Source organism: Macrosteles quadrilineatus, unplaced genomic scaffold (assembly GCF_028750875.1).
Source record: "Macrosteles quadrilineatus isolate MER2022 unplaced genomic scaffold, UCM_ALF_1.0 Scaffold_4__1_contigs__length_99947679, whole genome shotgun sequence".
NCBI lineage: Eukaryota > Metazoa > Arthropoda > Insecta > Hemiptera > Cicadellidae > Macrosteles > Macrosteles quadrilineatus.
Window position 1 is genome coordinate 65,792,430 of NW_026542597.1, and position 72,089 is coordinate 65,864,518.

The following is a 72,089-nucleotide window of genomic DNA, read 5'->3' on the forward strand; positions in this document are numbered from 1 at the left end:
ATGTAACTAATTTATGTAATGTATGTAACCCTCGCGCATGATGGTGTTGGTTTTAAAAAACTGACAACATTAAAATAAATTTTATGGAAACAGTCAATTTAGTAGTTCTATTGTTTGCTGGTAAATGTTTGGTTGGAAACGTTTTCAAAGTCAAATAATCGGGGTAGTGTACATTTTTAAGTAAGATAGTTCCATATACCAGAGGCAGAAGTTTATATTTAATATAAACATTTAAATAATAAATAAAAAACATTATAAATATATAATATTTACTTTGCAAGGAAGGACTTTTTTTATAATATTGAACATTATTATTTTTAAATTGAATTATAAGATTAACTCAAAATGTCTTTGTTTTATTTATGCATATTGAAGTTTATTTCTACTTGTCAAAATATGACAATATTGCCTTAAAAAAAGCTCAGTAAATCATTACAAAGGTTAAACTGCTTCTTACTTTTGTATTTGAGTTCATCAGTTCGCATATAAAAACATTTCTTTACATTGCGTTACTTGGGAAGAATTATAAAACATGTACATTCATCAAGCACTTCCTAATTCATTTCCAAATTAAAATTGAATAAAAATCAAAAATTGTAGGTTATATCTAAACTAAATCTAATGCGACATCATAAGGTGGATTTTCACAGCTTCTGTAACTAATGAACCTCACCTTGTTTATCTAAGAAGAGGATTTAGATGTTTGACAAGGTAATTATCTCGTTTGCCAGAGTGTTTGTACTTCAAACAAATTAATATAATCGTAGGAAGTTTAACCTGGGGTGTATTCAAAATCTTCATCTAACGGTAAGCTGTCTGTAAGGGTAAGTTCTATACATATTGTTTGATATATTGGTCTCGGACTTTTTATAGGAATGCGCTATACTATCTCCACTTTGTGTAGTGGACCATAAGTTTAAGCTATACATATTGTATTAGATTAATATCGTTGTTATAAAGTTGCAGTTTGTTTTTTTAAACACAAATATTTATAAAGCTTATCATTGTTAACTAATTACAAGACAGTTATCCATGGTTCATATAAATTTATAAATGTGAACTTATCATACAATTGAGATATAAACAATATGTACACGATGTCTTTGTTATATATCTGATATAATTTAGATAGTGATGTGTTGGAGACATGAGTGTTGTACTGCATTGCGGTGTATTGTTAATATATTCTGTACTCTGCTGGTAGCGAATAGTCTATATTACCATGCATATCGCAGCGATGTTGTAAATTGCTGTATATCTACCGTAATAAAACGTCTCATAACATAGAATGTCTATTGGAATCGACCAACCACATAAGAAATTGTTTAGACAATGTTAAGTGTACTAATATAGTAGTTGTCTAAGAATAAATCTCTTTTCATTCAATATAATATTTTAAGACATATTTGGAAATGAAACCTTTCAAACATGACTACAAAAATTAATCTTTATAGAAATTATTTAATTTAATGTCAACAACCAAAGCAGTGTTGTTCTTATGCTAAACTCGAGTATTTCATACACTCTACAAGTTTACGCTGGACATTCCATTTGAAACAATTTTGGAATACCTTCCCACATAACTTTGCTAGATCTTACCTTTGATGAAATTCTTGTATACAAAAATAAAGTAGGCTGTTAGATGTAAAAAAAAGGTTACTTGTAAGTAATAAAAGAATTTGTAACTATTTAAATTTTGAAATACCAAACAACTGTTTTCAAAATAGTTAGCAGATAATTTTAATTAATCAAGTAAAAATCTAACACAACTTAATTAATTTAGGTAGTTACAGTTTTTTTAGTTACAACTGATTCAACTTGTGCTTATTCAAAATATTTTAGGAAACCTAACGAAATAATCTAAATCGTATCTTTATTCTTTACCCTGACCTTTCCCATGTTATACAATATTTCTCTCTTGGGACAAGTCCCATAAGATACATCTTGAATATATTCACTTGCTGCACTCTTTGTTGTATTGCTACATTTTTTCGTAGTTTATCCATAGTCTACGGACACCTTTTCCGAGTGCTTTTGCAATCAAAGAATTGTTGTCAATATGTTTTTTGTAAAAAGTAAAGCCCTTACAAATGTAGTAAGATTTAGAGTTATGAGTTTTGAGTTATTCAGTTATGAATGGATTTCTTAAATAAAAAGTTAGACATTTGTTAGAGGCTGTAACTAAATTATTTGTTGGTTAAGGATTAAATTTAATTAATTATGCAGCTTCCCTACTTGTGAGTTGACCAAGTTTTGAGGATACTATTTTGAAGGTTTTATTAGAATTTGGTTATAACTTTAAATCAAAACGTTTAGTTACTAATTGAGTCCAAAATTTGTATCAAGTCAATGAATATGGTTTCATTATAAATTTTAATTACTGAAAAACTATTGTATGAAATAATAAAAATATTAGGACTTTTTGTACATGTCTGTAAGTTACAATATAAACAACAATGCCCATAAAATTGGAACTGTAATGTAATGGAAATTGGAACTGTATTGGTAATGGAATTTTGTCAATTAGATTGCATGTTTGAACAAAACTAAGTGGAAACACAAGAAAACATTAACTGAAAATACCAACAATTGCAAGTTGGTTTACATGCGTGCTTCTAACTGCCGAAGTGCAAACCACTGAACATTGTGAGTAATAATCTTACTTTATGTAGCATTTTTGTTCAAATGGCTCAGTCATGTCTCAGTAGTGTTTTAGATAAAAATAATTAGAAAAATGCTAGTTTTTTTTTAATATATGTAAATTACCAAACAATTTCACACGTTTTTTTAGACAAAATATTACACGAATATCTAAGTTGGTAGGACAAATGTTCCAGCATGTTGGGTTTGGTAAATTAAATACAAACAACTGGTTGGTTGCACGAATAGTAATGGGATTTTTATATTTAAGAACTAAAAGCAACAAACATATATAAAAATCAAATATTAACATACATTTTGTTCATCCAAAACATTATAGTTCATCACCACAGATTTTCTTACCGTCCTTTGGTCCATCATACATTTGTTTTATTGTCATTCCAGTATCGATACACCATTACATTTTTAGATCCTAAATAAGACATTATATAATTTAATAGAGTACCAAGGTAATTTAACATTTTACCAATTACTTACATTTAAAAACAGACAGAAACTAATAATAGTAAATACAAATTTGTAAATAAATATTGTAGCATTTATTTAAATGCCAAAGTAAATGTGTATATCGTCAGCGAAGCAATATCGATCCGAAGTTAAAATGTCATTTGGTCTCACTGCCTCAATCTGAGGGAACCAAGGCTAAAAATACACTATGTTTTTCCGACTGATGATGATGCTGATGCTCGGACACTGTTGTTGATGCTCGGACACTGTTGTTTATGCTCGGACACTGTTGTTGATGGTACGAAAATTATTACTTTGCACTTCAATGCAACTGAATTTGAGGAGACCATTTAAAAGCATTCAGTCCAAGATACATTACTGATTCACATTTATTGTTGTTTCAAGGTTGTAATTCTGTTCAAATACACTTATCCATAACAAATTATCAGAACTATTAATCGCCAGCGAACAAATATTTGACAGCAGTTAATATATTATTTAAATGGAATAACCTTTTTCGTTTTTCGATTCAGGAAGTGTATATTGAAACGTTCGTAGACATTTTTCGTGTCCTATTGTATGATTTTAGGACAATAAAAGTGGAATTTTTTACAAAATTCATATGGGATTTTTCATAATGGGTAGATTATGTAGGTAGGTATTGCAAATAACTATTTCTTTAATAGTGTTACCTAAAATCAGTGACCCTAAAATATATCAAAATTAAGAGTTCTTATTTCTAAAGCTTTTTATTAAACAAAATTCTTCATAAAAATAAAGCTACGAAACCATTCCATTACTTCCTTCCGTACACGATAAGTTTCACTCTCTTGGGCTCTTGGCTTTATAAAAAACATTGCCGCAAGATTTTATTTACGTGCTCTTAAACACCAATTTTAATAAATTACCACGGTTATTCAAAATGAGACGTTTCAACATCAAGCTAATTTTCTGAGTATTTCTTCCTATCTCAAAAAGTCAAATTGTTTAATGCAGTTTTCTTCTTAAGTGCTATTAGTTTAAATGCTGATCATTAATTTGGTAACTTCATTCAAGCAAAGCAAAGGTCCATGGCTAACTTTTCATTCCTCGCTAACTTTTAGAGTGCAGTTTATGATGCTAATGAGGTAAGATATCTCTTTGAACAGACCTTTTGTTAATTTTAAAATATACAAACACTATTTAGCTATCGTATAATTGTATATATTTAAATTAAGATTAATTGGAATGTAAGCTTACTCACATTTACTACCTTTTATCCGTGCACACATTTTTATTTATAGACCAAAACCTTCACAAAAGTCTTTTATAAAAAATGTTTTGGGTGAAACTCAAAGTCATATTACTTTTATATTTTATTATGAATTAAACTGCATCTTTAAGCCTGTAAATGTCATACTATATGCATTTTAAATTATTAGGAATCAAGTTTTATGCTTTAAAATATACACGATTTGTATTTAAATAATTATTTTATAATCATTTGTATGTGGTGATAAGGTAATAAAATGCCAACCAAATATGCCGGTTGGAACTTTACCCTAAATACTTTGTAATGCATATTGTTCGTTTTTAGAATTTGTCTAATAAAGTATAATAAGTGTAGTGTAATTATACCCATAACATATAGGCAACAATAAAACAATCGATACATATGTTTGTTACATGCAATTGTTTACAATCAAATTTTTAAAATGAGCTGACATCACCTGGTTTTTACTCCCTAGGGGCTAAAAACGATTTTACTCCCTAGAGAGTAAAAATGCCACTTTAGACCCGCAATGGGTGCATTAAAATCGGAAGTTTTTTTCTGCATTATTACGAAAAATAATTTTATGGGTATAGTAATAGAAATAGTTTTTCATTCTTAACATTGCAAATGACCATTACATTGACTTGATTTTTTTTAGTGAGTTATGTTTGCTCGTAATCATTGCCTTTTTCGCTCTACTTTACCGAAGGGTACCTCCGCTTTCTTGCGTTAAATATTATTGTAAATCAGGTGAGTTTAAAACTCATAAAAAGTATTTATAAAAACATGCAAATATATTGAATTATCATATAAAGCATCATTGACCAAACATTTATGCTAGTTCTAAATATTCAAAAGCCTTATGTTTTGAATTGTCAAAAACACCAATTACCTAACCTGTAATGTGTAGGCCTAATTAAATGGCATACTAACCCACAAAAACATATTCAAGTAAGAGTTATTTAGAAAAAAAAAGACACGAAACTAAAATAATTAACAAGAAGAATCTCAGGTCATATGTGCAAGGACTTGGTTGTCTCACTAACTAAGTACGTCGTTTGTTGTTAGTGGTCTTTTGTATTTACAACTCTACATTGTACGATGAGATTTCTACTGGGTATCCACAGTATGAAGTATTTCGAAAAATTATTTATTATATATTGTTTTTTAAACAATATTTATTTGTTGGAGCATTCAGATTCCAGAAAAGCCATTTAAAAACGTATTAGATTTTTTAACTTATTGAAAATTAGTTGTTTTATGTTTGCCTTATAAATATCTAAAACATACATTATTTTGAAAGTTAAAATGGTATTTTACTATTCGTTTCGCTTCGGAAACAAGTTTTAAACTAAAAATGAGCAATTTACGCACGGGCTCGCATATACTTTGCTTGATATTTAATTTTTATTATCGTTAGCAAAAAAAAGTATTATTATTTTTTTATATTGTGAAAGTTATTTATGCTACGGTGTAAATAGCCAATGCAGTCAGTATAACAGTTAACAGAATTACTTTAAAATACAAATCTTGAGATTCATTCGGGGCATAAAGTTTTGTGGTTTACAAACTTTGTTCAATTAGAACTTTACCAAACAACATTACTCAAAGGAAAACTTGAAGCCTCCAGCTTCTGTGAACCGTGTGATTCCTATTGTGGTTGATTCGATAATATGATCGAAACACCATTTCATAATGGCGATGACAATTATGATATTTTCACTTTGTTAGTTAATTAAGATTTGGGGAAGAGATTGAAGTAACTCAAGACATAACATAGGTAGAATAATGGCCCACAAATAATATTATTAGATCAGATCAAATCTCCATAGTTTATTTTAACTTCTACCAATTTTATAAGAAGGAACTTCTATTACAATTTATATCAGAAACATTTTTTGCTTTCTGTAATATCATTACTAAAGTATTATTTTCAGTGTTGAAATGGGTGTATTCTATGGTCCAACAGGTGTGCATTTACAAATTTGTACGATTAAAAATAGTCTGATGGGATATTTGCAAGACTTAATTTCTTACAAATCACCGAAGACTTTAGGTGCTTTTAAAAGTCGTGCACTGTTTAATAATCTTTTTATATGAATATTGACTATAGAAGATCAAGTGCTTGTTCAACGTTAGTAACCGACATTGTCTTTGAATAGTAGAATGCTTAAACTATTAATTTTCAATTTTATAAAAGTTTTAGTCATTGGGATTTTTTTAAAGCTATTAATAGATTTATAAAAAAACTAACTAAGCTTTTATCTTTCTTTTGATACTTAATTGGAAAGTTACTTGCCTGTTAAGTAAAAACACATTCTTAGCGCTATGTTTTTAATTTGATAAATTATTTAATAAAAACATTAAAATCGTGAAACTACTATTAATTTCTAGCCCGTTGTATTTATTACAAGCGAAAATTATCAACTTTATACACTCTGTTGCAGTAGTATTTATGAAAGCCATGCATTCAAGTGAATGAAAAGTGAAGACGCCCAAAGAATAGGCAATTTGTATGCGGGATGGAACCCTTAAATATTACAACAAAAGTCTTTTGACAACCGCTGTCCTAAGCAATGGGGGTGTATTGAATTCCAGCTTGAAATAAAACTAAACTATTCGACATTCATTATCAAATTATCTCCGACTGGTTTGTTGATTTTACATGCTAATTAGTAGAGGTAATATTGTGTGTTAATAATATGTTTAGCCATCCAACACAGTAAGCAGCTAGTTGCTTTACTCTTTGTAGAGCAGAAAGTAGCTGTTTAAATAAACATCGGTAAAATCAGCGGAGGAGTGTGGAAAAATAATACAAATATTTGGACAGGCATATTTAACGTTTACAATTAAAATTAGAAAGGTTTAAAACAATTAACTTTACTATGTTTTTATTTACTTACCTTGTATATTTGTTGCTGGTAGTTACATGACTCTTCAGGAAGGGTGTTTAGGGGTTTTTGCATAAAATCCCGTTGTCGAATCATAATCACCTACAAAAATTCCCCGGACTTGTGATGTACTACACTAAACTCTTAGGAGTACGAGCAGAATGTACACTAGGCAGAATTTAAGTTAATTTTGAAGCTTGTAAATCCCTAAATTTAAAAATCCCAAATTAGGAGACTGTGTGTATAAAAGTAAACCTCATTGGTTAATACAAAGTTTAACCAAGCTTATGCTAAATTTAAAGTATTACGCATATTCTAAGTATGATGGTTTTGGAGGTTAAAATATAATTAAAGTATGGAACGACTTATCAGCCTTAATTTTACTTTAGTATAACAATATAACCGAATTAAGTGAATGGCTGATACTGATTGAATTGTACTTTGTTGGGGTAAAATATGTACAAAATTAGCATGTTATTAAAAACTTGTACAAGTTAATACAAATTTACAGAGTTTTTATCCACTTTTTTCTCTTTTGTTATTTAAGTTCCTACGAAGTTAAACTTGTGGTTGGGGAATTCTTAGCAAGCCAAGAGCCCTTTAGATCAACATTTGCCATTTTACAACCTTTCTCCTGTAGCTACCGTCAACAGTGCAAAGGGTCATAAAAGATTCGAAGTACTATTACAGGCATTTAACCATGTAATCTAGTATTAATCATGTTGCCGTAACGGCATTAGTAAATATAATGCTGGCGTAGTAATCAGCAGGTGAAACCAATCACAATGAAATCAATCTCTCAACGTAATTTAATGTCTGATTCAACACAAATAGCCAAAAGAAATTTTTTTACGATTGTAATGTCAATCAACTGGACCTTTAGAACATTTCAATGAATGCTCAAAAGGGGGGTGTAGAGAACATGGAGAGGGGGAAATTTTTTTTCTGCGGGAATGTGTTCGGGGTAGTTAGAAGATAAAAATACCAAAAGTCCTCGCCCCTGGCCCTGCTGCTTCAGCGGGGGGAGGGGGGAAAGACCCCATTTTTTAGTTTTTTACTTCTACACTGAATACCGTGCATCGTACGGACAAAATGTAAATTATAAAAAGAAAGATGATGAAATTCTCTACAAGAATGGTCATATTCATTTCTTCCGTATATGCATTGGTTTAAAAGATATTCTCAAAATAATATAAAAATTCTTAAATAAATTGATTTTTCATGCGTTTTTTGTCAAATAAGTTTATATAATCCATTAGCCTGTTGTTGTTTCACATCAATCAGGATAGAAAACAGGTTTTTTAACATTAACCTATATAATATAATATATCAATCGTATATATTGTGTTAAAAATTGTGTATATAAATTTAAATAAGTTATGTATATTTGTCATGGAAACAAGTAATTTTGGCATAATTATTACACTAAAAATTAAAAAGATTATTTTTCTCCATGTCCTCTACAACCCCTTTATTGACTGGACTATAAGTAAAAGTGGATTGATTTAGCTTGTTGAAAACAGTTGCTGATACATTGATTGATTTTGCAGATCTCAATGTTTTAAATTCCACAATACGAGTTGGTTGATTAAGTGATTTTTTTAGATCTCAATGTTTTGATTGCACAATACAACAGGTAGTGTTAACGGGAAGGATGTAGAAACGTTAAAATATTCAGAATTCTTACAATCATTGTTTTGTAATATAATTAAGTTTGAATAGAGAACTTTCTTTATTACCCTAAATATATATGTTTAATATTTTTATATTTTTTTGTATTTTGAGTTAGTTGAAAGCAATTAAACAATTTAAAAGGTTTTTATCATTTTACTATGTCTTATTTTAACTGGATGTTTTTCTACATAAAAAAATCTTCTCTTCTGTAGCTTAATCAGAGAAAATGAAAGTGGAAAGTGCTGAGAGTCAAAAGCGTGCCTTCCAGCTATTGTAGACTAAAATATTTCCTTTGTTTGCTTTTGAAATATTTAGGACAAAAATTTAATTAATTGTAAAGCAACTAATGGGTTTCTAAATAATATGGGGATAGCTATTTTACCAATGTATATCTGATCTATAAGAGACCAAATACTTTTTATATCATATATCATTGAGGGACAGATATAAACGTATAAAAGCAAGAACATGAAGAATTGCGTCGGAAGTTAGTTTTTTTGACGCATAGAAACAAACCTACTTTTGTAGAGTACTTTTGTTCTACTTTTAAAGGGTTCTTTTAAGGTCTATGGATGTTTTAACGGGTATCTCAACGGAACTTTGCAAGCTCTAAACTCATTATCGTCGACCTGTTATAATTAATAGTCGTAAACTATAAAATAGCTCTAAGAGTTAATTTAAATTTACTGCATAGCATTTAGGTAAAACTGTTTATCATACAATATTTAATAACAAACTCTTTAATTATATTATGATAATGCAACTTTGACTTGTTTTATCGTGGCATACTTACCTAGTATAGAGTCATTAGTTAAATTAAGTTAAAGGAGTTCAACTTAAAATACGTAACAAATAAACTTTATCTTATTTAAACTTTATCTTTTAATTCATCTAGTTAATTGTTTCCTTGTCTTATATATTCTCACCACGAAATCATGGTAACCAAATTAGTATAGTACTTGCCTTCAAATCTGAAGACTGGCTTGATCCTTCGCAGATTAGCATTTCAATACATTAAACGCAATCGTCACATTTAAAAATAATATTTAATGGTTTAGCTATTTTATGTTCTAAACACATTAGGTTGAATTTGTGTCACCACTTATTGAAATAACTGTGATGTCACCCAAAATAGTAAATGGGTGATATTGATAAGTCAATGTTATTACGTCACTAAGCTACGTCAGCGAGTCATTGTTGGAATATCACTTCTCGTTGACGTCAATGTATTCATCTCACGCCGCCTCATTTTGTGCTTAAATCAACGTTGTATTCCTTATCTAGTGGAAATTTGATATGTTTTAGAGATACAAGGTTGGTCACACTGAAACAGCTATAACAGGATAATTTAGAATGGAGGATTTTATAACCAATAAAATATAAACCCGGTAAATTTAAAACCAACCTGTGAGATTGAATGTTCCTTTAAACAAGTTAAGCAAATAGAGTACCTTGATAGTATATTTAATCAAAATATATTAATGTACAGTCTACGATTGTGAATTAATTGTGCCCAATTCCACCATTTATTTATTTAACATTTGCACTTATAAATTGAAAATTTTCAGTGAAATAAAAAAATATGAAAAAAACATGCTATATTGTAAGATTACCCTGACCACTTAACTACTGGGACTTAGAGGAGTGACTTGATATTAGTTTTCATATTAACTGTAAATCTTTCCCCCGACATACTGTGTTGGAGACCAGTACTTCTTGTATACTGATTTTATTTGTCTTGCTACCCCAAACATGATCGCATGGATGTCATACTTTTCTGTTTCCTAACAGTTTGTTTATACAATTTACATGCATAGTGAAATTCATAATGATTTTAACTTAACTATTGATCAACGCGCAAATCTATCATGTATCTTTCTTTGTGTACGTATAGGGAGGTTTTAAGCAATGCTCTAAATGCGAACCTACGTTTTCTAACTGAGATCAAGAATTTTCAGATGGCATAAATTTACTTAGTTTGACCGTGTGTAGTGTTGAACCAAACTCTAATTCCAGACCATATTCTCATGTGTTTGGCACTGTTCCAAATTGTGTCAGAGACCAAAACTAATATCGTGGTCTAACCCCTTTGACACTGAACATAATTTACACATCGATTGAAAATACATAGGACGGTTTTGTGCCTTTGTGGCATCAATGCAATAGTTTCCCGTAATTATTTATACGGTTAGACCTATATTACTCTTATAAGTTAAAGTAGTTTGGTGGCTATTAAAAAAGAGATTGTTGGATGAAGATTTTTTAGTAAAATACACTTACTGTAAATTATACAAGACTTGTCATAAAGATTACATGAGATAGTTTTCCATTTTCATAATCTTGAAAAAAATATAAAATATAGTTTTCTTAAGACTCTCGGTTATGGAAATAAAAATAAAAATTAAAGTTGCTCCAAAGATGAATAGGAAAAAACTGCTATAAACATAGTAAAAATGAATATTTTGGTGTTATATAACTTATTCATAATTCATATTTCTAATGAAACTAAAACTCTTAAGAATGCAGTAAAAAGTAATATCAAACATACAAAGTCAGTTCAATATCTTAAACGCTTTTAGAAAAGTGCTTTTTAGATACATCAAAATATAAAAGGTAAGCGGGAGAGGTCTGTCAAGGCCAATCATAAAGTATTTGAAACTTTGACAAATTGTTACTTTTCTCTAAGACTTCCAGAGATGGCAAGTTTCTTACACTTCAAATATGTTTGGTCTTATCTCGCTGGTTCAAAACAAACTATATGTATAGTAGATGGATGAACATTGGTAAACATTTTCTAAATAGTGCTCTTGCTATTACCATAACTGAGGTAAAAATAGACTGTAAATATTTTTATTTGGTAATTAAGAAAGTTACAAGCACTAGCTATAGTAATTCTTTACCATATCCTTATAGGGCCGATACGTCGCTGGGGATTGCTGGACAGAGAAAACAGAAAATTGTATATAATACGTGAATGCGATTTCTACGAAACACTACTCCTCCGTTAATAATGGACGGATTTTTACAAACGATGTGTCGAAATAACGTCTGCAACATTTTGCAATTGCTTGAATGTGAGCAACAGGTCCACTAGTTTATTTTAATATTGTTTTGTGACATTTGTCTTCGTTGATTATTAAGTCCTAGAGTCAGTTTTTGTCCTCTTTAAACTTTTTTGATATCATGCGTTTTTATAATGTCTCTCGTACTACACCTTAGCCAGAAGGCTCTAAAGAAAGACGTATTAGGTCAGACTTTTCAAAATAAACATTTAAAGGTTAATAATTTATAGCTTTATTAAATAAAAAAAACTAATATAATAAAATTTTGCGTTTCTGTTTCATAAAGTTCCCTAAACAACAAACTCTTACTTACTATAAAAAATAGAGGAATATAAATGTTTTCTCGTGAATAAAATCCATTTAGCTTATCAATTGAAATATGCTGGAGAAACACAAATAAATACATTATATTTATAAACTTACTAGCTGACCCGGCGAACTTCGTATCGCCTAAGTTATAGGTTTCCCCTAAGACAGACCGATGGAAAGAAAGTACCGTTACGTTTAATTTTCAATATGATCTCGTTCGCATCACGTCCTGGTTGAAGTTCGTTCGCTACGCTCACTCACCTTTGGGTTGGAGCTCGTTCGCTACGCTCACTCACCTTTAGGTTGGAGCTCGTTCGCTGCGCTCACTTGCCTTCAGGTTAGCTCGTTCGCTACGCTCACTCGCCTCCAGGTTGAAGTTCGTTCGCTAGGCTCACTCACCTTTTGGTTGCAAATTAGCTGTTGTCATAAATGTAAAAGAAATAATAGTGCTGCACCCTGTTGGTAATCCTTGTAACTTTAATGCTATTGAACATCATAGAACAGAGCCAACTTGTTTAATTGAAACAGCTGTTAAGATTCATTAATTCCATTTCTCATAAGGTTAACATGGGAAACTCCAGAGCCACTGGGGTGGAGCCCTTTTAAGAATTTCGAAACGGGAAATAGTTTACGTCCGATTCGCATACCTACAGAATTTACACACCAAATTTCATAACGATTTGTGAAGTCGTTCCGGAGGAGTTTGCAGACAAACACTGTGACACGAGAATTTTATATATTAGATTAGATATATTTATTGTACAAGATTTATACGTTACAAGCTATCACGTTGAAGGTTTGCAACCGAAACTTGAAAACACCCCGTGATCTGTGATACGTGAGGGCAATGTCAACTGTTGTCCCTTCGGCTTGGCATCTGAATTGTTTATACATTGTCTGCAGAATTGACGATGTCATTGCTATTTAAATGCATTTATAAACTATGCGTACATTTTCTATAGGGAAAAGCTACGTTATAAGTGATCATTTAATTTTATATGATTTAGAAAACTTAATACCAAATTTAGTTAAGTATGATTTAATATTTTTGTCAGGTTTAGGAGTGGATTTTAGAGAAATGTGATACCAGTAACAATAACCATAATATTTGGGTTCAAAATTGAACAAGTTACATATTAAGAAACATTTTTCTGGTTCATATTAGTTTTGTAGGAGGTAAGACATGTGCGGTGTAGGTATGCTTTAAATAGTAGGCTACTATTAAATGTGAACTTTAGGTAAGGAAAAGATTGAATTGATTTAGGGTTTGAATTACTGTGAGGAACTATAACCATGTCAATAATAATAACTATCTCTAGAGTTATACTTTAGTCATTGTGTGATATATTTCAAGCTATCAACTTTATAATTACAATCTGATAGGTTTATTCCATTTTTATTTGTGCGTTAAGGATAACATGTTTATTGAAATGTTTACAAACAAATTAGTATTCATACAGCATTGCTATATTTCACATTGAATAAAATAACAAATAATCCATAGAGTTCAAAATTGTAGGCATATATTTCGTTTTCGTTACGAACTGGTTTTTTTTTTAGTTTTAAATCATACATCTAGAGCCTGTTAATCGATCGTAGCCTAATTAAAAAGTTAAATGTTTGCGTAACCAAGTTAGATACTGTGTGGTTTTGACTGGTTCCTCAAGTAGGCATAAACAACGAACTGTGTTAGTAAAAGTAAATTTGAATCATTTAGACAAAGTGCTGCCGTTCTAGATTCACAGACCTCAATAATTGCAGCTTTAGCTATGACACTAAAAAATGTTCAGAATCAGTACACTGTTAGCAAATTTAAATTTCTCCTAAAGGGAAAGCTACTACCGTAAGTCTCTTGGTATGACCTAGACCCGGGATTAGTTTAATTTTTTTTTCATCTCCCTGAAGGCCCAAAAATACAAACTGTTTACATCATTTCAATTTGTTTATTTCTCGCATGCGAAAATTTGTTGTACACTGCAGCGCCTTGTATAAATCTCTAGCTGCAAGCTAGTTGAGAGGAAAACTCATATGTATTACCTTATTATACTATCTTTTACAGGTACATCGTATAAATCCATTTATTTTTTTTTCAAATTAAATAATATTTAATAAACAACGATAACTTGAACAAAAATAGTTTGTTTCCTTTTTTCTTTTATGTTTTTTTTTTATAATATTTGACTATGAGTTCGTATGTTTTTTATATATGTGTGTGTGTGTGCATCATAATAGTATTATGGAAATAGTTAATTATGGGCCGGGCTGGTAGCCCCGTGTTAAAACCCGGGGCCGTCAATGTCTCTGTCACCCAATTTCACCATTCCATATCATGTGTAAGTGTATTACATTGGGTTGGAATTCATGCAAAATATTGATTGAGAATACTCATAAAACAACGAGTGATTAGCATTATAACTACCAAAAGACTTTTTAAACAAGTTTGTGCATATATATTTTAAACAACACATAGGTATGAAAATGTATCTTTTATGAATAAAAACTAACAATATTTCCCCTATCCTGTCTCCTCACTTAATAATAATAATAATAATAATAATAATAATAATAATAATAATAATAATAATAATAATAATAATAATTTGTTTATAGTAGTCGACAAAATTCATTGCATTACAAACGTCAGATAATATTTGTAAAAAAACAATACAAGTTATTATTTACATTTGGTCAGTGTTTTTTTTTAACACCAGTGCCTGAACATGCATTATCTTTGTGTTTGTGTGACCATTAGCATGATAAACCAAGTCAAAGTCATCCGATAAAAAAAAAAAAAAACAATGTTAAATACTAAGTTCGAGAACCAGCATGAATACGGTTATTGATAAAATTACAAAGAAATAACATTTTTGAATTTTCTATTCCTATAATATATTAAAATTCATTAACTTTTGAAGTGACTTGTTTGTGAATAGTTAAATTGTGTACATTTTTTTATTTCATGCTAAATGATTAACACTCAAACAACACACTTTGTTACCTTCACTGTATTAGCTAAGTACTAATTAAAAATCATGTTTTTAAAATAGGAAATAAATCTGAAAATTGTAAGGGAATACCTTAGTGAAAGCCCAAAGAGAAAATGAAAATTCACTTAGTCTGCAGGTTTGCTTTGGCGAATTGAATAATTTTAATTTAAACATAACATTAGTTAAAGTTGGAAAGACTATTGACAAAATAATGAAGAGAAAATCTGTGCGGGACAAATGCAGTTGAGCGTCTCAAACAGTTGAAGTACAATTTCACCCTCAGTTCACAAGTGATTCTAGTAACAGAGAATAACACTCAAAGTTGTTTTATTTTTTCACAACCGTATTTCTGGATTGTTGGTAAATGGTGACTCTGAATCTATCTAACAGGATTACAATTAAATAAGATAAAATTATGTCAATTATAATTAGTCAATAATTCGTGCATTAAGTATTGAACACCACACTTTGCATAACAGTTTAGGACCAGTGTCCCTATTTTGTTTTAAAATTCTTGGTAAGGACCGGATACATTTGGGGGGGGGGTCTATCTCATAGGGGCATTTCCCCTGAAACATTGTTAAAAATTCATTTGTAAACTATACAAATCTGGAAACAAATAAGATGATTGACAAAAAGTCTTACCTATGGATCAATCTTTAGCAAAGGTTATGAAAAACGCCAAAACGAAATGAATATCGATATATAAAACTAGGTAATAACATACAAAATAATTAATTAAAAGAAGGTCATATAAAAACTCCGTAAGGAAATCTGAAACCGTGTATAATTTAAGACCAAACATCTTTGGCCATAGGATATTGTGTTTTTGAAATAATATTACAGAATGCAAAAAGACTCTCTAATAGAAGCTTACAGTATACTAGAATCATGAATGTTACTTACACAAACAAAGTAAACTACGATATTTAACAGATAATAAATAGACTGAAAAGAATATTTGGATAAATGACATTAACCGAAGAATACGCTCATAGTATACTCATAATCATCACCAATTATCAACAATGGAATTTACACGTTACACAGGAGCTGGAGGCTTCAAGTTTTCCTTTGAGTAATGTTGTTTGGTAAAGTTATATAATTGGACAAAGTTTGTAAACCACAAAACTTTATCCCCCAAATGAATCTTAAGATTTAAATTTTAAAATAATTCTGTAAACCGTTACAGAAACTTCTGTGATTACTTACAACCTATCAATTAAGTTTTTTTAACATAGTTTATTAACTTATTCAACTCTTTTGTTACTATTGGTTATCTAACTAAAATAGAGGATAAAAATTATTACCAGTTAAAAAAACTAATAACGTTTAAGTGTTTTTGTTTTGATCTGAGTGTTTTTTTTCAAGCTAATTTCATATTTCATAGCTTTTTACGAAAATATAGTTCTACCCTTTTTTTAAATAAGGACACTGATATCATCGTTGCTTTGTAGTAAATATAAAAGACCACCAACAACAAACTACGTACTTAGTTAGTGAGACAACCAAGTCCTTGCACATATGACCTGAGATTCTTCTTGTTAATTATTTAGTTTCGTGTCTTTCTTTTGTTTAAACCCCTTGAGGGCTGTAAATATTTTTCATTTATTTCTGAGGAAAATTAGAGCTGATTAAGCTTCAAAACCATATTAAATTAGTTCCACGAAATAATTGATCTTATATGTCAAACCAAAAGTCCCTTAAATATTTAGAATAATTTGCAGAAATACTGATTATGTTTTCTTTATGAAAGGTAAGAGGACCTTTTTATGAGGGTTTTCTCAGTTTGACCTCTCTCAAATTCGTTTCAAAAGTTCTAGCTGAATCTGATAGATTTTTCAACCAATTAGGGAATACAAGGTATTGACGTTGAGAAAATGTAGCTTCTTCAACATATTTGCTTATTTGTTTATTCCAAACGGAAAATCTCCAATACAGACAAGATAGTACAAGAAGTAACATGTAATGTAACAATGCAACTATCAGTATATTCAATTATTCATATACAGTATGCGTATGCATTATATTCAAGTGATTGTGATGGAAATTCACCACGTTCCAAATGGTAAATTTAATTGGTTATTATTTTTTAATATTTTTATTTCACTAACATTTCTAATACCAAGACAATAAACGCATTAGAGTCTAAATAATAACACTCTTAAAATTGTACTACGTTTGAAGTAAAAATTTGGCTATTTAGTAGACGAAATCTAAAATAGGACGGAGTACGTGTTACATAAGCAAAGTTTTGTTTAAATATATAGCTGACTTATTTAGTAAGCATATTATTTATTTTATCACTAAATACAAATTATTAACATGGCAAATATTTTAGTACAAATCGTGTCTATTCAAATACAATAGTCACTACTCCAAATGTAAATGAATGTGAATTCACATTTCCATTTGCTTTAACTTTAAATTTTACAAATTGCGTGACAGATTAAAAATTTTAAAAGTTTAAATGTTATTTTTTAGTTTTAAAAGAAAATAAACACGTAACTGTTCGACAGAATCTCTTGCCCCATTAGCTTTCAGTAAACGGCACTCTAAAAGTTAGTGAGCATGCAGAAGTTAGCTTTGGACCCCTTTTAATTCGATGCTTGAATGCGTTATTTAAATTAATGTCCAAAACAACCAATAGAAGGTTAGAGTAAACTTAGGTTATTTACCATTGGTAATAGGCAGAAATACTCAGAAACTTAGCATGTTTCTGAAACTTTTGGTTATGAATAACTGAGGTAATTTTGTAAAATTTTTGTTTTAGTGTGCATTAACAAAATATTAAGGGTTGTAAAATACCCTTTCGTGCTACCTTTTCCTTCGATAAACTTCCGTTAAACCTCGTGTATGAAAGTAATAATGGTGACGTAGCTATACTTATATGAAGAATATTGTGTAAAACAATGTTTTAGATTTTAGAACTCTGAGTTTTGATATCGTTTAAGATGTATAAATTTCCTTATACAGTCCATTTGTATTATTCGAGAATCATTCAGTGCCTAGCCTACAAATATCTCTATACACCATTTCTGAATCTAAAAACTAAAAACGTGGAATTTATTCACAACATTGTCCTTTGATAATAAATAGTTCTGCTAATTTGTCGTGAATCAATTTATAAAAAAAATACAACTGTATTACATCGACATTTTTAATCAGTATCTTGGAGTGTATACTTAATGGTGTCCTCAGTTCAGTCACGTTGAAGTGCAAGGTGATAATGTTGGTACCATGAGCTTTGCTGTCTTCTCTGCGATAGCATGGATAATACATGTGGTGTATTTTTAGCCTTGGTGCCCTCAGATTGAGGCAATGAGACCGAGTGACCTTTAACATCAGATCAATATTGCCTCGCTGTCTCTATACTTTTTTACTTAAGAATTTATAGAAATTCTACGACACAATATAGAAAAATAGCTAATATAAATATAGAAATATATATATACGATAGAAATAGCCATACTATATTTCTTGCTTTATGAGAGATTTTTTATTTTATGTATTTCTTAAAATATTACATTGTCTCGATACTCTATTCAGAGAGTAGAGGTTTTATATCTATGATTCATTTTATAAGTATGCTGTTTGATTTTAGTTATAAACCATAAAAATATAGGTGTCCAGGAACTGTTGGTGGTTTATCCAATTTTGTATACAAACAAACTGGAACATTGGTCCCACGAACGTAGATACTCATTTAACATTTAAATCCAATAAACATTGTAAATTGGTTTGGTAACTTACAAACACGAAACTAAAAAAAAAAATAGTTATAAAATCCAATTGAACCATTACAATTCAAACAAAAAGGTATATTGGTAATCCGGAGGCTATCCAGATTGAAAATAAAAAAAGTATATTGGTAATCCGGAGGCTATCGATATTTAAAAAAATTACAAAAAGGTATATTGGTAATGCGGAGGCTATCCATATTAAAAAATTTAACAAAAAGGTATATTGGTAATGCGGAGGCTATCCATATTAAAACTTTTAACAAAAAGGTATATTGGTAATGCGGAGGCTATCCATATTAAAAAAATTTACAAAAAGGTATATTGGTAATGCGGAGGCTATCCATATTAAACAAATTTACAAAAAGGTATATTGGTAATGCGGAGGCTATCCATATTAAAAAATATAACAAAAAGGTATATATTGGTAATCAGGAGGCTATCCATATTACAAATTTTAACAAAAAGGTATATTGGTAATGTGGAGGCTATCCATATTGAAAAATTAAACAAAAAGGTATATTGTTTAAATTATACTAACTTGCAATGGTTTGAATTAATAGTTAATGTTTTTTTGTTTTTTTTTTTAAGTCTTGTCGGAATTGCGATTTAATCCCTGTATTTTGATGTTATCTATTATTTCATATAAGTAAGAGAAATGTATTATTATAACATCATATCTATCAACAAGATGCAAATATTTTACTCAATTTGTTAGTAAAATCAATAGTTTAAAGTTTTAACTGAATCTGGTTTGAATGCATCAAAATATTACCCCTAAAACTTGAACGACTGCAAGTACCGAAGTTCCTTAATTAAGTCGAGATCATCAACTACTTCAACTAACAAATTATTTACTTACAGCCTTCTACGAATATTTTACCTAATATTTTGAGATTTATTCTAATATACTTTTAGTGAATTCGTAATGCATTACATTTTACGAAAGCATTATTATATAAAACTACCTTTGGTGGAATAAACCCTCGAAAATAGCGTATACTATGGATAAAATACTTTAGAAAACAACAACACGATTGGGTAAGCTGCAAGTGAATATCATCAAATGTATCTTATGGACCTTGTCCTGAGGGAGTAATATTGTATAACATGGGTAAGGTCAGAGTAAAGTATAAAGATGCAATTGAATCCCCAGTTTCTGGGGAGACATCTAAAAGCCCAGTTTAGTTAGTGTATAAAGGAATTCATCAAAGGTAAGCTGCAGCAAAGTTATGTAAGAAGGTATTCCAGAATTGTTTCAAATGGAATGTCCAGCTTAAACTTGTAGAGTGAGGGAAATGCCATACTCGCTCGAGTCTGTGAGAATAACAACGAATTTGCTTCCGACTTTGAATTGAGTAATTTCAATATAAATTTATACAGTATTGATAAAAAAAAAATCAAATACTGTATCCCCAATACGGCGGTTACAATGTTAGACCTAAGAAAACTGCACAACTTTTAAATGCGAAATTTAATTAAAATATTATTTATTTTTCGAAAATACTAAATTAGTATATTTAACATTGTGTAAGCAATTTGTTGCAAGTTTGTTTTCATTTCAATACACGTTGAGTGATATTACACGTGTTATTGCCATAGATATACAACAATTTACAACATCGCTGCGATATGCATGGTAATATAGACTATTCCAGCAGAGTACAGAATATATTAACAATACACCGCAATGCAGTACAACACTCACGTTTTCAACACATCACTACCTGTCTAAATTTGATCAGATATATTGCATTCGCACCTTTTCTTTTTTTTATAAAAAAGTTAGAGAAATTACATTTGTCACACTAATAGATTAAAAGAGAGTTAATCAACTTTCGCCAATTACTTCAACAGTTTCTGGTTTACTGCATTGAAATGAGAAAAGAAACTTAAATTTTCAGAACAATAATAACTTTTTAGAAAATTGTAGCTTTATAAAATTATCTGATTGACTTTTCATAAGCGAAGACCTTAGTGTATATACCTATTAAGGACGTTGACCGACATAACAAACAACAAAAACTTATAAGCCAACTTACCGTTAAAAGAAGATTTTGAATAAACCCCAATTCCAAACTTACTTCGATTTGATAGTGTGATTGTATAAGGTAAGGAGATAATTTAATCATTTGTTGGAAGTACAAACACCTTGACAATAGACATACTTACCTTGTCTGACATCTAAATCTTCTCCTTGAATAAACAATGCTAAAGTCATTAGTTATAGAAGCTGCTCATTTACCTTATGATGTCACAGCACAATAAAGTTATGTTTCAGTTATGCAACAGATATTTATTACAACCATTGACTATGTCAAAGGAACAAAACAACCAAGAAGTGCTTGGAAAGAGTTACAACAGATTTATTTTATTGGTATTTGAAAATTCAGTAGGTAGTCAAAGTTTTATGAATGTTCCGGTTTCGCTATACAAAAAAAAACAATACGTAATTTCAAACGTTAAACAAAATGCATTTATATTTGTAAATTCATAAAATCATTCTCAACAATTAAACCTTTACAATTTGAATTATTGACTGGTTAAGACAACATCATTAAAACTGGTAATACCAAGTAAAATATGAACGTTCAAACACAACAACAAAGTAAATATATTTAGTTACGCTCTATGTTACTGTAAATTGTCAGATACATATAACTATCCTCATGTATCATTATTATAGATTATACCTAGAAAGCCCATTCTTGCAAAGTAAATATTCCGAAACACCTCCTGTCGATATACGAACCTGCTTTACTGGAGAATAAAACCAAGACTTAATCACGATTGGTTCACAGATCTCTCATTATTATGCAAAATATCCGTGGTTAGCATTTGCCACTGGTAAATTTAATCATTTTATTCATATACATACTATCAAACATTCTTATATGAATGTAAGTTTCCTCAATGAAATGTATTTTTGTAATTTTAAAAATGTATTTGACCCTGATCAATTAAATGTGGCCTTTCCAAAAGTTTGACTGGTAATGTTCCTATATTTTTTAATTTTTTTACTAGCGTTATGTAAAACCATGCCGTCACAAACGTGGAACAAAATAACTTTGTTAGAACAACTTTACGTAATCTTGCTTGAAACGTGTTACAGTTGTAAAACGCAATAAAAGCAAGGGACAAAGGAAGGAAAACGATAGCATAATGGTCATTGGAGGGTTAAAGAGCCTTTTAAAGATATTACCTTCTGTTCCTACCTTCTGCTCTGCTGGGAATAGTCACTTTGAGATAAGCTTACTATAGCAAGTAAGGAAATAAAACTAATACCTCTGCAGTTAAATTTAAGTGATTCCTGAAGAAATGCTGGAGGAGTATTTGATGGAGTTTTCAAATGCCTAATGTCAAGTAGGACAAGGACGTCACTTGCAGGATTTCGTTCTCAAGAAATGGAAAAATGACTTTGTTAAGTTAAAATGGCAAAAGATAAGCTGTGTTTTGATGTGCTATTTATATCCATAGGGTGAATATTATTGAATTTGTACTGCTTATAAATTGGGGCGCTTTCATTGCCCCACCCTGTAGTTCTTAAACTATTTAAAATTTTTTTTAGATGTGTTTAGTAAAACTATTCATTGAAACAAAATACAAATAAAAGACTCATCGACTTTTATTTTTTGTGTGTGTTTTGAAATCAATATTCTTTATGCAAGTAAAACGTAGAATTTTATATCCTTTTAAGTTCAATGCATAAGTAGTAAAACAAGTTTCAACTTTATATTGTTACCGGAAAAACTAGCAATAAAATTTCTACTGAACATAAAAAATAATAAAGAATAACTTACGATTGTAAGGCTCGCCGATAAAAGCAATCATCAGTAGAAACCAGAGTTCCCAGTAACATTCAACCAACTTATTAAAATACAACCTGAACAACCCCTATTGTATGTTGTTTAATACACAATACTCAATTTAAGATCAGTGTGAATTGTCGTAGAAATTAAATGTTTACGACAACCGATCAATGCATCATTACTCCTAGTTACGATGAATTAAATTTAGCAATGAGCCGAAATATGGCCACTTTTTCCGTAGACGTCTTATGATACTCACGTACTAAACTAAACCAAATTCAATTTATAAACCATGATGTATTCGAAGCAATACTGGAGGTAGCTAAACCGGAGTAATGAATGAATGAATGAAATGTGTTTATTTCCACATAATATACAGAAAACAAAACATTCCTTTTTTACAAAATATACTTACAAAATAAAACTAAAACTAAGAATAAAAAAAAACATTTCTGTATAAATTAATTCAATAGTTTAATGAAATACAGCAGACATAGGCAAGTGCTGCCTGTGCGTCTGCTGGGTTGCTATTAATATTTATAGTAACCAAGTAATATGGAATTATGTCTAAAAACAGTTAATAATGGAATGTAAACTTGCTTAAAAAATTATTAGTTTAGAAAGGAGATTTAAATGAATTCAGTAAAAATTGAATAAGATCTAAAATGAATACAGTTTTGAACAGGTGGGGACCAGACTACTAGTATCAATGCTGGATCAGGATAGAGGGGGCAAGGTTCGGGTCAAACGCGCCGGTAATCAGCTGTGATTATAACGTCGGCCTCATCTATACCAAGCCTGAAGAGAAATTGTTTGGTTCTTAATTTAAAACATTAATTGATGGTAATTCAAAAAGATTATCATTGGTAAAATATTTACAGATATTTCGATAGAGAACATTAGAAATATAGAAAGAGTTTGTTTTAGAAAAAGTATAGTTTATCTGAAGTGATGAGATACCTACTCGTGAGGAGTAACGGGTACTGTGGGAGTGAGTTATTCCTTGAAATATATTAGTGTGATTTCCCCAGTAATAGATCCCTTTCCAACGATACCATGTTCAAAAAGATCGAATAAGAAATAGCTGGAATATTATGATTTTTAGTTGTAAAATGGGGCAAATCAGACTAGCTTAATCTTATTCTACCCCAAATAAAATTGCTAAATAAAAGTGTTCCTGGCATTTTTCATAAATTCAGCTATTTTTCAGAAATTATTCAAGTTTTAAAATTTAAAGTGGCCGCAATTAAAAAAAAAAACTTCGAAGGAAATTGTTATTTTTTGGATTTAGACATTTATCCTGTTAATCTCCATTCCAAATTTTAACTTGAAACATCGATCCTTTACGTAACTAGAAATGTTTAAGTGAAAAAACCAAATGGTGGATTGCGGCTAAACGAATTGAAATTAAACATTTGCTAAACATTTTTGATTTATTTTTGTATGTAGGATATGGTTATGTATAGCCACTTCCAGATTTTTCTGACACTCTGTATATAAACAAAACTTATCCATTCTAAAAGTAACAAAATACTCTTGTGAAGACATAGAAAATATACTTCGCGTGTCTTTCTCTTCGAATTACTTGTGAAATGAGGGAGAAATCGTCCTTCAGCTATTTGACCACGCTCAACTGGGTTCCTCTCTCATCGATCTAGTCCTTATTATTTTGTAAATAATATATCTCCCCACAATTGTCAAGGTTATTCTCCTAGGTTAAGGACGTTCTCGTCAAACCCTTGTCTTTTTTACATGGAATCCTCCGTGTGTACTGGATAGTCGGCAGTTCAATGGACATAAAGAAACTCTCCTTCTCACAAAGTAAATATCCCCCTAAGTCTGACGACGATATATGAGACAGCTTATGTACAATCAAACTCAAACCTTTACCATTCGATTCATTTTCTTATCCTTATTTGTTAAATAGCTCGTAATCCTGGAAGCCTAAAAAGTGTTCTTTTTTACCCTCTCTAAATATAATTTTGTAAGAAACTGATAATATTTCATGTATTACATTTCCTTTTGTGTCATTCAATGTAATGACATATAATAATAAGTTATGATATAAAGGAAATGCCAGCATGGAAAAAATTGATCCTGAACAATTTATTACTTTAAAACTGTTACTAGTTAGAGTTTTTAAGAATTTATTAACAGAAGCCTTTTTAGCGTCAACTATGAATGACTTTGCCCTACGAGGTGTGAGCATACATTTATTCTATGGTATGAGCTATGTAAATAAGAGGTACACTATACAGCTAATACTAACTTAAACTTGTTATTGTTTTTTTAAGAACGAAACAAACAATATGAAATTTAAAATGCGTCTGTATATTTTAAATGTTATGATTCATTAACAGAATTAGTATTTTATATGAAACGGATTAAAATTGCGAATTCAATTTGATTGCGAAATTTATATGTTTTGCTTGTTAACCATCTACTTCTATTCATTTGTTTTATTACTAAATTACGGTACTAATTGTTTTCAAGTCAAGTAAACAATTATCAGTTAAAACCCAACTACACGAACAGTCAACTGGTGATCCGTTTCGTTTACATAATGTTGTCAATGATATGAAACAATGACTGAATTGAATAAAGCTCAATGTAAAGTTTAATTCATTATTTTACTTCAATAGTATAGATTTAGTTTCACAGAATCAGAAATATAAACAATTAACTCCCTAGCACGCGGGCCGATGCAATTAAAGAAACAACTTCTCTCTAATTGTCCTGACTCCAGACGAGGACGTTTAAATGAGGTTTAAAGGTTCTTTGCTGTTAATACTCTCCGAGACAAACTTATTTACAGCCTAATTTTGCTGGAGGCTATAGGGTGTTGAAAATGTCTGGAACCAACATTATATCTGGTGAGTGGTTAAAGAAAATCAACTGACATTTTGTGTATGGATATACTATGGTTTTACCTTTCTTTTGGTGCCTTATGACATTTTTTACCACTTATAGGGAACGTCCTGTGGAGGATGCAGTAAAACGTTTTAATAGAAGCCTATGGTAAATGATACATGGCGACTGTTTGAAATTTAAAAACCCACTTATAGGGAACGTCCTGTGGAGGATGCAGTAACAAGTTTTAATGGAAGCCTATGGTAAATGATACATCATTTTAAAGGCCATTTTTTTCTGAGTAAGGAGCCACAAGTTTCATCTCAAAAGGACCACTCTAGCGAAAATGGCGACTGTTTGAAGTTTTTGAAAATAATTGAAAGCTTAATTGGTATTTCTGTTAAAAATAAGTTTAGTAAAACAACACAAACAATTTAGTTAAATGTTTTTTTTGATCATTTTTCAGTTCACCACGTGATAAACTACTGTACTTCGTAACTGGCTTGTAATAGCATTTAAAGGAAACAAATACGGACCATTTAAATAGCGATGTTTTTAAATTTCAAACAGTCGCCATTTTTGCTAGGGTGGTCCTTTTGAGATGAAACTTGTGGCTCCTTACTCAGAAAAAAATGACCTTTAAAGTGATGTATCATTTACCATAGGCTTCCTTTAAAACTTTTTACTGCATCCTCCACAGGACGTTCGCTATAAGTGGTAAAAAATTTCATAAGGCACCAAAAGATAGGTAAAACCATAGTATATCCGTACACAAAATATCAGTTGTTTATCTTTAACCACTCACCAGATATAATGTTGGTTCCAGACATTTTCAACACCCTGTATATTTCTTAAATACAAACTATATACAGGGAGTATCTGGTACGAGTTTTTATATTTTTCCTTAAGTCGAAACGATGAAAACCATCATAACCAAAAACCATCATGGGTATCAAGTGTTTGGTATTCTCTCTGTCTCCATGTAATTTTCTCAAATGACTCCATAACTTTTGAAGGCCTCAAGCCTTCAAACTTGGTGCATAAGTAGTGACAGATGGGAGTAACTTTTATACGAAAAGTAGAAATCTAATGGGGTTGTACATCTCGAAAAAACCCTTCGTCCGATAACCTTCCTTGGTCTAACGCACTAGCGAAAAATTCCATTGATACATTTTGAATCCGTTGTTGACCACAAGCGATCAGTTTAGGTACAGGTGAAAAATAAAACTATTTCTGATTGCCAGTTAAAACAGGTTTTCAGTTGCATTATCGACAAACTCTCTATCTTCTACTATTCCGCCTTGAATAAGACTTCCTCACCGAAATAGTGATCGAAAACAAACTTGGGACAAACTTTGTAGAGGTAAGTCAAAGTTGAAGTAAAACTTTGTTCTTTATTAGCAACTACTTTCACACCTCCTAGTTCCACTGGACTTTTGTATTTGTAAGACTTGCTTTCTTCCTAAAATAAGTTAATCGAAAAAAAGAATTCGGTTGTTTTTAACTTTATCAAAAGTCAACGACTTTGTAAAAGTTGTATGTACTCATAATGTGTTAAAAAAAACCCTTGATTTAATATGTTAAAATGTTAATAGCAACAATATAATTGTATCTATGGGCGTAAGACTGTTTGTAAAATAAAGGCACACTGCAGGCATTAAAAGTAACACAATTATTGACATTTATATATAAACTGTGCGTAATTTACTATTTCGTTGTTCAATTTTTTACACCATGAATTATCATAGAGGAAATTTGTACCATTTTCGAAATTTACTATGGCTAAGCTACTAAGCTATACCAGAATACCGAACAAGTTTTTAAAAAAAATATTTTTTCGCAATTACTGTTTTTTTAACAAATGTTTTGTTGGGATCAAATTGTAAGGTGTTTTAATTTATAAGTTAAATCTCTGTGTTACACACTTGATTAAAATACATCAATATCCTTTTTAACTAACTCGTATAATGTGTTAGACACAACAAATGTGTTAACATGTCTTATTACCATATAAACGTGTGTTTTGTTGGGGGTTAGGACGTTTTTCTCTTCCAAATGGACACTAAATGTGCATATACTTTTATTTTAATAGGCAAGTGTTAACTTATTGTTACATTTCTGTCAGAAAACCTTGTGATTTAATTGCGGGTCAGAAATAATGGAACCATAAAAGAAGAAACCTAATGGATTAGTTCCTCTTGAAGTATCAAGAACCCTTCGCCATATAACCATTTGATTATACATAACATTGTATACAGTGCAGTAGCCAATAATATGTTAATATACTGTATATAAAGTTACTTCTGAAAGCGATATTTAAGATGACAGTACCATCAAGAAGGAATTAAATGAAGTCAATAACAAACTTAAAAACAGCTTTTAAATTATAGATTTTACCTTAGTATGCATTGTAATTTTAACATTAATTTGATGTTTTAGGTTACAAAATATTTTTTTTTTGAACCAGCATCCAAACAACAAATCTCCATTATTTTTCACTAGTCTCAGCCAAGGTCAGAACAACTCATGCGATGCCTTTGGGAAATAGGAGGGAAACATTGGTTTGTACATAGAGCACGTGGAATACTTTATGAGGTCGATGGTAGCTTTCAATATTATTTTTGTTTCGTCACAAGCTACACCGTGTTATACAATGTATACAAATTTAACTTATAAGGTTAGAAAATATCAAACTAAATCATCGACAAAATAATAACGTAAGAACACTACATATCTAATATACTTACTTTTAACTTAATTAATAGTAATCATCTCAAACAGCAGTGTACTGCCTAGGAAACGTAAGTGTTTTCGTTGGATTTAAACTCCTACTATAAAAAATATATACCGAATGACAAATGTTATAAAGATGCTCATGTCTATAAGTAAAGTTTATCTTCCATGTTGAAAAATTAATACGGGTACGAGCTTATTTTGAACAAAAAGTAAAATACAACTCATAAACTTGTTTGATTGTGTTTTGAGGCTGGTTTTTGATAAAGATATAACATAGAAAGGCGAGGAGAAAGCGAATGAGCCTTCTAACGAGGAGAGCTAACAAGGTCTTACATCAGCTCTGTTATTTCGTTACTCTCATCATGATATAAAGTCGACTTGTATTTTAGGATATTAGGTTTCGGTGCGGCCTTGCTTCAGCTGAGTAAAGGTCTGAAGTTTACTCTAACATATGTTTTAGTTAAATAATGTCAAGAGGTAAAAGATTCAAAATACATGTAAAATACCAACAATATTGTTATTAGTATGTATAATTGGAATTTTTACCTTATGTAGTAAATATACCACTATAAAAGCCAAATTTAAACGTAAGTTAATAAATTAGGTCTGATTTAAATTTCATATTCAAACATTTAAGTTTCAATATTATTAACTATAACAATGACATATAAACTAAAAGAGCCTTAATATTTTAAGAGTGACAACATAACATACTATGTTCTATTGCTCAATACCACACTGGTAGGTAAAATGCATAGTTAAAAAGTTTTGTTATAATGACGTGTTTCCAGATTTCATTGTTAAACAGATTCTAGCTTTATATGTACCACAAGCTCTGGAACATAGACAGTGATTTCATGTATCTCAAGTTCATGAACGTGTACGGATCGGAGTTTCACTTATCATAAGTTCTCAAATAGCATATACAAACCGTAGTTTTATGTATCATAGGTTCATCATAGGACATAAATGGATCGTATTTTCTTGTATAAAAATATATCGAACATATATACATACCGTAGTTTCATTCTTAGTTCTCAGACACATGCAAACCGTAGTTTCATAATCATCAGTTCTTAGACACATACAGACCATAGTTTTATGTATCAAAGGTTCATGAACATATATGGATCGTATTTCCGTGTATCAAAAGATATCGAACATACAGACCTTAGTTTCATAATCTCAGACCTACGGTTCTCAGACCGTAGTTTTATGTATCATAGGTTTATGAACATATATGGATCGTATTTTCGTGTATCAAAAGATCTCGAACATACAGGCCGTAGTTTCATAATCATAAGTTCTCAGACATATAGACCATAGTTTCACGTATCATACGTTCTTTAATCAACATACAGACCATCGTGCCATGTAGCCTATCATGGGTCCTCTATCGAACCGATTGTAGTATCATGTATTATAAGTTTTCTAAGCAACATACCGTATTATAGTGTCATATATCATAAGTTTGCTATAGCCTAGACCGCAATTTCATGTATCAGTAGTTCTCTCTCCAACACGCAGATTGTAGCGTCGTGTATCATAAGTACTCTAACTAGATTGTGTGGTTTGTTCCATGTGTTTCAAGCCCACAAACCACATGAGCTTGTAGATTTTGATTACACGGCTATTCTCAATTTCTACGGATTCCGGGTTTTATTCGTCGTGTAATATTGCGATATTTATATATTAAAAACATAAATCTATTTAATTGTATAAGTTTATTCGTCTGAGATTATACTTATGAGCAAATAAACTTAAACAGATAAACTCTTTTTCATATTTCATGTATTTCTGATTCCTGATGTATTCATGAAGTTTCGTCGTATTATTTGTTTTGTGATTTTGTTTTGAGGAGGTGTTCTGTGTTATATTGGATGGGCTTTAATTCATTCAGTAAACGTCCCTGGCTTATGCCATAAGTAATGGCTTAGGATATCCGATATATATTTCCTTCGATGATATGCCTTTGAAACCATTTCATACAATTTACGTCAAATATGGACGAAAGTTTACAAAAGGGCAAACAGTCAGCGTAATTGCTCATTATTATTATTATTAAAATTAAAATTATGATAGGTCACGAGCTGTAATTTTGTTCTCCATTTAACCAATATTAGGTCGTTTAAATCCAAATTACTCACTTCAGTTATCTAATCTACAATATGGTCTAATCTTCCACAAATCCAGCAATAGATCATAAGAGTCTTTATTGATCATATTGACTATTAACATTGAGTGTAACATTAACATTAAGAGTAATAAAACCACTATTTCAGTTTCTGGAGGGTTCATATATAATAGTTAGCATCAATGGGGAAAACTAACAGATTAGGTTTGGTAACAGACCAAAGTTGGAACACAGCCAGACACAAGAGAAAGTGGTTTGGAATTAACATTTGATTCACACCCTTGAGTTTATCTCGGCTGTAACCGAATAAATTTTGTTATGAATTATGTTGATACTCATAAAGTATTTAAGTTCAAGAAACGGTATGGTAATATAACATTTTCATTTTGAGATTGAAAGTTAGCTTATGCGCCCTGAATATAAATAAGTTTGTAGCTACTGGTGACTACTTTTAGAGCTTCGTTGATTCGGCAACCGTTTTATAGGGATTTGTCATAATTATCATTATTATTATTTATTTCAAACGTATTAAAGGAAAACCATTTGGGCTGTCTATTTCCTATCGTGGATATTTTACTCTTACAATCGTCTTTAAAAACCCCTTGACATAATAGGCAATTGTGAAATGGTACAAACTAACTGATAATTACCCAAATAACATGATCAACATCATAAGTATTGGTAATTTTTTGATCCTAGTTCATTAAAAACTGCAGAAAAAGTATGTAGTTACAAATATAAATAACTCGGAAAGAACTATAATAGTTAAAATGGTTTGCATTAATTGTGACCTAGACGCAAACTCCGAATAACCCATTTGTTGAGAAATATACGAAATTAGGCAAAATACAACTATAAAGATTAAAAAATTCTAGCGAAGTAACAGAAATGGGATAGGAATCCTGTAGATCTTAAAGGAACATGTCCTTTATTTTAGTAAATATAAAAAGCCACCATTATGATTCAGATCGAAATACAATTGATATACAGTATACAATTCGTTACCATACCCTCTGATAAGATATATCAGTGGTATAATTGGAAACAACTTACTAACATGTTTTGAAAAGTTTAAAGTCAATTCCATATAAATTGTTCGTTTTATTGCTAGCAGAATTCCAACTAATATGAACTTTTTTTATAGGTGGTAAGTGTCAAAAAATCGTGACTGATAAACAGACAACATTTATACGAGTTATAAATGCAGTACCTAATTGTGAACCTCAGCCAGATGAAATAACGACCGCTGTTTTATTTTTTGCCACAAGAAGCGTTGCAAACTATAAATCAAGTAAAAGAGGTATTATAGAGAAAAAAATACATCCTCCTTTAATATCGAATGTTTAGTTTTATTGTTTAAAGAAATTGTACGCAAAGTGGTTCATTTACTTACGAATCAATTTTGTTAGTTCTTATATATAAGGAATGCTCATTAACCAGTTGAGATGTGAAAAGTAATTTAATTTTTAGCCAATTATCATATGTTCCTAGCGTAACGTGTAAATGTACCACTCGCAGAAATAATTTAAGTCATATAAATAAAAGCAATTGATATAAATTACATTTATTTAAAAACAGAAAATTAATTTTTAACCTTTTTAGAAAGAAAAGCTGCACCCGCTTCGTAAAACGACTGCCCTTTATCCTTTGGTCGTCCATGCTCTGAAGTACAACTTGCGGTCTGGAACTTGTTAGGAAGCCAAGAGCCCTTACGCTGTTTGCCCTTTTGCAAACTTTTGTCCATATTTGACGTAAATTGTATGAAATGGTTTCAAAGGCATATCATCGAAGGAAATATATATCGGATATCATAATCCATTACTTATGGCATAAGTCAGGGCATTCACCCTATGAGCTTGTAATGACATAAATATTAAAATCATAGAAAACTGTAATTTTTCCACCAAAGTGCCACCCATCAATCAAAGTATACAGACTAAACCTCTTAACGTTTAACTTGGATAAGAAGGGTTATCCTTAAGGACCTTACTTATTTGCTTTCATTTGTTTGTTCATGTTTGATTATAAACAGCAATTTATTTAAGACCAGAGCCATGCAAGGTGTTTAATCCATATTAGGGAATTCACTTAAACACTATAATTGAGGCTTATTCACTCCTTAGAAACCCATCTAAACTATTTATCTCTTGGGGGGAAGAAGTATAATATTTAAGCTATTTTAAAGATGCTTAATGTCAAATATGTGCGAGAATACCTTAATTTTAAGACCTAAATTATGAAAAGTGGTCTGGTAGAAGAGCCAAACCGACTCAGTAAAGAAAACCCAATATGTTTTTATAATATACAAATATTTGTATTACATTTATCACCCCTACCAAAAATATAGATGTTTTATTTCCAAACAGCTATGTTTTTTTTATTACCTATTTAAAGCTACGGAAAACCCATTTTTCCAATACTTTTACACTTTTTAGTCTATTTTAAGTACAACAATAGGCCTACAATTTATTTTAGTTTGCTAAATTTCTTCCAGACATACCATTACGGAAACCTATAAAGGGTGGACTAGCTCGTTGTTTATTCAGATAGAAATATTTGTAGCTAATTACAAATTCTAAAATTCAATACAAATATAAACATTACCATGATTACTAGCATTAGTTTGTTGTAAAACAGCAAGTGGTATCTTAATTATCTCAATGACGTGGCTTGCACTTCATACAACAAAGCAAAGACACAAAGCTACAGACTTAGTGAGGATCTTAAGGTCTATGTATGAAGGATCGTTTGTCATACTAAGAACGTCCTTGTTGTAACTGATCTTGTACTACTTCTTCGACTCTAACAAAATACTAAGTCAGTGTACAAACTACACTGAATTGTAAACATTGATAAGGTAAATTTGTAAATTAAAGACTGAGTTCAAATATGTTTTTTTCTTAAGAACTTCCGATTGGATTTTATATATGAGCTGAAATTGTTTGAATCGCCAATTAAAATGAGTTATTGTGCTGTATTATGACGATGAACAAGTTCTTATAAGCTTATACTAGACCTTTATTTAAACAAATTTAAATTGCGAAATTTGTTTATAATGTAGTACAATTACTCGTAATTCTTTGAGAAGAAAATAACTTGTATTTTCAATTTTGTTCGGACAAGGTTTTAAGTGGATGGAATTAGAGAATGCAATTGTTATACATACGTTTTATACATGTTTGTCAAGTTTTCGATACTTCGATAAAGGATTTTAGACCAAAAATAAATTAAACGTCGTATGTTAACCCAATTAAAAGGAATAAATATGTACTCTTTTCTTCTATCGGACATATAACTGAGGCGAAGGTCCAGAAGTAGTTTCATGACTTTGTCAATATTTTTAAATTTAAAATAAATACTCGTATAATCCTATCTATTGAAAATTTTTAAAACTGTATAGTAAATAAATAATATATTTAGATTGGATAATAGATAGATAGACAATTATATGTCCACCAATCGTCATTTTCTATAGGTAAATGTGTTTGTATTCTTTATTCATTTTGAATAACAGCACTACTGTTTAAATCTTAATAGTTAAAATCTGAATTCACCTTAAATTGGCTGGCATAGTGGTTGTTAAAAGGCCCTTGCTGTAATATTTCAACTGCACCATCCTGCATACAAATTGCCTATTCTCAAGGCATCTTCACTTTCCATTCAATATTACACACTTCTTATAAATACACTACTAGTACAGCATGGATAATAAGATAAAAATAATATATAGTAAGTAACTTATTAAGCTTATGAAACAATGTATAAATACTAAATATTAAGCAATATTATTTGGCAAGATAATTGATTAGTTAAGGTATATCTTTTGGTAATTGTTAGTACTGTATTTATCATGAGGTTGAGCTGCTAGTTATTATTTTTATAATTGTTTTTGTTTGACAAATTTTTTTCTAAGTGGTGGAGCTTTCAAATTACATAAAGTATTATAGAATAAAGTTTATAATAAAGTATAATAAGTATTATATAATAAAATGTTTTGGGGTTATTTATTATTAAGTCTGATGGACCTAAAATGTCGCAATCAAGATCAGCCTTCATTATTTTATGGAATCAATAAGTGTTAATCTTAATTTATTAGTTTGTAGTATTTTAGGTATAACCTGAACATGTACTGAGTGAGCACACATGCAACAATATTTGGATATACGGTACAATATTTTGATAAGCGTTTAAAACGTATAACTGCTTTCTATACGCTTACATTCCTGTTTTGCAAAATATTATGATGTCCACTTTGCTCTTCCGAATGAAATTTTACTAATTTCAACTTATAAAATAAAATGAAGATAGAAATGGCTAAGCGGAAAGATAACAAGCCTTCTAACAAGTGAAAGCTAACAAGGTCTTATCTGCTCTGTTATTTCGTTACTGTTACTATTACGGTATTTTGAGTTGTGCATTTAATAAATCAGGCTTTATGCCAAACACACATCACAAATATACCTAACAGATGTAGAATAATTATTATTCTTCAGAACTGACAGTATTATTTAAAATATCTTTTATGTATTCAGACTTTGTAAAAGAACATTGTTTAGGTCCTACAAGAATTTAGGTAATTAATTTTTCTTGTATTTTTAAGGTAATTGTGCATTAAATTTTCACAACTATTTTTGTAGGAAATTCCGTTTACAACAGAAATTTATATTTATTGCAGAAAAATATATCAAGCGTAAAACTTTGACTGGTTTTTTTTTCTTTTAGAATCCATAGAAGTCCTATTATAATTGTTTTTTCCTAGAAAATTTCAACTATATATTTTATCACAAATTTATTTGGACTCAACACTAAACAAATCGTACCGTCATAGTTTGCAGTTTCATGCATTATAAGTACACAAGCACACAGATGGCAGTGCCATGTATCATAACTTCTCTAACTTACAGATTGTACAATCTTGTATCATAAATTATCCAGCTTACAGATTGTAGCGCCATACATTGTATGTTCTCTACAACACATTATTGTGGAACAGCAATTCTTTATAAATAAATAATTCATTTTTAGCAATATTTACTGCAGTTTTCATAAATTATATTTTAAAACAACTATTGGCTACAATGTTATATTGTTACAATGTTTTGCTGGGTATAACTGATTTTAAGCTTTCGGGTAACCTTGATTTATTGTGGGGTTCTAGGTAAGAGTATTTTCTCACCCCATCCTCGAAGAAAATTTTCAGGAATTGAGCACTCCACCACAGACAGCATGTCCTACGCTAAGAAAACTAATCCCAATAATTAAAGAGTATTTTAGTAAAGGTGGTCAACGCCTTACAGACAGTTGGTACTCTTTGAGTCATAACTCGTTAACATGGTTTACAATTATTAACTGTTAACTTATGTCATTGGCTTTCATGGGAAGCAAAGTAGGACCTTCTTAACTTAAGTTTTATGTCCAATTTCTTAAAAAAAGTGGATTACAAAATGTTTAATGCCATCCATGATTTCGGTCTATGTTTTCTCTAGTAACATCGGATGCAGGCAGGCAGTAATACAATTTGTACATTTTTAGTATTTTTTGTTCTTTTTTCCCGTAGAATATTATGGTCAAGTTTAATAGACGGAAGGTATAAAATAGTAATAGTATAGTATGTTATCTATTCGATCTCTGTTATCATACTTACGCCACCATTATAATATGGATATAAAAGTAGTAGACAGATTTTTAAAACTTTTTTTGCTATCAGGAATATTACAAGGATCTAGTTGAAATATTGTACGACTTAAACACACAAGGACATGCAGAAGCAGCTTAACTCTGGCAATATAAGGGAGTATTGTTAGTTATATATACAGGTGCTGCATAGCTGGTAGGGATTCATTAGGCCAGAAGCTACAGTTTTTGTGTAGTTCGTTTCAACTGTATGTGTTAACAACTCAAAGAGCTTGTTTCACACATTCTTCCTAAAATGGGATGGTCATGATTCCAATTTTCCACATCGCATAGTGATGCTTTCTATGACTAATGAGTCCTCAACACGACATTTTTTCTGGAGTCATCACCATAAACAAATTTTACTAAAAATATTGTTAATTGCCAATATTCACAATAGTTTTGTTTTTTTTTTCTCAAGGGAAAGTGTCATACAAAATTATTGTCTTACAATAATTTGTCAATTAACCATAACAGGGAGAGAAGTAATATTTAAAAAGTTATATGCATTTTAGAGCTTTTCCTGAATCATGATTTTAATTTACAATCATATTTACTGGCCGATGTGTTCTATTATTTGGTTAACACACTTATCGTTTATCTAATTTTGAAACATTGGTAACAATAAGGGAATCTAACCAACCTATATATTCTGCTGATACGTAAATTATGTTGAGCGTCAAGGGGGGAAACCACCAGATTAGTTTTGGTCACAGACCAACGTTGGAACCTAGCCAAACACGAGGGAAAGTGGTTACAAATTACAATTTTATTCAAACTCCTAAGTTTATTATGGCCAAATCCGAGTTTGTTTTGGTATTTTTTGTAGACACGGCAGTAAAATGTAGCTAACGCTTGCAAATCTCAATAAACGATGAAAGTGAACTTTAAATGTAACTATACGTATGTTCTATTTCGTTGAGTACCTTACGTAGTAACATGATGCATAAATAATTGTCCTATTTTAATAATTAAATACATTTATCGTATATATTCCTTATTACTCTTATTTAAAATAAAAGCTCTTTTTTCCTAATCAGTGTTAGGAATACATTTTTAAATTAATAGATGGATTTATGTTCTTATGGAACTTAAATGATTGTCTGAGATAAACTGAAACTACAATTCACAATAACTAGTCTGTTGAAAAGTTGGTTCATAGTAACTTAATAATTTATTTAAAAAAATATGCTATGCACTTAAACACTGAAATGTTCATCTAGTCATGATGGAATGAGGGGGTAGCATTAAGTTGGTCGGACAAATTTCTTACAATATCTTAGAACACCCAAGTAGTCTATGGTAACATGATTTAAGAGGTTTTTTGGCCATTTTCCTTCACCATTAGTGAAAATGAATTTTTTTAATGAAAAACGTTGCTGTTTTATTGGACATGAGGGAAAATGTACTGATTAATATCATAAACAGATTAAACTCACCATCACCAACTATTTCCTTTACCAAAGTACTCAATATCGACTTTTCCATAATGCTCAGATTTCTATTTACTCTGATAATATCACAATGCATACTTAAAAATGATTGTTTCATGATTTCTGCTTCAACAGTTAGACACGCGGTAACCAACTTGGAATGGGAGATTTGTATCATAATTTTGGTCTCATTATTTACCATTCCAGACCCCTATTTCGACGCACGGCACGAACAATACATTCATAATTTAGTTTTCTTGATTTAAGTTATTTTGGTGTTCATGTATTAGCTTATAATATCTTGAATTTTTATTAGGAATGTATTTTGTGTTAAATTTTTAGGTAACTGTTTGCATAAATTCAAGTTTTAATTTGATTAAAATTATTTAGTAATGATATAAATAAGTGTGAAGTAATAATTAAAGAAAGTTTTTTTTTGGCCGTATAGCCCCGTCAATCAAACGGATCTCGAATGGTAAGCTACAGTTTCCAGCAAATTGGCAAAACTGTTAACTGCTCCGATGGATATTAGCAATGTCTAAATAATGTTCTAAAATTACTTATTTGTCACACATTGGCCATTTTTAATACATCTTTTATATCATAGTTCAAAATAAACTAGCGTATTTTTTACCAAAATTCTCATAAATGGGTTTTTCGTGGTAAGTACGTTCATTAAATGTGTATTTGTTTACTTCTATCATTTTTTTAAATCCTTCATTCTTGTCATTGTTCTGTTCACACATTGTTATTATCTTAAATAAAGCAGTAAATATACAAGACATCTTACAAAAAAAGGTGTACTTAGTTAGTGAGACGACGAAGTCCTCACACACGACCTGAGATGTTTCTTATTAAGAATTTAGTTCTCTTGTTAAAACAGCCTCAAACATATTTTGAGGGAGGATTTCATTTTTGTCTTTTTTTCAAATCAACTTTGTTCTTGTTTATTTTGAAATATTTTATGGCATAGTAAAACCATACAATAAACTCCTAAAGCCAAACAACGTGTTTCACGTGTTAGTAAAGTAAGAAATAAATCTAAAATTGTGTTGTTAGAAACTTTAATGTTGAAATTAATTTTGCAAAATGGTTGTCAACTATTTCATTTTTGTAGGCCAATTCCTTTCGAAGGGAAACGTGCGGTCAGGGACTTGATGAAGTTAAGAGCCCTTACGCTGCCTTTTAACCCTTCTGCAAACTTTTCAACAAAGCTTTCCCAAAACGAGTGTAATATAAAGGACCTGAAGTCATACTATTGTTATGATATGGATGGGAGAGTTAGGATTATAGTTCCGAATTAAGATTGATTCAAGTAACTATGTTTAGCCTTTAAGCCCTGTCTATTTATTAAAGAGGAGGTGTTTCAAAAAATAATTGTACATTCCCTAAAAACCACCATTTAGGCAATCTGCACCAAAATAAGAATTTCTTAAATTTCAAATTTCAATTCGCTTTTATTAGTAATTCCAAACTCTGAATAAAGTCTTAACGAGTTTAGGCTATTAATGTTTCCGGACTTATCAAAATTCGGGTTACAGTAATGGTCAATTCCATTAAAATCAAATAGTAATTGGAAATTCGTACACATTTGTACACTAAAGACTGTTTTCCGCTTATTTTTATAACTGCAGTTATTTTTATAAAATTGTAATGAAATTGTTGTGATTCACGGATAGTGTATTTTCAGCCTCGGTGCCCTCAGATTGCAGATAAAATACCGACTGACCTTTAACCCTTTGATCAATAGCCCCTCGCTGTCTCTAAATGTCTTACTCCAGTATATTTCATACAATGAGTTCAGTGAACAGTTGATATAAACATATAGAATATACTTACTGACTTTATATTGCTTTTATGGTTTGTAATTGGTGACATCTAAGACTTCCTTGCCAGACGACTCAGGCAGTTTTATTTTTTGGCATCATCTAAATCTTTTGAGTACTGGTAAAGTCCCTATTATTTAATTGATAAAATAGTTTTTAGGAATTTCTAAATTTAATTTGCTAAAAGGCAAAAACAAGAACTTAATTTTTATTAAGAACACTGTAGTTAGACTCGTGTCACGAAAAACTGTCGGATTAAAAACTTGTGCAAAACAATGTTAAAAGTTGTTTCTTCGTTTAAAGCTATTTTCCTCTTTTAGTTTTTATTGTTGAAACGTTGTTATTAAGTTGAAAAGGAACAATTGGTCATCAAGATAGTTGGTGACATTTCTTCTTTGTGCCTAAAGGCAACCAGATATTAGCATAAACATTAATATTCAATATTTTTAATTTTTGCTGTTTCACACCAAAAAATTAAAAAGTAAAAATCTTTTCTTTCGTACTATCAGAAAAATCTTTTTTATTTATAATTCCAAAACAACACGCTATTTCTACAATGTAATATATCTTTATATTAATTGTACAAGAAGCAGCATTTGATTTTATAATGTTGGTTGCATTCCAGATGTTAAAGACTTTTGTTTTGTTCTGATTGTTAATTTGGTAAATAACAATAATAATTGAGTTGTGATTGAAATGGAGAATAAATTGAATACACTAGATTTTATCTTGTTCTTATAAAATATTACATACAAAAACTTACACAATCTAAGATTACGACTTAATGTAATCATAAAAACAAGCTGTTGCGTGATTGTGACTTAAACTGTTAAGGAGCACGCTCGCAACAGGCTTGTAATATCAGATGTGTATCATGATTATTTTCATGTTTTCCTCAATTAAAACCATGTACACACGACATAAGGATTGTATATATTTCAGTAATTGTAAAAGCGTATTTGATATCGTACGCAATTTTATAGAAGTCTTAATTTTTACGCAGGTTTAGTTTTTTACCAATGGGGACATAAGGTCATAATACAACCATGTGGATATTGCGGTATACTTATTGGTTTAAGTTCCTTTGAGTCAAGTTATTCATCAAAGTTATGATTGAACTAAGTTTGTAAGCTTAATAACTTTACCCTTGAAACTCGAGCTAATCTCAAAGTTTAGATTTCGCAAGTAAATCGGCTAAATATTTTACGATAAAATTGTTTACAATATTCGAATAAAACTCAGAAGCTCAAAAATATACTAGCTCTACGTATTTTATTATTCCTATTACAGTTCTATCCTTGTCTACGCCTGTGGTATGTTTTAGAGGAGAAAATAGGAGAGAATTTGTGTTGTTCGAACGTTTTTTGGGGAAGTTTTACAAAAATATTATGATTATTGAGTGTGTCACGATTCGACTCCACCAATCTCCCCCCTAGACTACTAGGCTAGAAACTCAAACTTTTTTTGAAGTAGTAGTTTATGGGAATTATTAGTAAAGGTAAATTGCATGGCAAATATTAAGATGGAAATGTGTATTAAAGTTTTCCTTTTAATGGAGTATGAATAAATTACTAAAAACTTATGGTTTTCCCAATTTAAAACTAACCAAATTATTCTTTGCGCTGTGTTTGAATTGTATAAATGTGTGTTTTCACCTAAAATATTGTAGTTATTAACTTAAAATAATATACTTCCGTTTAGCATAAAACCTAAACAACCTTTTCTTCAAACAGAACTGTTAATATTGGAATTAATATAAATTCGAAATGAAAACTTCACCAATATTTATGAATTTTATCGTTTTGAATTTTATCGTTACCAGCATAGCTGGCGAAAGGCCTTTTTTATGCTGGCATCATCAGACACATCACAAAACTCACAAAACAAAGTTGTGTGATGTGTCTGATGATGCCAGCATAGCTGGCGAAAGGCCTCATAAAATTAAAAATTCATAAATATTGGTGAAGTTTTTATTTCAAAATTATACTAAACAACTTTGTTTATTTTACTGATATTTTTTTAATGTAGCACCCTATGAAATGCTGTATACATGAATGAATACGTAGCAATGAGCAGATGATACTGCAAGAAACTACACATGTGTAAGAAGTGTATAGTTAGTCCCTTCCCTAAGGACCAATTTCATATAACAAGGGAAAGGTCAGGGTAATATAGAAAGATAAAGATGAAATCTGACTTGTTTGTTTCTTTCCCTAATCTTATTCAATCGTCCGGGATCATTTCAGTACGAATCAAACCTTACATAAGGTCGGGTAGTTGCGTGAGGTTTTTTCGTTTTATTCGTAAACTACGTAACGTGTGTTTACCGAGAGTTTTTTGCAAAATTTTTGAATTTGTAAAAGTATATAAAAGTGAATTGTAGCCATATAGTCTTAGACAAGTTGTTTACAGTAGGTAAGTATGATTATGCCAATGGTTGATATAAGGCTAAGTTAGCCATTTTGCACTTTATTTTGCATTGTTTTTTTTATAAATTTTAATATTTCAGCTTTCCTATTCGATCTTTTCAAGCTTGTTGTCGTGTATCAGGGATTTCTAAATTACAAATTAAAGCTTTCTTAAGGTGTTTTCATAATTATTAATGGACCACTTCATATATTTTTGACCAACTTATCTTATCTATTAAAATTGAAAAATATATTTATTGACTGGTGAACTTTTGACTTTGGTATGCCTTAAAAAAAAACCCCTAAATCTGTTTTCCTACAATTAATTGGATTTCTAATCTAGTTAGAATGACATGACGAGCCGGGCACTAAATGCAGATTTGTGAGATGAAAACATTGACGTTAACGAGAAGCGATATTCTAACAATGCCTCGCTGACGAAGCTTATATTTATAACATAATAGATTTAATAGATAATAGATAGAAATTTACATTATCAATTTAGTTATCCGTGTAAATGACGTATTTTGAACCTCTTCGAGTGACATAATTTGGCACGCTGAAAACCTACGTATTCTTGACAATAAGTGAATCGAGGCTGAAGTGTTATATAATAACACTGCTTTATAATTTAGTAAGGGAATATTATCACATAAATGAGTTACAAACCTTATCTTTATCATGTGTATGGAGTATGGCTATGAAGTAGTTAAGATCCTAAGGTGGCAGATGAACATTCCTAACAGCCAAATTTCCAACTTAGAAGGCTGTAGATACTATAAAAAACTGGATTTCACTATATATTCGAACAGCTATTGTCTTTGCCCTAACACCCAAAGCTTCTTTTACCAATAAATGAAATAGTATAACCCAATTTTAACCTGTTACTTGATGATAATAGAAACATTATTCCTTTTCTTATTTAAAAGGTCAATTGGAAAATATATAACCCATTAGGAAAAATTACTTTGCAAATACATCCCAAATATCGATTAAAATTATACTTAATAATCCTTTGTGAATAATATTTTCTCTGATAAAACGATACTGATTTTTTACTTTAAACTTATTTTAGTATTTTAGTAGGGTGGCTAATAGCCACCCTATTAATATGTTTTTACAGATAAAACATATAAATAAAACATTCCAAACAAAATCGTTATGTTTGCTAATATTTATCCACTAAAAATATGGTAGGCTATATTTCTTTCACAAAAATAATATATTTTTCACACCTATAAAATTTACAAAACACTAATTATGCAGTCTTATTTTTATAACAATTATCCTAAATGTATTTGCCGTTCTTGAAACACAATAAAAAGCAACAACAGGGGAGGGAAAACAATGCCAAGAAATGGTCGTAGAAGGGATAAAGGCACCGTTAAAGACATTACCTTTCTACCTTTACCATCTGCTCTGCTGTTATGGAGCTTATTGTATAAAGCAAGCAAAGAAATTAAACCTGAACGCAATAGTGTATTACATTGTATGCTTGTATATGCTGTGTTACAAGCTCTGAATACTTTAGGGCTATATGTCCCATTTTAGCATAACATGGCTGAAAACATGTAGAGCAGATAGACTATAAAGTACTTAATTTAGAATAGAAAATACACACGATGAATACAATATTAGTTTGCAGTATTAATTCTAGAACATATATTGACATAAACGTACAGTTATGTGAACTTAATATTAATAAAATAAAAAATTATGTTCACTTATTTTTATCATAGATCTTAAATTCACATAACATGTATTACACTGTAAAAAGCCTCTAAAACTGAAGTATTTTAATTCCACACAATTTTACTCGTTGAAAAAATACATAAATTAGTAATGGTACATCTTAAAATTAGTAATTATAGGTGATTGTTTCTTTAAATATTACATTAAGAATTAGTAATATTAGTTCCAGTTTGGTTGGTATGTGGTTTGTATAGTTTTCCGAACCAAAAATAATAATTATTAGGAAAAGTAATAACTATTATTGTTTAAGTAATTTTTATCACATGCAAGAATGATTAATCACGCCATAGTTGGCCTAAAAATTTACTTTGCTTTATCTTTTTCAACCATATCGAATTTAAAAAAATACAACGAACTCATTGAGTAAATGTTTTGGTATAAGACTGATCCTATATCGTTCGTTTTATTTTCCATTGCGATTAGCATTTTTACGAAGGTTAAGTTATTGAAAGATTTTGAGCTACAGAATTATATAAAAAATAGTTGAAAATTTATATTAGTTTGTAATGAGTTGAAGCATGTCTCTTACGTATATCTGCAAGAAAAGTACGAGTAATATTTTTGTTGTTGTAGTTGTAAAAATTTGGAAAATGTTAATAATTTTAAATATTTAGGTGTGCATGTTGATCACAAATTTAAATGGGACATACATATAGATTATGTTTGCAAAAAGATAAGATCATGTACTTTTAAGCTGTTTCATTTAAAATGTGTCTTGCCATACGATGTCTTATTGTTAATATACAGGCCCTTGTGTGAATCTGTGATACGTTATGGTTTACAAGCTTGGGGTAATGCCTCAATGACCCATAAAAAAAATTAAAATATTCAGGACCAAACAATCAGGAGTATTGTACCTTTAAATGCAAGTCAACTGCCACCATTGGAAATTTTTCGATACACCGAAACTTTGCCTGTAAGTAAACTGATCATGATCTTAATTTATACAGATTATTTATTTCAAAACGAACTAAAACAGGTAAATAATCATAATTAAAGGGTGAAAAGAAACTATTACAACGTTCCCAGATTTAAAAATAAATATGGTTGTAGGTCTCTAGAAGTCCTTGTACCAAAATACCAAAAATGTTCAACAACTTGCCAAATTATTTTTTTAAATTTGACCACTTATCGAGCTTTTAAAACTAATATGAAAGAAATAATTTGGAGTGGTTCAATATAGATACTGGTCTTTCTGTTAGTGAATGTTATCTGAATTTTAAATCATTATCTATTATGCTTGTTTCAGGTGTTGGCTAAATTTGTTTCTGTATTGTTATTTATATTTGTAAATTTTATAAGATATTGTTATTTATTTGTTATAGTCTATTGTGCTGTTGTTCATTGTTTGTTAGTAATACTATTTATATATTGTTATTTGCATGAGATTTGGATTGAAATATCAGTGGTTTCTTATAATTTAATTATGCATGATAACTCAATGGAACGTTAGGACAGTCATAGAACTGTGTTGATTGCTGATTGAACTTGACTTATATATTAATTAACTAAAAATATTTTTTATAATATGTTGGTGCAGACAAGCCTTGTATGGTTTTTGCACCTATTGTCTAATATGCATGTATTTAATATTATTGTTCAATAAATTGATTGATTGATTGATTGCAAATTTTTTTTTATTGAAAATGGCTCCGTACCTATACTAATTATACAAAATATCCTTGTCGTTTAAAATTAAAGTTATATTATCCTCGTTAAAACTTTTACTTCAAAGCAAAATGTATGCACAATAACAAACAAACAAATAAATGCTCTTTTAAAAGCATACCAAACCGTATTCCCTGTAAATAGAATCGCTTGTGAACGGCGGAGGAAATTGTCCGTCTTCAAATATTTGACTTCGCTCACCTGTGTTTGTTTCTCATCGATTTTGACCTTTCTCTTTTGTCAATAATACATCGTTCCACGTGTGTTAGGAGAAAATATTGTTAAGTGACACTGCTTCTATTTTAATAATATTTTACAATGAAGATTGTTACCATGTTCTTACTTGTATAACTGTATAAAATTTAGGACGACCCATTAATATTAAAAATATTGTAATGAATACCGTTTTTATAACAAATTGAACTTTTATTAAGTTAGAGGTGTTGGTTTTGGTGATGATTAGTAACTTTGTTTATCATATCCCTTTTAGTCCCCTGTCAAATGTACATATACAGGCTCCCGTGTGCTCCTTAATGAGGCAGGTGTGGGAGTAGTCTTAATCTCTTCGTTTGACCTTGGAGAAATACAATTTTGATGGTGGCACTCTTGAAAATGGTGCGTTTGAACGCTGTGGGTAAAAAACAAAATGGCCGCCGTCCCAAACTTGTTTTTTTACTTATATCAGTAACCGTTAGGGCTATGAAAGAATTGTTGATACCAAAATGTAGCTATTTCAAATCTGCACAAAAAAGATGCTTAAAGTTTTTATGTAGGTGGTTGATCCTACTTTCCTTCTTTCATAAAACAAAATTTTATATTTTTCATAAATAAAATTAATCAGAGTAGATGTAATGTCCCAGGACGGTTAAATATTTTAAAAAGTAATAAAGGGTGTCTCAGTAAAGCGTAACGGGCTATGCAGATTCAAATTCTATGTGCAAAAATAAGTCGAAAATGTAGTATAACATTTTTTCGATTTCGGCTTAGTTTGGCCGTAATCCGCCATTTTGTATTTTTTGAAAATAATTTATAACTCAAAAGCTCTTGGAGATATTTTTATGAAACTTGGTATAAACTTTAAGTCTACAACTATAAACATTCTCCGAAAAAATATTTGATCAGGCTCATCGAATTTCAAAATGGCGGCCATTAATTTTTTTAAAAGTCAAATTCCATAAAAACCAGCAATTAAAACAAAACTTTGAAACACAATATGTAAAGTCCTTTTTATTACAAATCGAACGACACTTTATTTGCGAAAATTGGATAGTAAATAAAAAAGTTATGTAACTTTTATTACTTTTTTGTCACTAGTTTCCATGGAATTTTTAACTTTGTCATTTCAAAATGACTGCCATTTTGATAATTACTATTAATAATGAAAGTAACATAACTTTTTTATTTATTATCCAATTTTTGCAAATAAAGTGTCATTCGATTTGTAATAAAAAGGACTTTAAATAATAAGTTGCAAAATTTTGTTTTAATAGCTGGTTTTCATGTAATTTGACTTTAAACATTTTAAATGGCGGCCATTTTGTTTTTTACCCACAGCGTTCAAACGCACAATTTTCAAGAGTGCCACCATCGAAATTGTATTTCTCAAAGGTCAAACGAAGAGATTAAGACTACTCCCACACCTGTCTCATCAAGGAGCACACGGGTGTACATTTGACAGTGGACTATTTATTAAGATCAATATTTCGAAATAATTACCCATATATATTGTATTTTTCCATTGTATGTGCTATATTAACCGGTATGTATATCTTTAACTCTATAAATCTCTATGTTGAATTTTCAGTGGTCGTTTACCGTCGTTAACTTTCATTGTACATTTTTTTCCTAACAAAGCTGTTAAGAAAAACACCCAAAGAGTGTCCAGTATGTTAAATATCTAAGGGAAATACAGTCAAAATGCATATAGTTTCCCAATCCATTTTTTAATCCATTAAGATAATTAATTATCTTATGTTCGATTAATGATGTAATTATAAAAAATTAACCATGTTGCTGAAAAATTACTATTGGCTCCATTTGAAATGACTGAAATGTATCCCTTTTCTCACAATCTATTCACCAGCTTTAGTTCACAAAACTACGCTAAAAACTGTGTTATTCTCCGTGAACTGTCTGATTTCATTATACAAAAGGGGTGATTATGAAGCTCTTCTAGCTGTTTCTTAAAAATCACAATTTCTTACTTATAAGTCCTCTATAGGATTTCATAGAAGATACTCTACAAATTTACATTGGGTGTCTAACTGAACAAAAGGGTAAGCTTAAAATATTGACAAGCTTGAGATTTACAAAAAAAATTCCACAATCACATCAGTCCAGTCTGCGTATTTATGTACATTAGTTTTCATTTTATTTGAAAAACTTTCCATTTCTATATAACATTTTAAATCTATACTTATTTAATACGCAAGCAGGTTTTTTGTGACAATTACTACTCCTAAACTACTGAACCGATTGATATGTTTTTGGTGTCATTGGAAAGAGCGTAACGTGAAGTTGTGCAGGAAACTTTCTTTTTAGGGAAATAATTAGAGAGTAAGGCCCTGGGGCCCTTTAAAGTTTTGTATTTAACCATAAGATTAACATGGGAAACAAAAATTGTTATGAAACTCCAGCTGTTGTCAGAAATTAAAAGTGAGAAGAACATAAGTTAATTATAAACGGTCAACAAGTGTTCTAATTTAACAACTTGCTACAAACATTTACTGACTTGGTTGAAAGGAAATATTTACTATTTAAATTGGGGTTGGCGTAAATATTACAATGAAAAAAGCGAGAGAGCCTGAATAATTTGATATACTAAAAAGAAAAATGAATTTCTTAAGAACACTGTGCTTTATTTCTTAGTAATCATTGAAAGAGCCGATTTGCAAACTATGGAAACATAGAAAATTCATAGAACACCACCAAGGAAAATAAAAATTTAAATAGAAATAATGTTTTTTTTTTATTTGTAATCGTTATTATGGACAACCGAATGTGGCTATGACTAAGGCTATTTGTAGAAAACACAAAAAAACAAGATAAGCTTTTTTAAAAATGATAAGATATTTTCAAGAAATGTTCGATCTGTTATGTACATCTTGAGTATTTCCATAATCTTTGAGTTGAGTCGAATCTTTTAAAGTCATCAGAAATTATGACTGTTATCTATCTATACTGTTATAAAAAAGAGGTGGTTGCTGTATGTGTGTATGTGTGTATGGGAAAAGTAAACTCGAAAAATACTGGTCGGATTGGGCTGAAATTTGGCATGATGATAGCTCACATTCCCGATTAACATATAGGCATATTCTTATTTCAAAAATCCTTTCGGGCTCCGCCCCAGTGGCTCTGGAGTTTCCCATGTTAACCTTATGAGAAATGGAATTATTGAATCTTAACAGCTGTTTCAATTAAACAAGTTTGGTTCTGTTCTATGATGTTCAATAGCATTAAAGTTACAAGGATTACCAACAGGGTGCAGCACTATTATTTCTTTTACATTTATGACAACAGCTAATTTGCAACCAAAAGGTGAGTGAGCGTAGCGAACGAACTTCAACCTGGAGGCGAGTTAGCGTAGCGAACGAGCTAACCTGAAGGCAAGTGAGCGCAGCGAACGAGCTCCAACCTAAAGGTGAGTGAGCGTAGCGAACGAGCTCCAACCTAAAGGTGAGTGAGCGTAGCGAACGAGCTCCAACCTAAAGGTGAGTGAGCGTAGCGAACAAACTTCAACCAGGACGTGATTGAGCCATGCGAACGAGATAATCTTGAAAATTAAGAAGTTAAACGGGGCAAAGCCCGCGGGTTACAGCTAGTTTGTTTTAAAATAACGCCTGTAATACTTAGTACCGGTAATTGCTCGAATTCGAGCAACAGGGACACTAGTATAAATATTAATATAAAAGTCATATTATAGAAGATGTCTGCGCTATGTGGTGATAGATCGATCACTAGAAGTCGATATCATCATATGATAAACGATGTGGTGCAGTGAAGGGAATGGGAAATCTTTGAGAATATTTGCCTTCGTCACGTAAAACGTTTCTGTGTAAGAAAGCATAGAATGTTGAAAGGTTTTATGTTAAAATATCATGTAACATAGGTAAATTCGAAGAGTTTTATCCACTTTCTTACCTAAATACTAGCACATTTTATGGTTTGGTGCAAAATTGGGAAATTATATGTTTGGAGAGTCAAAAGTGAGAAAACTCGATTTGTACAAAGTGAAACCCCGTTCTAATATTCATGCTGGTTCACAAACTCGTCCGAATAAACAAATTCCATTAGGATCGGATGATTTTTACACAATTTATCGAGCTATTGGACACAAACAATTTTTTTTTGACAAGCAGTTTTATATATAATTTAATTGTAACTAATCACCGGTAATTTACTTAAAATTCAAAATTAAATTTCATTTTATCATACATTAGAAAGTACATTGCAAGGAAATTATTATTTACTAAAATATTATATTGATAATAAATAAAATAATATACAAATATAAGGTTGACCTCAGTTTCTAACCAGGAGTGTTTTTATTATCGTCAACGAACATTTTTGACGGGTTAATCCCAATATTTGACAGCCCAGTGTGCACAACCGTTCAACGAATGGACTCGAATTTGTTCGAAATTTTACCTGAGGCAAGATTCAATGTTTGCCAGATTCTGTTGTATGTACAAACAACGAAACGTTGTTGTATTTCAACGTAGATTTTTTATTGCATTTTGTGTATATTTTTCCAAATTTTATTTAAGTTGCAACTGCCCAGATTATATTTGAAGGAATTTTTGTTGAAACTACGTGTAGCAAAACACTTGGTACTTAATTAAGTTGTAAGGAGGTTTATAACATTAAATTTTTTTATATTTATAACATGATATTCTCATACCTAATTTAAAAATATCACGATTGCATAAGATATTAAATAATGTATTTAAGATTATTCAGTAGCGTATACCTACGTTTAGTTTTATAAACAGTGGAACTATTACGTGTTAGTAAAAATGATCTCATTACACCAATTACCTGTGCAAATAAGGACATTGGTCTAAAGATGAGCAAAATACAATCATCTGTATAGTACAAAAATAGTAGTATACAAAATGGCCACTAAAATAATATACGTTAATTATATTGTTTTCAATTGTATCACACACTTTATTACTCTTTATTATAAGTCACAAGCACAGTGAAAGAATAAATCCTAAAAGCAAGGATTTACCTTAAGTACCAAATATATTGTGAACTCAGACATCTACGAAATTATGTAATAATTTTAACTCTGTAAAAGTGTCTTATTAGAATGTCATTATTATTGTTTATGTTTTTAGATAAAATATACATGCACATATTGTTTTATTTTTTTTATTTTAAATTGCAATATACGAATTTTTTACTCACAAGATTTTTTTGCCTCACAAAAATGACTCTACAAGATCAACTGCAATATTCGACCAATGCGTCATCAGTTTATTGAACAAATAGTATGAAAACACTGAATAAAACTAAACCGATTCGAAGAGTTCGTCTTGGGTTTATGACAAGAAGTAAAACGTCTTGGCAACATTTATTATGGGAGGCATTATACGAGTTTGCAGCTTTACAACTATCCTAAAACACAGACCAATAAAATGTCAAACAAACTGCTAATACAGTACTTAAAACAAAACTACATAATTTTATTGAATTCCCTTTTATTACGCTGACCTAACTACATTCATGTATTAGATTAATAAAAATATGAGAATGAATTTTTACAATGACAAATTAATCAGACATTAAACAAGTAAGGTCCTCTAGCATACATTTTCACATACATTTTAAAAGTCCTTAGATGACTGATCAAAATAAATGTGCGTAACAGAACTTGAAGAAGATACCCTACTTACGTATTGGATATTTTAAATATTCAACTATAGAATATTTCCATTTAGAAAATGCGACGATGATAATTAATAACACCACAATTCTGTAATAAATTAGTCTCAGGCCGCTCTAGTACACATCATAAGGGAGTTTCATTATCAGCAACCTAAATAATGCTTTACACACAATACCTTCCCTGCACTACCTCGCCATTGTTCTGCTGTTGGCCGTAAGTGGGTCATTTGGCAAAATGTGAAATGACACATCGGACTACCATAGGTTAGAGCTATTTATGTACTAATATTTTGTAATTTTTTCGAGAGTGTACATATTATAATACTTACATATCTATAAAGAAAAATAACTTTTTCGGTAACATTCGTCACTCCGATAGATGATAATCATTAACAACACACCAATCGTAACAATCGGTCAGGTAGGACTGGTAAAAAGAGGACGTTGTAGAGAAAATCCATACTGTATGAATATATTCTCAAAATAAAAGCATAAACAGTTAACCTTGCAAACAAATTGAGGATGTGCCATGCTTTTTAACGGGTTGTATATTTTTTTATCTCAAATTGAGCTATTGTTAACATAAGGTTAAACTGAATATAGTATCATTGACTTTGTAGATATAAAGTCAATGATAGTATATTGAAGCTAAAACCAAACAATAATGTTTAGTGTAGGATTCCAATCCAAGATATGAATTAAACTTGTTTTATAAATAAACTATCGATTCTTTGGTAGCTTAATTATTTTTTTGTTTAGCAATATTCCTTTTGTTTTGCTTTTCTTTGTGTGTTTATATTATAATGAGATAAACCTTTTGATTCATTATTTATGCGTTCATTGTTTATGCTTATGCGGTTATGCTGTGTGAAATACAGGCTACAGTAAAAATCACTGGTTAAAAGGAAAAGTAGATAAGTTACAAGGTAAATAAAAAAAACATAAATACAAACATCAGTGACATTATTTTAACCTCGAGTTGCTTCATAAATCGTGATACCTTGTTCATATGCTACGTGAATATGCAAATATCCTTATACAGTATAAAGACAAACTCCTGTCCCCCTAATCACCCCCCCCTCCCCCCGGAAATGTGATATCCCTGCCTAAGGCAAGAAAGTGATATAGAATGTAAAATCAATGTGGTTTCCTCAAGTGGGCCACTGCTTTGTGAATTATGCGTGATAATAAAAGGAGAAATGCTCCTCTGAATTTCAGATCTGGGTTTCCAGAAGACCGTTATCTCAACTATTGGCTCCAAGTTTTACTGTCCTGATATACATCAAAAGCTGACGTCTGAATGTATTGCTCATTTATTGGCTTTGGCTGGATTCCATCCAACATATTTTATATTAGTTTGCTATTTTGCGTTCTGTCTGAGAAGGCTGTGTTAAGGCTCTGACACATGGCTATAAACTATGATTTAAATTACCATACTATCAATTAATAATTTTGTTCTAGTCTATGTTAAAAGCTTAAATTATTATTTTTGTTTTATTTTTAAATGGTATTTTTACAACTTCAACATTTTTGATTGGAATTACATATTGTCATCCATTACGTAAAAACTTCAATTATGGTAATATTATTATATTAAAAGTTATTATTAGCATTACACAAAGATGAGTCCACCTGCGTATAAATTCAGAATATTCTTTCCAACCGATAAACACGCAGAAAACAGAGATGACCAATCACTTTTTTACATATGCGACGTGTGTGTGCCATCGAGGTAGACTTCCTTTAGATCTATCTAAAAACCCCAAAAAATTACGAAAAATCAAATTTTCTCAAAAATGATCGGAATGATTTTGATACAAATTTAGTATGTTATAGCTCTTTAAATTCTGAAAAAATTGTATAACTCCCATTAGATAAGTACGGTGCACAGTTATTTTAATTTATGACTTTCCATAAACTACATAAAATTACAGAAAATAGGATTTGCTAAAAAATGCAGGTTATGATTAAAACTACAGTAGTGCGATGTTATGGTCATTACAACTCTAAACAACATAGTGCAAACTACCATCGCTGTAAAAAAATACGGTTCAAAAGTGATTGCATCTTCTGTGATTTTCCCTATAAAATATCATAAGTAAACTCCCACTGCTTACCCATGATATTTTTTTTTACAAGCTAATGGAATAAATTATGTGTCAGATTGCTAATACGGTTTATTTTATTGAACATTATTCTCAAACAATTCAGTAGTTTGTTGATGGATTGAAACTGGGCCTAGCTGTTTACGTGTGATCCTGGTTAATTAAACAGCTGATCTTACTCGGGAACAAAGCTACACAGATCATCTCATACCATTGTACACTCATTCTTCACTCATATTTGGGTTACAATAATCTGTTAGGTGACGGCCCCATCTCAAATGATAATGATAATGATAAATAAAATATTTCTAAAACTAATCCAATCAACCTAGAGGGTAGACTTGACACAAGCCACTAAACTGAGCAGCACGATCTAGGTTAATGGAGTTTTAAACCAACTGATAGGCTTCACTGGATACCTTTCTAGTCAAATTTGGATTCAACTTTAACGTTTAGAAGTCTGTGTTAAAGAGTAATTAGTTCTTAGAGGAAATATTGATAGAAGGTAGTTGCATTATTAAATATACAAACATATTTTAATGTTATTGCGTTGGCTACTTTAAATTATACTAAACCACGAAGTGAGATGAAAGTGATAATTTCTGTATTCTATGACGTACACTCTACATGAATTTGACAAGCGGCTTTTAGTTTTAATAACTCCTCCGGATGTCATTTTGTAGTTCAAATTATATACATCCGTTCTAATAGTCTAGAGTATATGTGCTCCAAATATGTGCTAGAGAAGATGAAAACTAAAGTGTCATTTCATAAAGTGTGCCTTCTGGTTATTTCTGAAAGTTTGTATTGTTTGCTTTTGACATTTTAGAACAAAAGCTGTGATTACTTGGAACAACATCAATGGGGTCTCTAGAAGCGCTTACTGTGCTTTTACATGAATCCACTCGTCGTACGATTAGTTCCAAAATAAAATAAAATAACAACATTTTATTTAAAAAAATATATTTTTTTACTTAAAAGATTTAATTTAAATCCATGTGTAATTTAAAATATTTAGTGTATATCCTCGATGATGAAGTCAGTTATATTTGAATACATTTATTTTGACATTTAGACATTTAAAAAATACATGAATATATGTGTACCTTTGGCGTTTTAATTGCAGATTTAAAATAGAATAGAATAGAATAGAATTATTTATTATTGGTATAACGAAAAGATAGTGTAAGATGATGTAGAAAATTTTAAGTGCATGAAAACTTGAAAAACCCCGAAAATGTCTTTTGATAATCATTTAAGATCCATTCATTGCAGAAACTTTCATTGTATTATGTAGTTTAGAATAAACGCTATGTATTCTTGGAACAGCTACAATTGGGGTTTTGAAATGTCACTAGAAAACACTAGCTCTATAATGAATTATTAATTTAAGCCAATAAAGTTACGTTGTTTTTACAGATTAATGAATTTATCATTAAACAATATTGTACTTATTGTACTTATTTTGAAAGAATCGTCTCTTTAAATCTCACAACTGAGTGTTTTACAGGATTAAAAGGACAAATTGACTCCCTGGCGTGAGAGCCAAAGCAATTAAACAAACAACTTCTCTTTAATTGCGTACGCTCGAAGTGAGGACTTTGAGATGGGATTTTAAGGTCCTTTGCACTTTCCACTCTCACATGGCGTTGTTTGGGTAGTTTAAGTTATATTATGTTTTTTAAGTAAAAACTAAATTATTGTCAGAAATACAATTCCAATTTTGGTTACTACATGCCTAATTGTACTCGTTTAAGTCTTCATTATTCATATAATAATAACAGGGTCGTAGACTTAAAAATAAATGTAAAGGTTCTGTGTTAAATCTAATTAAACTAAATAAATCTGTTTATCAAGCTATTTGAACATAAAAATACACTTACCAGGCAATAATGACCAACAATATTTCTGGTTTTAATTCGTAGATTCCTTCTTGACATAATTATAACAGATATTTAATTATACCTGATTAAGTCAATACAACTTTAATGTAGGTTGAGATTAAGTTCAAAATCTGATGTGTTTATATTATGCATTTAAACATAGCAAATCAGCGCATTTTAAAGACGATGGATTTTGCTTGGACATCAGGTTTACCGTAATGTTGTTTCCCATAAAACTAAAACGTGCGGAAGGTTAGCGCGTTGACGAGAATAAACTATTGGACAGATCCGTCATACATAGAGCACGTGGCATGGATGATGGGTTGTTATTGGTTTGCGATACCATCCATAACTTCTAATCACAAGTTTTGTCCTATAAATCTCAGTATGTTTAGAATGGACAAAGATAAAAATATTAAGTGGTAGTACTTATAGGGCAAACTAGAAGACGTGAAAAATACTTGAATATTCAATTTAAGGTTATATAAACTGATTTACTATACATTAAAAATTGAACGAAGCAAAACATTGGAACAATGTATAATTTGTATCTTGTAAGATAAGCCATGCAAACAGTTTTCAACTAGCAAATCACTACACTTTCTCTTTCCTCCAACAATTGTCCAGAGTGAAAACTTCTTCCAATAAGGGATTGCAACAAACTTTAACCCCCCTTAGTCAAAGTGGGCTAAAGACAGGGTGAAGTTTGTTATTTATTGGCTTGTTTGTTTGCTGGTTGTTTATTTGTTTTTAACTTTCCTGAATTTCTGGTCATATCATTTTTTTTATTTTCAAACCAAACTATTTTCTTCGACCAATCTTAAATAATAAGAATAATGAAAATGGGATTTGATAACATGGAATTGAATTTATATGAAACCACATTTTCATTTTTCAGTTAGTTGTTCTAATGAAAGTTAAATGGTCATACGATCGTTGAAAGCTAACAAATCTTATTCATACATAGCTTATACAAACAAACCCACTTAAAAGTAACAAAGCAAATACTGTACTTGATACTTTTATTTGTTAATTAATTTGTTTTTATAAAATAGATATCCATTTATTAAACTGGAATATTTCTGTTGACGACGAAGTTATCTTTTATTCTAAATGTATTTCAAATTTAGGCTTATTTTCGATCAACTATTCTGAAAATTAAGAAATATGTCTGGAAATTGTCTATAAAAACTAACAAGCCTTGAAATTGGTTTGCATTATCAAATTTGTTTTACTAGGCTAACACCATGTAGAAATACTAAATCATCATCGCATAAACTATTACGATGTGCTAAAACCTATTTTTGGGGGTTTTTAATCAAAATTTTCTTCAGCAGTTCAATTAACAATACCTTTAACAGCCGGGTTTAGACCAAAGTTATCGTCATATTTCTGTCAGACAACCTCATTACCAGAGTTTACTGCGAGGCCAGATATAGTGGAGCAATAAAAGCAGAACTCTAATGGTGCCGTACCTGTGGAAATGATGAGAAACCTTCACCTTTAAACGTTCTTTTATATATTATTATTAATATTATATTAAACGAGCTGTTGGCCCGTCCTACGTACGGGAATCGAGTAGTCAATTAAAACTGAATATGATTCAGAACAGCTAGTTTACAACTTGGTGGCCGATTCACACACACTGGCTTTGAGTACAGTAGCTACATACCACCTTCCACTGCATAGGCCTACTATCACTTACCGTACCTTATTTTACCACCTTGGCCACTGAATGTCATTTCTGGATGACAGGAAGATACCAGTCTGAAGATGTCTTTCATTACTTGGTCATCCAAGTGGTCGTCTACCTTGTAGTACTCCTTGAAATACACTTTTAAAAGTTGAAGTATCTTCTCTCCGCCATGCAAAGCCTGCCCAGCCCATCCGAGATCCGAGCCTTTTGGTCTATTTTTGGAATGTACCCCTTTATACAGTTTCTGAATCATACAGTACTGCTGGGATGGTTATGATATGGGATGACTCGATTTTGGTTTCTACTGACACCCTGCAGCTAACTGGTCAGTTTTCTGGAGACCTACTACACCGGTTGAAATTTTCATTACGAATAAAATGTGTACTGTATGCAGTCATACTTATATTCAAACATCTAGAAAAAGATGTATCAACACGTAAACCACTTATATCTTAAAGGATTAAGCACTTATACTTAGACGGATTGCATTTATGACAAAACTTGATTATACGTTTAAAATGTTTAGTTCAAAATTACACAATCTCCTGATAACATAGATCTTTTACGGTAGAAAATAAAATGCATTTTAAAGTAAAATAGTGTGTAGGCAAACTCTGACGATCAATATTTTTGTATACAAACACAACTTGTAACATAAACATTTCAATGACAGTTAGAAACCAGCTGTTAGTTAAACCACCACTAAAACGACTCTAACTCGTCCGTCGGCTGCTAGACTTTTTGAAAATTAAAACTTAATTTCTAAAAAACTGAAATCCTAAACTAAAATTATGGCTTCGACATTCCCTAGTTCTCAAAATTATCTTTCTTTCAACACAAAAATCATAAAAATCCGTCAAGTGGTTGATTCAGAATCGTGAAATAAAAAAACCCAGTTTCGTTTTAATATATAGGATTGTTTAGATAAAAAAATGAAATATTGATATGTTTTTGTAACATATGGTTCATTAACATGTTTAAACCTGCATTACAAATTTACTATTTTGTAGTTCAAAGTCTGCAAAACTCAGATGATTCCTTTGGGAAATAAGAGTGAAACAATTCTTTGAAGAACGTGGAATAATCTATGAAGGTGATTCCACAGTTCTGTATTGTTTCACTTCACGTTTTAATGTCCAGCTTACTGATGTATGTAAATAAAAATAAATTACCTCTCTAATAGAATTGCCATGGAACAAAAAAAAATACTATGGAAGTCAACAGTTGTATTTTATTGTCAGGAAATGTCATAAAATATGGAGTGGCTTTTTAAGTCGATCAACATTGTTTGCCACAAAAAAAGAAATTCAATATTCCTGTGATTATTCCATGTAATTTATCAAGCTATTACGGCCATTCCCCAACACGATAAAAAATGAAACTACTTTTTAAAATTCACCCACCTTTTAAGACAAGTGAAAGGCATCAAGAAAATGGTAACTGTTAGTATTTTCATCTGTGACTTTATTGTTTTAGATTAGAGTATTATTATGCTTCCTCGGATTATCCTCCGCGTAACAGTATGGTATAAAATGTTATCTTTTAGTAATTGTAATTTTAAAAGTCCACAATCGCTCATAATAACAAGAAATTCACTCTGATACATTACATGCCTAGTGTAAGAAAATCAATGAGCTCAATTTTATGGTAGGCCCAACGTATATTATTACAATAGACAGTTGTATTTTCTCATATTTCGATTATGAGAATTGGTACATTGGAATTGGATTGTATTTGGTTCATATTGCTGAACCATGAGAAGTACGTACAGACTTGTAATAATGCTTACTAAAAGAAGAATGCTTACATTTATTTGAATTAGTTATTTATTATTAGCCAACATGGTTGTCTTGTGACAGAGCCTACCTTGATAAAAAAAAATTTACTGGGCTCTAAATTTTGGTAAACTAAAATCAAGGAGGGACCGAACCTTCTTACGAGTGCGGCTAACAAGGTCTTATGTCAGCTCTGTTATTTTGTAACTTTTGTCATTACATAAATTTTATTTTATATTAGAAAGCAGCCCTTCAGCATGAACATATTTTAGAGCCAACCTTTTGGACATTTTAATTATTATAAACTATTGAATAAATTCCAATGTCTTAATATCCTGTATTATAATTCAAAGTTTGTATATTAGATTATTTCAGAAAATAAAATACCCCATTTAATCAAAAGATTTATGTCAAATAGCACCCGTGAATGATTTGCATTTCATTACTGGTACCGAAAGTGGCATTTCTCGTACGTAAGATTGAATTTCACCTACGAGACGAAGCCGAAGATTTCAATCATTGGAGCAAAGGGCAGGAAAATTACATTCTTAACGACACTTTTGATTACGACGATAAAGTTCTTACAGAAAGAAACTTAACCGTGGGTTCATAATTTCAAAACTATTTTATTTTCTAATTAATACGTTTTAATATAAAAATAGAAGCAAATAGGTTTTAACAAACCTACATAACAACGAACAAATTCTATTTTAATGTTATGTTATTGTACATTTAATACGCACTATGCTAAAAACACAACTAACAACTGTAAACACCCATAATTTTTTTTAATTTTTCATTGCAAACAGTAAAAACAGCTAGTGCATTTGGAGCAAGGAAAAATTAGCTGATTGTTTTCCCTCGCTCTAAATAAGAGCCTAGGAAACAATTATTATTTTCTTCTATAAAACTGTCATCAAAAGTACCTACTTTTTACGAAGTGATGAATAAGATTTTTTTTCTTTTATTTCAATATTTTTATAAATGAAATCGCTATATTCCGTTGTTTTTGTTAGGTCAACTGTTAGGTCAAAGCCGTAAAAGAATAATGTAACAATACAATTTGGAGTTTTGTGTGCTCCTTACTAAATAGAGCGTAGCCTCATGTATTATAAATTTGCTAACTAACATATTGTAGCACATAGCCTTCTCTAGAAGGCTATCTTTAGCGTCATGCATCATAACCAACAGATGGTAGTGATATATGTTAAATGTATTTTCAACCCAAGGACCATTTTACCTAGTAGATTCTGGTGTTTAGTTAGTCGAATGGTTGTGCTTATAAGTGTTTCATGGCCATCTGCACTCAACGTTGCGTAAACATTTAAACTGAAAAACATGAATGAATTGTACGATTTTAGAAGTTAAGGGGCATTCGAATTTTATTTTTCTAAAAAGTTCAAAATCTGCTTTAAAACACATTACTGTGTAACAGAGTACGTTATAGTTAGTTGCAGAATTTTCCATTTATGGCAGAAATTCACTTTATCTGCAGGTTGACTGCAGCAGGGTAATTTTTCTTTGTACTGTAATTCTTAGTATGCTAGAGTTGGTTTTAACATTATAGTCCAGGCAAATTAGATCAAATATAGGGAGTGCTCCCCAAAAAATCGTCTAAAGCTGGAAAGTGTTTTAATACCTTTTGGGGGTCCCAAATAAGAGTCCTGTGAGTTTGCGACGGATTCTGACGTCTGCTTAAGTTTTGGGAGTCGAAAAACTATGAAGATTTTGCACTTTCTTCAGTTTTTCACTTATAACTCCTAAATAACGAATCCTACGGAAAATGTTGTTCGAAGGTCTCTTTTAGTGCATTAAATTCTGCGTCGATTGGTGTTAAATACGTTAAAATCGGCCGAGCCGTTTAGCCGCTGAGCTTTTTAAAGTTGGATCATTTACATCAACATGGCCAAAAAGTTGATTATTTTACCAGTTTTCGGCTTACAACTCCTAATCGACGCTTGCTATACAAAAATGCACCTGTAGTTAATTTGGAAAACACAAAATTCTGTGTAATATGTTTTTTTACAAATCAATAATGGTAATTGATCGCTACCTACTTTGGTAATGTTTTATGGTCGCTATTTCATTGAAAAAAATATTAAAGTTAAAGTTGGAAAATTTTACTAAAATTAATATTTAATATTAAAATTTCTTTCAATGAAATGGCGACCATACAAAGTAGGTATAAAGCTACAGCGGCTAAACGGCTCGGCCGATTTTGACGTATTTAACACCAATCGACGCAGAATTTAATGCACTAAAAGAGACCTTCGAACAACATTTTCCGTAGGATTCGTTATTTAGGAGTTATAAGCAAAAAACTGAAAAAAGTGCAAGATTTTCATAGTTTTTCGACTTCCAAAACTTAAGCAGACGTCAGAATCCGTCGCAAACTCACAGGACTCTTATTTGGGACGCCCAAAAGGTATTACAACACTTTCCAGCTTTAGACGATTTTTTGGGGAGCATATGTCTAATTTGCCTGGGCTATTAGCATATGTTATATTCTTTAGTCTAACTATTTGTTATTTATAACCATAATTAATTCAATCCATGAGTTTAATTATTTAACTTTTTATCTGAATTAATTGTTGATTTAGTTATTTAATTAAAATATTGGATTGTAGTTTCAATTTATGTTTTATTTTGTTAGAAAAAAATATTCATCAAACACGTGAGTTATCTACACTAGATTAAAATAACTCCCGATTAAAACCTCAGTGATTTTTTATCGCAAAATTGTACGATTTGGATGACGAGGAGGGTTAGGCAGAAAATGTGGCGGCGTGAGATGAATACATTGACGTCACGAGAAGTGATATTCCAACAATGGCTCGCTGACGTAGCTTAGATTGGTGACGTAATAACTTTAACCTATCAATGCCTTCAATCTGCCGTTTCAGAATGACGCCATGTACAAAATAAGGTTATACAATAATTAAACAAAGTAAAAGTAGGAATAATATTTTACAACGCCTGAAATTTCGATGGATCATAAGGATCACAAAATTGTAAATGTTACCAAACAATCGTATAAAAAATCTGTTGAACTTTCAGGTTTCGAATCAAAGCTGATAGCTAAGAATAATTTAGGTTTGTAAGTTGCGAGGAGTATTAACGTTGAAAACACTCACAAGAATAACTTTAGTCAGGCCCCTTTATTGTTCTTTATGACCTTGATAGGTCGTTTATACACAATTAAATAACACGCCTTGAACGTACAAAATATATTAGATTCATAATACTTAAAATAATTTGTAATAACAACAGTATACAGGTGCTAAAACAATTTAATGTGTTTTAGTTGATGAAATTGTAAGGAGAGAAAATGTTACCTCCTTTTTCAATCAACATTTCATTTGTTGATAAATACAATTCCAGCAGATCGAGAAAGTCTCTCCTTACAAAGTAAATATTTCCAGACGTCTGACGCCGATATATGAGACAGCTTGGCCCAAATAAAACCGAAGCTTCAATAGTAAACAATTTACTGGTCACTTACTGTTCTGGAACCATTGGGTGGTAAATCATGTGCCTGATTTAACAAAACATATATATATTGTTGCTTTCATTTTTATGTTATGGTTATGGTTAGACCTAGGTTAGTTGGCCAACCTTTAAATCTACGTTAGGGATTCTAGGTTAGCTAGTCAACCTTTTAAATCTACGTTAGGGATTCTAGGTTAGCTAGTCGACCTTAAAATCTACGTTAGGGATTCTAGGTTATCTAGCCAAGCTTTAAATCTACGTTAGGGATTCTAGGTTAGTTAGTTGACCTTTAAATCTACGTTAGGGGTTCTTCGTTAGCTAGTCAACCTTTAAATCTACGTTAGGGATTCTAGGTTATCTAGCCAAGCTTTTTTAAATCTACGTTAGGGATTCTGCGTTAGCTAGCCTAGCTTTAAATCTACGTTAGGGGTTCTAGGTTAGCTAGTCAACCTTTAAATCTACGTTAGGGATTCTAGGTTATCTAGCCAAGCTTTAAATCTACGTTAGGGATTCTGCGTTAAGCTAGCCAAGCTTTAAATTTACGTTAGGGGTTCTAGGTTAGCTAGTCAACCTTTAAAGCTACTAGCTAGGAGGATTCTAAGTTATCTAGCCAAGCTTTAAATCTACGTTAAGGGAAAATATAAGATTAAATAGGCCTAGTGCACTTCAATTAAAGTATTGAGCTACAGCATCATTAACGAAGGAAAGAAAACGAAGTAAATGGCCATAAAAAGTATACCGAATATCGAAAGTACTGTAATTGGATGTAATAACAGTTATAACAAAGTTATATTAGATGTTAGATGTTAGATGGTTTTATTAGATGTTAGCCACTTTTAGAACAACAAAGAAACTGGTCGTCAACTGGTTTCAATACCTCTACCATTTAACCCCAATACTATATCATGGAATATTTACCTTAAATAAAATTGAGTTCATTCAATGTAATAAACTTTTCAATGTTAAGATTGAATAGGGAAAAAGTAAACCAAGCTTACAATTCAGACATAAATCAATCCGAATCAAACTGAGAAAGATTGATTTCTCAAACTTATCTTGAATCCTGGAAAATTTTGCAACTTTTTCGGTTTAGTAGGATTTTACTCTCTTGATGAAATCTCATTTCGATATATTCATGGTGATTAGGTTTTGGAATGTAAAAACCCGTTTTGGTTGGTAAACAATCTTACATTTAGTTAGTTGGGTAGTATGTTGGGTTTGTGATAACAAAAAACGTTTGCCTAAAACAAAATAGCTTAAGACTAATTGGTCATCTGAAATCCGAGGTTGACATCCTTTGAAAAGTTAGCTACACTCATCAAGGCATAGTCTAAGAAAATGCACAACTACTGTAGTTAGCAGATAAACCATATCAAATACAAAATCATCTACCTTTATTATTATTTTTATATAGAGTGATCGCAAATAAAATTGGGCTGACAAACCTACTGGTATTGTTTGAATACAACGTTCGAAGTGGTTCTAAAGTGAACTAAACAATTAGTTTATTATTTTAGTTTTTCCAAGTATATCAATTTTTTTAGTGCAATTTATGATTTAGCAATGTGATTAATTTTGATAGCATTAATCTGCTTAACATCATTAGGGATTTTATTTCATAGATAAACACTAGGCTAAGAATTAAAACACCGTTATAATCAAGGGTATAGAAATATTTCCCAAAATTTACCCCTTTTTACTACCATAAAGGGTCAACTACTATGAATTTTCATAAACTTAAAGAATTTTACACTTGCATGTTGCATGTATGATAAACTTTGTCAACGTCTCCAAGAAAAATAATCTTAGATCTTTTCCTTTTCTCTACTCCAACATTTTTATTTATCATGTTCATCATACGATGATATCGACTTCTAGTGATCAATCTCCACATTACAGTACATAGATGTCTCTTACGATGAAACTTTTATATTCGTACTCAAACTTTAAGGTTTATGATACCAACAAAAATGTTTTCATAATATTTAAATAGAACATTAAAATATGAACTCGTATTACTAGTATTATTGATTAAATCATCAAAATAAGAGTTTTCTCTGAGCTAAATAACCTCCTTGCTCTATGTGACACGATTTTAGTATTTTTATATGTTTATACATAATGTTTAAAGCCCATCCCACAAGGATAAAGAATATTTTACAGTTTACGAGAAGGTACTGCCCTAACACTGAATCAAATCCTACAATATTCGTAGGAGTTGCACTCGACATATTGAGATAGATAATGCTTATGACATAAACAGTTTAAATTTAATTCTAATAGTTGGAGTTTTTTAATTTACAAAAATCCCACAAATAACAATATGTTGAAAATGGACCTTTTATTCTACCCAAACTATTTGATCAGTCTTTGGGCCTAATATTTGTTATTTATTGCAAATAACAAATATTACAATGCCTAGTTTAAAATAAAGAGTGTACAGAGAAACAAATGCAAACAATAAGAAAATCAAACACTGGTTTCAGAACAAAAAGGTGAATGTTAAAACCAAATCAGAAAACTTTCAGTTAAACTTTTATAATGTGTTAAGAAAATGTTTGACTTTTGTAGACTGACTCTTAAATGCTACTTCATTAAAAATTAAGTAGATTTTATTGATTATTACCAAATCAAAATTTTTAAAAAATGTATTACCACCAATAAATAAAAACAACATAAATAATTGGATGGCAAACATTCTACCAAATATAAATTAAAACCTTAAAGGAACTTACATTTTAACGTTTGAACAAATAGTACCATAAATCGTTCCAAAAGGAATCAAAACTAATTCAGGACTATCAGATTTGCTGTGAAACTCTATTAAATTTCCTCACGGGAGACCAAAACAGTCAGCAACACTCGCCTTGCCATTATACTTAATTAAACACAACCTGGCCAACTGGCCAGTCCCTGTGGTGCGCATAAGTTACATAATACACAGCTCGGCGTCTGTGTGTGTAGGCTGTCACAGATGGCCAACGCATATTGTATAACTCACAGTAACATTAATTGATTATGAAAACCCCGAATGTGAATGAATGACGCACGTCAATTAAATTTCTGTGCATTTTCAAACGACTACAATGTTGTACTGGGTTGATATATTTATTTCATTTTGTCCTTAATTTATGCGTCACTAGATTGGACTATTCATTGAAAGTGTTTAGCTGCGTCTAACGATATTAGTATATCAACCAAAAGGTGCACTTATGTGTTATGTTAAGGTTTGCAGTTTAGTTATGTTACAGTAACGCTAGGTTACCAGTCTTAGATAGTTTTTACCAAACTTGTATATAAAACTTGTAAAAATCATCAAAACTTGGATCCAATTAGGGCCAGGTTGTCTTATAAACCAACTTTATATTTTTGAGATAGATATTATAGACCCTTTTCTCAGAACTCACAAGACCTGATCTCAAATCAAACTTGTATACGTAAAAATAAATGATTGCGAGTTTTTATGAGAATAAGGTTGTAATATTCATTAATTCAATTGAAAATTAGTATTTGGTTATATTGTAAGTAACGAGAACAACGAAATGACAGTCAATGTGGTAAAATGTAAATCTGGAAGAATTCATAGAGATAGATACATTTATTTTAGGTTAAAATAATTATCTGTCCTACAGTTGTATTAGATAAGGCCCAAAACCACAAATAAAAAATAATTATAACAACATGTCTCTAGGATTTATTGAATGAAAACTAAATACATTTTTAAACATCTTTAGTTCACAACAAAGACATAATGTATATAAAGCTCATGTAAAACGCAACATTAATTTGCTGCGACATCATTAGGTAAATGAACACAATATCTGTGACTAATGAGCTTCGCCTTGTTTATCCAAGAAGAAGATTTAGATGTCTGGAAAGGTAAGTATCTTCCTTGTCAGAGTGTTTTTACTTGTAACAAATTATTAAATTAGGTCCTTACCTTTCACTTGCACTAGCATGTCAGATAAAGTTTTGAACCAGGGTGTTTTTAATGTTTTATTCAAATTGAAGCCCACTAACAAGTGTCGTAATAAGTTTAACTATGAAGGTGCATTCCACCTTACCTTCCACCGGCACCGCATCTCATGATCAATTCAGCGTCGACCAGGTATTTAAGTGTTTTGTAGTGTGTGTGTTGAATTTATTGAGTGTGTGAAGTGTTATTTATATTTTTTGACAAAATCCACATGAGGGAAAATTAGCTAGACGTTCTCAACCTGAAGGTAAAGCTTTAAAAGCTCGAAACAGCTGGCTTGGGAGTCGTACTATCAAGAATCGTTTTGACTGGAAATAGGTAATCTAAACATATACCTAACTAGATTGGAGTAACAATGTAATGGAAACTGTTGGCAGTAATAATTAAACAGCTCAAGTTTGAACCCTATAATTACTTGAACTCAGTTAATGGAAATTATCAATCAACCATCTTTTGATGATAGTAATTCAACAATGTATTCCAAGCTTACCGTGGTGTATTAAAACTTTCAACTACGCGTTTTGGCACAATTTGTCGTTTTATTTACGAAATCCACGAAAATGGGTGATTTAACATGTAGTATTAATGAACACGCTTTAAAAAATATCTGCGATTGAAAAACGTGTTCTATTGAATTATAGCTATATAAAACAATCAAGGCAAGTATCCATTATCTTTGTTACTATCGAAAACGTATGAGCTGTTTGTAAGGATATTACAATAACTATTGAATACCTGTGTGTGTTTGAGTAACTTTTGTGGTATCCTGTGAAACTAAAGAGTTCTGAGCCAGTAAATCGACAATTTAATACAACCACAATAATAATTTAACAGCTAAACATATCAATATTATTTTCTGATTATTTGGTAGATTTCAAATAGTTGTGACTCAATTTCAGCCATACATTTTTGAACGAATAGCAACAAAAACGTCGATGGGTTTCGTCGAATATTTGAAAGCCAACGAACGGTGTTTGGTTTGCACAACTGATCAACGAATGGACTCGTATTTTTTTATTTTAACATGCACTGGGTTGGGGTTTCAAGTAAATATAATTTTAGTAAAACTGATAGAAATCGTTGCTGAACAAATTAAACGTTTATTTAAAAAGAGAAACACATTTATCAACCAAAAGGATGATGATATTATCTAGTTTATGATTCAATCTAGAGTAGTAGTTTAGGTTATCGAATATAAGGATTTTACTTTTCCTCAAATATCTTTCGTTTATTTATATGTCGTAATAATTTACGTATAAGTAAAGTAGAATTTATTGAAAAATTTCTAGTAAACCGGTAAAATTCATAAGAACTAACCATTTTAAAAATAAGAAACGATTAAATGTAGAGATTCGTTTTTCAAATATGTGTATATTTATTTATTACTAGCTGTACCCGCGGGCTTTGCCCCGTTTAACTTCATAAGTATTCGCATGGCTCATTCACGTCCTGGTTGAAGTTCGTTCGCTACGCTAACTAGCCACCAGGTTGAAGTTCGTTCGCTACGCTCACTCACTTTTCGGTTGGAAATTAGCCGTTGTCATAAATTAAAAAAAAAATAATAGCACTGCACCCTGTTGGTAATCCTTGTAACTTTTATGCTATTGAACATCATAGAACAGAACCAACTTGTTTAATTGAAACAGCTGTTAAGATTCATTAATTCCTTTTAAATATGCAAAATCATAAGGTTAACATGAGGAACTACAGAGCCACTGGGGCGGAGCCCGAAAGGATTTTTGAGATAAGAATATGCTTTAATGTTAATCGGGAATGTGAGCTATCATCATGCCAAATTTCAGCCCAATCCGTCCAGTAGTTTATGCGAGATTGAGCAACACACACACAAACATACACACAAACTCACAAACTTTCAGATTTATAATATTAGTAAGATTATAATTATATCATGTCCTATAACACACAAAACGTAATATGATTACTCGTTTTGAAAATTTGTGCCAAAAGCTTAGTAAAATCAAAACCAGAAGGCAATGAGTCAATTATTATCAAATACTTATTTTTAAAATTTAGAACCGAACCTGTAAAAGGATTATGTGTAGCTTACTCATCGTAGAAAAAGGACGTCTGACAAGGAATAATTGGATAGCTCTAATTATTGGATTTACTAGGTTAAATATCAGTTTAAGGGATCAAACTATGACAGTATAATATTTAAGCAGCACTTAATTGTTAGTCTCATGTATACATTAGCTGTTCTAGTACACGTCATAAGGGAGTTTCATTATCAGCAACACTAAACAATGCTTTGCACACAATACCTTCCCTGCACTACCTCGCCATTGTTCTGCTGTGGCCTGCAAGTGGATCATTTGACAAATAAGGTAAAATGGTCGTGGCTTAATTCATCAAAATATTATTACATGTTAACCAGTTTTTTTTTTTTTTTTTTGTTTTTTTTTTACATTAATCTATCAATTGAGTTGAATGTTCTTTTAGACTAAACGTTTCAATCACAAAATGAAGAAGGCTTAACTATCATTTAACTATCATTTAAATAAATTAGATTCATAAGAATGTGTTGTTATTTACTCATATAACATTAACAGTCATCAATGTTACATGAGAGTAAGCTTTCAGAGTAACATTATTGCAACAATGATTCGATTTGCAATCTTAATTTTTTTTTGTCAATAAGTAGTAACGTTTGCTTGAATAAAATCCCAATGGAAAAAGATTTAGATAGAAAAGGGGTAACCATGAATACAAAATCAAACCAGTTTCTTCAAGTCGTCCAATGGTTTATGAATAAGAGATGATAATGAGTTGAAATATTTCTCCTTCAGATCTATCTTTTCCGAAGAACATTATCACAGGGTTTGGCTTCAACTTTTACTGTTCTGACAAACATCAAAGGCTGACGATTGAATGTATTGCTGACTGTTTTTGATTCATCTGGACTCCGTCCAACAGACATTGTTACCTATTTATTTTTCATCGAACTACACAATAGTATGTTTGAGAATTAATCGTTAAAATCTAAGGCTTACCTTACGATCAAATTCATATTATGGTACAGACTTAGGTTTTTACGTCAAAACGTTATCGTCATTCCTTTTTCACTTAGGTTACCTAACTTTTAGTTTTCCATCTCTTACTTGACATATTGCTGATTTTGTTTAGTCTGCACAAACTTTGAACACATATAAATATTACAAAGACATAGATGAAACAACTTAGATACACGGCCATGATTTTCTTCATCAATCTTAACCTCCAAAATAAATTGCATCGTAGGAAGCCTTAGATTTGAACAATGTTCGATAACGAACCAGAGGCTATACAGTATCTCCAAATTTTGAGAATGTTAATAACATAAATTGTAGACATACTGGATGTTTATAATGTATATTACAACAAACCTATGAAGTATTACAATGTATAACTATAGTATATTACCAGGCCCGTTTTTGACCATGTCAGCGCCCTAGGCACAACTAATAGTAGCGCCCCTTTGCAATATATAACAGGGTGACCACCAACCGGGAAATCCGGGAATTAAGCGTGAATTTTTTTGAACCAGGAATTATGTGTGAATTTTCTATTTCTACCTGGAATTGTCAAATTTACAACAGTGACGTTTCCGTGACCACGGGAGACGGGAGGCGATAATTAATATGTCTCCACAAGGCCTCGAGGGATGATCAGAACTTTGCCGCGATCGCATGAGATGATAATAATATCTAAACGACCGCGGGATATGATCATGATTTTACCGCGATCGCGCAATACGATAATGAGATCCACAGAACCGTGAAGGATAATCAGAATATTGCCGCGATCGCATGAGACGATGATAATGTTTAAACGACCATGGGATATTATCGATTTTACCGCGATCGCGAGAGACTATGATAATGACTAAACGACCGCGGTATATGATCATGGTCCACACAACCACGGAAAACAGTCAGAAATTTGCCACGATCGCGGAAGACGATAATGATATCCACATAACTGCGGGATATTATTAACATTTTGCCGTAATCGCGGGAGACAATTACGATGTCTTCACGACCGCGGGAGACGATTACGATGTCTTCACGATCTAGGGAGACGATTATACGATGTCTTCACGACAGCGGGGGACGATTGCGATGTCTACAGGATCGCGGGAGTTACAATAATGATGTCTACTCTACACGGCTGCGAGGGATGATCAGAATTTTACCGCAATCGCGTAAGACGATGAAAATGTCCACTCAACCACGGGAAAGATCAGAATTTTGCCTCATTCGTGAAAGACGATGATGATCTCCAAACAACCGCGGGAGATGATTACCATTTGCCGCAATGGCGGGAGAGGATGACAATGCCTCACGACCACGGGAGGCGATGATGTCTTATCAGGGGGCTGAGGGATTATCAGAATTTTATCGTGATCACGCAAGAAGATGATAATGTCCACACGACCCCGGGAAAAGATTACAATTTTGCCTCATTCGCGGTAGACGGTGATAATCTCATCACGACCGCGGGATGTGTTCATATATTGCCGCGATCAAGGAAGACGATAATTATGTCCACACATCCGCTGGAAACAGTCAGAACTTTGCCACGATCGTGGGAGACGGACAATGATGACGTATATACAACCGCGGGAAATAATTAACATCTTGCCGCAATTGTGGGAGACTGTTTAAGTGTGTTCACGGCCGCAAGGGATTATCAGTTTACCGCGATCGCATGCAAAAACGGCCACAATTTTTTTATTTTTTCCAATTTTTTGGCGCCCCCCCAAAAAAGCCAATTGCCTCGCGCCCTAGGCACGTGCCTACCTTGCCTATTCCGTAAATCGGCCCTGTATATTACGTTACTAGTCCTGAAAATAAGTGTTTACCGGACGAGTGTGGTCGTTCCCGTGCGAGACGAAGTCGAGTACGGGATTACCACACGAGTCCGGTACACACATTTTGGACGAGTTACGTACGATAGTTTACGCCATACTACTTAATCCGTACAAATCCTTATATATTTCCACCAACTAAAGGACTAAAAATCACTAGTCATAACCTCCAAGAGAGGTTATGTTTTTGTTTATAACCACTCATTGTCACGCAAATACAAGTATAATCAGCTGATTGGTGTCCGGTAAAACTCATTGCAGAACAGTAGTACGCAATGAAACCCCATTTGAATAAGCTCTGGCGGCAAACAGCTGTTTTCTGGACTAAATCCTTCGTGGAAAGTTCGTCAAAATAGTGTAGTGTGGCGTAAAAAATATTCCGTTTACTAACAAGAGGATTTTTTTCAAGCGGCCAAAATTAATATTGAAATAGGCTAGCAAATGGATATAGACATTAGTCAAAGCAGTTTACGGTTATTAATTAATATAAATTGAAAGTGCTATACTATTTTAATACAATAACTAAATTATCAAACTATCATAATACTCTCCAGATCCCATAAAAAAAAATATTTTGTGGTAAACACAGTAAAAATAAGTTGTGAAGTTGCTGATGAACTGGTGCAGCAATTTGACGTCAGTCAAACTCCAATTGCTGACGTAACAAACATGTTCAACATCGCTGCCAACATGCATAGTCTGACGTATTTGGAGTAATTCAACATCGCCTGTAGTTAAATGTATTGATGTTGCATAGTGGAGATACTGTTAAGTTGTTCCTGGCACATTAATTAATTCTACATGAAACCTTCCATTACATGTCTTGACGATTGGTTGAGAATACTTCTACTTTATATTCGGCAAAGTACCATGGATATTAAATTTATGAATCTTACTTCATAAATTAAAATTAACTAAAACTGGGAAAATACTTTAGCACTTCAAGGATATACATTTTTCTCCGGTGGGCAGCAGTAATAAGCATAATATGACACTGGAGGCGTGTTTTCTTTTAATGTCAGTTATAAGTCAGACATATAATGAGGTCATGTTTATATAATTTCTTTTGCAGGTCTGGGAATTAATTGCTTCAA